This window comes from Eumetopias jubatus, unplaced genomic scaffold (assembly GCF_037043125.1).
Source record: "Eumetopias jubatus isolate StellerSeaLion01/CBP00866 unplaced genomic scaffold, mEumJub1_p1.0 scaffold_17, whole genome shotgun sequence".
NCBI lineage: Eukaryota > Metazoa > Chordata > Mammalia > Carnivora > Otariidae > Eumetopias > Eumetopias jubatus.
Window position 1 is genome coordinate 28,651,886 of NW_028274823.1, and position 70,594 is coordinate 28,722,479.

Here is a 70,594-nt window from a genome sequence, read left to right on the forward strand (position 1 = left end):
TCTTCATTGCTTTGGGGCCCTTCCCTAGGGTTCAGGGTGGTGGTGCAGGGGAAGAGGGGAGGGAGGGAGAGAAAGGCAACCTGTGGGGGGAGGAGGGCCCTGGGCCTTTTACCTCTACAAATGCTGTTTTACTTCCATTCCCTGAATGTTGGTCTCCTCCAGAGTCTGTGACCTGACATTCTGGAGCCTTCTATCTGGACATTAACTTTCCTCCTAGCTATTCTATTCTAGACTCCATGTCTTGGTCAGTCTGGATGAGTGTCCTAGATCCCCAGGTACAGGGGCAGAGGAGGGGGACACTAGAGGAAAAGGGTGTTCTTTCCACATCCCCACCCGCTCGCCCCACCTCTGTCCAGCCACCGGGGCTCTCTGAACGGAGGCGCAGAGGCCTCTGTGGATGTCCCCTCGCAGGGCTGCACGGAGGGGCACGCTGGCCACAAGCCTCCTCGACACGGTCCCCTTGCAGAGAGTCAGCGGCACCCTCGCACCTCGTCCTCCGTCCTTCGGGGCAGCCTCTCGCGCGCGAATGTCCGAAGCTCCAGCGCAGACCCAGCAGCTCCGCACCCCTCGCCGCTCTCTCCCCGGCTGCTCCGTGGGCTGCAGGCCCGGTCCGCGCCCCCCTTCCCCGGCCCTCTCGCCGGGCTCCAGCTGCGCGCGGAGCGGTCCCGGCTCGGCTCCAGCTCCTCAATGGCCCTGCTCCCCCATTACCCTGATGTCGGTCCCTCTCCCCCTCGGCTTTATCGGCTCTCAGCCGGCTCCGCCAGGGTAATGAGGGCCCTCCTAATTACCATTGCAGAAACTCCACTTACATTAACAGCTCCATCCGAGGAGCAGCAACATCTGCTGTTCGCAGGCAGGCGCCCCTCCCCCGCCCCTCGCTCCCCTTCCCTCGCCGCCCCCTCTTTCTGGGTCCTCTCCCCCGACCCTCGTCTCCTTCCTCTCCGCCCCCCCTTCATATCTCCTCTCTTTTCATGCCCTCCCCACCACCCTACCTGCCAAACCTTTTCAACTTCAGCGTCCCAGGATGACAGAGATCCACGTAGAGATAGGGCCCCAGAGATACTGAGAGATGGAGACACTCAGAGAGCCCAAGCCAGAATTCCAAGACACTCAAAACTGTGGATCACAAAAATATAGCCAGAGAACCTGGGAACAAATGAAAGTGGAAGCAGCCGAGATCATAAAAGAGATGGGGTGTGGGGTGGACCAGACTGCCTTCGTGTCTGTGTTGGGGCGGTGGGGGGAAGGGCAGGGGCTCTCATGTCCACCGGTGTGCAAAGGTATGTGCATGGTATGCATATGTGTGTATGGATGTGCAATGTACTGCGCATGCTCATTTACTTAAGCATCATACTATGAGTATATATGGCACGTCCTTATGTGTATGTATGTACCTGTGTCCATTCATGAGCACACCTATTATGCATTTGCATCCTGTATGTAATTACATTTGTCTGTATGTATTTCGGTGCTTGCATTTTGCCAGTGTGGATCTCCGTGTATGTGCATGCACTTGTCCATCATTTGTGCAGTGCTGCACGTGTAGCATCTAGTGTCGCTGGCGTACATATATGATCTGTGTTCAAAGTCACGTGTGTGCCGTATGTGGATTTGGGTGAGGATGCATATGTGCCTCTGGGAGTATTCGCATCTCTGCGTGCATGCCTATGCATGTGTCATCTGTGTAATTATTTGATGACAGTGGGAGCATGTGTGTGTTCCTGCTCCATGGGGGATGACAGGCAGTTGGGAAGACGCTGAGCCCATTTTATCTGAGGTTAACAGGGGTCACACTTCACTCCTGGAAGTCCCCCACCCTCCCCCCCACCCCATACAATTAAGCCTCAGTGTGGTGGAAAGACAGCCAGCAGACATTAAGAAAGGTCAACAATATTATCAGCTTCTAATCCAATTAGTTACTGTTTATTTGGAAATCCAGCTCCAGGTCAGCTTCTAGGAAGGAGGCCTGGGAGAAAGGAGGGCACGGGATGGGGACAGGCTGAAAGAAACTGTTGAAGATGGCCAGAGCTGTGGCCCCATGGCTGGGGCCGGGGTGCAGCGGAATCCCCCAAACACCATCCAATGATGCGCTTCCCACTGGCTGCTTCAAAGCTGGGTAGCTCTGGGGAAGGTTCTGCTCTTCACAAGAGGGGCTGAGATCTAGCGTTTCATCTCCAGAGGTTGGGGTGTAAGAGAAGAGGAGTTTTCTCCCTCCTGTGAGAGACTTCATGCCTCTTTCCAGCCCTGGGATCCCAAAGAGGTGGACTGGGAGTTGGCCAGTCTGCCTCGGGGCTGGGACCAGTTTCCCCATGGATGGGAGTCAGAGGAGGAGATGTTGGTAAATGCGCTATTAGCTCCTGAAGCCACTCCATTAATCCTGCCCTCTATTTTATTTCCTCTTTTCTCTCCCACATCCTTTCCTGAGCCCTAGCAGGACCTCTCCTCCCTCCCACCCCAGGACATGCAGGGGCACTAGCTTAACCCATAGGGTCCCCAGGGCCCCCCTCTTGAGTATAGACAGTGGAAGAGACCCAGAACTTGGTCTCCTGGCCTCGGGCGGAGAGCAAGCCAGGGGGGCAGGAGGGCAATGAGGTGGTCTTTATCCTGCTCTGCCCCCCTCTTGGACCACTCAGGGATGGATAATATCCTGGGGTGCCCTGGATATGAGGGGGGCTAACAGAAAGAGGATTGGCTGTTGGCTGCTCGATTCTCAGGCTAGATCATAGGATCTCCCCGGCTCCGTCGTCAAGGGCAGGCAGGGCTGATGCTATGGACTCAGACCCTAGCTGTGGCCAAATCAGGGTAACAGAAGCAGCTCTGCTCTTCCAGGAGCCAAGTCTGGGGTCACTTTTGCTTGTTTCTTGAGGATAAATGTCCATAGGTCTAAGCCCAGAAATGAGACCGCTTGTCATTCCTGCCCCAGTCCCTTCCTCTCAATATGCATGATTTGTTTTCTCCCCACTGCCCTTTCCAGGCACATATTCTCTCTCTCCCTCTCTCTTTCTCTCACTCTCTCTCTCTCTCTCACACACACACAGCACATGCACTCGCCCACTCACCACCCTGCTTCTGAGACTCCAGGCCAAAGATGCGCAGGTATGAGGATGTTGGCAGTGGCCCTTATCTAAGCATTTGCAATGGATTGCCACACTTTGCAGAAGACTTCTCTGGAAGGTGTCTCCCCATTCCACCCCATCCTGAAAGATAACAGCAATGATGATAATACTTTAATGGTAATGATATTCATACATATCTTTACCCTAGCAGTTCTCATCCTTAGCTCAGCCTTGGAGTCACGTTAACTCTAAAAAATATACATGCCCCCCCAAATATATATATATATATATATATATGCCCAGAGGTGTCCGGCTGGCTCAGTTGGCAGAGCTTGTGACTCTTGATCTCGGTGTTGAGTTTGAGCCCCACGTTGGGTGTAGAGATTACTTAAAAATAAAATACTGGGGCACCTGGGTGGCTCAGTTGGTTAAGTGACTGCCTTCGGCTCAGGTAATGATCCCAAAGTGTTGGGATCGAGCCCTGCATCAGACTCCCTGCTTTGCAGGGAGCCTGCTTCTCCCTCTCCCTCTGCCCGCTGTTCCCCCTGCTTGTGCTCTCTCTGTCAAAAAAATAAATAAAATCTTTAAAAATAAATAAACATAAAATCTTAAAAAGAAAAATGTACGTGCCCAGGCCCCACCCTGAATCAAGCCAAGCTGTATCTTCAGGATTGAGCCTCAGGAATCCATATATTTTATAAAGCTCCATAGATGATGGCTATGGTTAAAAAATTCTATCAGTTTATAAAATGACAATTTACAAATGACAAAGCACTGCCTCTCATCTTTCATTAGCCAATGCGGTATTATTATCTTCATTTTACAGATGAGGAAACTGAGGCCCAAGTTGATTAAAAGTAGTAGGTTAACCTACCTTCTGTTCTTCTCCTTCCTTCCTTCCTTCCCCCCTTCTTTCCTTCCTTCCTTCCTTCGTTCCATTCTTTCTCAAGGAACCAAGGGCAGCCTGCCAAATTCCAACTAAATCTATTCAGTTACTATAATTTAGAACATCTAGATGGGTCTTCTCTGATGCAGAAGCTCTCTCCTTTGTGATGTCTGCTTTGTGGACATCAGTTCCTTTGATTTAATAACCCTTTATTAAGTTCTTACTTTGCTACTACATAACATCTCAAGAGGAATAAGATAAGGGTCTTGCTCTTTACTATGTTGCAGGAGAGAGGCAACATGATGTATCTGGACAAACAGGGCCTTTGGTTTAACCGTTGTGCAATTTGTATTCTGGTTCTACTACTTCCCATCCATGTCACTTATTCAACTTATAAGCTGCTCAGAGCCTCACCTGTAAAGTGGAGATATAATACCTACTTTCTAGAATTGTTCCTAGTGCTACATCTGATCAATAGATGATAAATATTATTATTTTGAATTTAGAAGAAACAACTGTAACACCTGTTGGAATGGCTAGACTTAAAAGGACTGGCAGTACTAGAGTGACTAGAACTCACATATATTTCTGGGAGTGTAAGCTGGTAGGATCCCTTTAGACTAATGCTTGGAAGTACCTACTAAAGCCAAGGTTATCCTACAACTCAGCTAATCTACCCCTTGGTATATGCCCATGAAAAATGAATGATTATGCTCAGCAAAAGTTATGTACAAGAGTGTTCAGCAGCTGATTTTGTAATAGTCCCAAGCTGGGACAATCCATATGTCCATTCACAATCAAACAGGTAAATAAATTTTGGTATAGCCACATAACAGAATACTACAAAGCAAGGAAAAAGACCAGAATACTGAAATATGCAAGAATGTATGTAAACCTCACAGATATAATATTGCATGAAATAAGCTGGACAAAAAAGAGTAAAGAGTATACACTATATGATTTACTTACTAAGGTGCAAAAATCAATCTAGGATGAAGATGATAGAAGTTAGAATGGGAGGTACTGGGGAAAGAGGCACAAAGATCACTCTGGGGTGCTAGAAATGTGCTCTATCTTGATAGAGTTTACAAGTGTGTGTGTGTGTGTGTGTGTGTGAGAGAGAGAGAGAGAGAGAGTGTGTGTGTGTGTGTGTGTGTGTGTGTGAGAAAAATTCATCTAAAATTCACTTAAGATTACCGCACTTGGCTGTGTATGTTACATTTCCGCTGAATAATGACGCCAGCAGGCAGCCTGAGACCATGCCTTTAGAGTACAAAGAACTGCGAATGTAAAGGAAGAGGTACATTGGTGGTCACTGTGCCTGGGGAGGGTGGCCAGGAAGAGGCATTTTTGTAAGAAGAGGCATTTATTCTAAGATTTGAGAAAAAGTTGGGACCCTGATAGGTAAAGGTGAGTGCTGTTGAAAAGGAGGCCTTTTCCACTTGGGGTGTTCCTGTGACGGGTATGCAGGAGAAAGGAGCCCACAAAAGCAGCTGGAGGTTAGATCAGCAAGACCATCCCTAATGCCAGCTGAGGAGTTTGTACTTAACTGGGCACCATGGGTTCTGAGTGGGCCAGGGACATAATGGAGTGTACTGGAATGATTCATCTGGTGGCAAGTGGACTTGGCTGGCTGGAGGGGAGAGATGCTGTTTTCTGCAGCCCCCAGGGCTGTGGGATCCTGGACCCCAGGCCCTCTGGGTGGTAGGGCCATGTCCCAGAGGGAGCCAGAGGGTTGTGATGGGAAGCAGGCCTTAGGAGGTGGCTCAGCTTGGAGGGGGGGGTGGTCCTTGAGGAGACAGGTTCCTCCCCAGGTCCTGCTGGAGGCATCTGTTGCTGCTTCCTCTGCATTCCCGCACCACTGGGCCCAGAACACTAGGCTCTGGTCCTAGTCCCGAGGGGTTGCTGGAAGCTGGGCCTGGAAGTGCTTGTCTGAATGAGCCTCCTGCTTTCCAGCAGAGCCCAGCACTTTGCTTGGAATGGGAAGATAAGTAAAAAACATTTGTAAAGCAAAAGCTTGAGGTCTAGCTCAACTAAGACAGCAGTGGCTACAGGAAGCCTGTGGAAAGTCCTCAGAAAGCAGAACAGTGAAAAGACTGGAAGGCAAGTATGGTTGGTCTGAGTGTGCATCCTTCCTGTACCACTTACTAGCTGTATGATCTGGGGCAAGTTACTTTGAGTGCTTTAGCTCCTTCTGGTTAAGTGGGGACAATGATGGGGACTGTTTCCCAGAGTTATCTGGAGGATGAAATGAAATAAAGCATTCAAAGCAACTGAAATTATGCCTGATATATAGCATTTGAGAAACATTAGCAGTTTGTATAATTGCTTCTGATGGTGGGATTAGAGGTTTCTTTTTCCTGCTTCTTTACACTTACTTTCTGCAATGAGCACAGATTACTTGGCTGGGCAGGGAAAAATTAAGTCAAAGAGGGAAGAAAAAAGAAACTGGTGATAGAAACATGCTTGAAGGGGCAGCCAGAGAAACAGACACTCTTATTCAGAAACATTTCTCCAGCCCCAAGCAGGGAGAAGGGGCTGCCCACCCAGGCCTGGCTCAGCTCAGAGGCCTGGGTAGGAAGGGGGCTAGGTTTGAACCTCAAGAGCGGGAAATGCATAGACTTTTGGCGTGTAGATGATGCTGCTCTATGGATAAATCCAACGTCTTTAATAAAAAGCCATCCTTTGTCAAGTGCTTACGAGGTGCCAGAATTTTTATATATTACTGTGATCATTGTCACAACCTTACAAAGTAAATATTATTACCCCAATTATTACACCACTCTGAGGAGTAACTTGCCCAAGGTCCTACTGCAAAGCTGAGATTGGAACTCAGTGTCGAGATGACTTCTGTCCACTAATTCTCCAGGTCAATTTCCACCTAGAAGATGCAAGAAATACAGCTAAACAAGTGGAGGCTGTGCAGCCAGGCTCTCATGCCTGAAGCCCTCCTCCAAGCAGGACTGGGCTGGATTGGGCATCCCTATGCCCTTGTCTTCTCTTGCCCCAGGTTATTTCAGGGAGCTGCCGGCGCCTGGACTTGTCCGCAGACCCCATCCCTGAGGGTGGGCACTGGACATTGGTCCCTGTCCCCAGCCTGTTCAATATTGTTTCCCCCCGCCCCATCTCCCACCTCCCAGATGGCTGACACCCTCCTCCCCTCCCCCATCACCCCCTCCGCTCCCTCATCCATTCTATCTTCATTGCTGGTGGACACCCCTCCCCCCGCCCCCTGCCTGCCAGCACCATCCGTCAGCAGCACTTGAAGCTCTGCTGCAGCTCCTCAAAGTTGCTAGAATAAATCCCCTATTTGGTTTAGTTCCACTCCAGCTCCCCCTGCACAGAGGGACCCAAAGGGACGCAGGGAAATTATACATGTAATAAAGAGCTGATTTGCCCTGATAATTCTGACAATGATACACACCTCACACCTTCCCATGCACACACTGCCATATCCACACGCACGTATCACATCCAGCACCTCCCAAACCACATGCGCATCCACACACAGCTCAATCTGCTGACATGCAGCTCACATCCTAGAGTTGCTGCCCAGACTAGTGTTTATACTCACGCACTAAGGTACAGACCCCATTCGCCACCGGAGATTCTCTGGGTACCTCCCTTCTTCCTGGCTCCCATAGCACCCTGCACTCCCTACCAGCTGGAATTTACCAGCTGTGTCCCGAAGGCCTGTCTTCTCCGGAGCCCATTACATTGTGAGCAGAAATAGTGTCTGTGTGGTTCGCTGTTAATCACACACAGTGTTTGGGGGACACGGTGGCCCCCCATAACCTTGTCAAGTGAATGCCTGAATGAATAAAGAAATGAATGAATGCACACACCACAACCTTCATCCCCTCAGAAACACAGATCACATCTTGGGATATCTCCCATCCCTGCCCACCTACACGTCACTTCTCTGACATGCAGCTTTTACCTACAATGACACACACACCATACACTATGGAGCCACTCACTTCTGCTGGTGGGTGCTCATGACACACAGCCCCCCACAGTGATCAGAGACTGTTGTGAACAGCTGCTTGGGGTTCTCCCATGCATGTGGGGGGGTTGGGGTAGGAGGGGACTGCACTTGAGTGTGAGTTGGGTATGTATGAGTGAATATGAATGTGTGTGAGAGTGTGCACGGGTGAGTGTGGGCGGGTGTCTGAGTGAGTGTGTGTGTGTGCATGTATGCGTGTGTGCACAAACCTTGAAGTCTCCAAACTTACCTTCTCCCCATCTTCTTAGAAATATTGACAAGAATCAGAGGGTTCTCATTCAGATTTCCTCTTCTCCTCCCCTCCCCCTGCCCAGCTCCTTTTAGAGAGCATTTTCTTCTCAGTTTCCCTATTTTTCTGCAGCCTAGGGAGGTTTAGAAAGAAAAGTGGGGGGGAATATGGGGGAAGCTGAAGAATTCTACTCCCATCATCCTGGTCGACATTCTCCTTGCTTTCACCTACCCTCTACTACCACTTCCAACCCCCTTTCACATTTGGAGAAGGCAAACCCAGAATACACAGTGTCTGAGCTCCTGAGGACTGGCAAGCCAGAGCCTCCCAAGCCTCCCAGGCTTGCTCATCACCCAGACTGCCCATGGCCGCCTCTCTGTCCCCACTCATAAATCCTGGTCACTGCGGCTCTGTGTTCTTCCTGGTCCCCTTCTTGCTTCTCACCTGATGTCTTTGCTCAACCATCACCATCGGGCCTGTCCCCAACCACTGTCCCTGGCTCTCTTTCCTCCAACCATGGTATGACTCCCTGAAAGCCTGGCCCTTGGTTATCTTTTCTCTAGGGAACCTCAGAGAGCCTCGGAGTCATCCAGACTTCGCCACTTTTCCCAGGGTGGAGCCCTCTCCTGGGCAAACTTGGTCACTGCCGCAGCTCTATGCCCTTGCGGGGTGACTTCCGCCCAGCCTTCTCCAAAGTCCAGCCTCTCTCCTCCTCCGCCTGCAGGACCCGTTCATGGGTCCTCTCCATGTCCCCCTCCCCCAATCATGTCAGTCCCTTTTGGCCATCTCCTGGATTTCTCTTCTGTCTGACCCTTAGTGATCCCCCTCCCCTTGCTACTTCCACCACCACCCCAGGCCTGCCTCAGCCTCCTGCAGCTCTCCTGAGACAAGCTTCCCGGAAATCACCTGGGGCCTGGAGGGTTCTGGGCAGCCTCAGAGACAGCCACTCACGATCAGCCTGGCCTCACAAGTACCAGCATGTTTGGGGGGTGTTTCTGTTTGTTTTTTGAGGACCCTGATGTGATCATGTCAATTGCTCCCCACTCTTCAAGGACAAAGGCGCCAACCTCTCCTAAAGCCTGCTGGGTTCTGTCATAGTCTGGCCTCAGCCAACCTCCGAATGTCATTCCTCACACATTCCCCTGCACTCCCTGAGACTCAGCCACGAGCACCTTCTTCACGGTCCTTCTGCTTCTGGGGCTTTCCACACCTCCCTCTGCAAGCCGTAGGGCTTTGGGCATGGTCTTGCTCTGTTTGAAATGCTTTTCTCTTTGCCTATTGAACTTCTTCTCATCCTCCTAATAGCTGCTCAGACATCACTTCCTGAGAACAGCCTTGCCTTGACTCCTAAACCAGCTAAGACTTCCCTGCTGCTAGATGCATCTGGAACACCTGCTTGATTAGACTTATTACACTTATAATTTTACACTTATTTATGTGATTATTTCATTAATGTTTGGCTCACCCATTAGAGCTCTGGACAATGAGGAATAGATTTTTGTGCATCACTGAATCTACAGGGCAGTGTCTGGTACATGGTGGGGGGCTTTGATAAATATTTGAGGAATGAATGAATGAGTCAGCAGTCTCAGCAGGCTGAACAAAAAGAGAAAACTTTCACCAAAACCCAGGTGGTGCCTGCTCAAGCTCTGGCTCTCTTCATTATGTCACACACCTGCTCAAGAATTTTCTATGGCTCCCTATTACCTCACAAACCTCAAGTCTAAAGTCCTCTCCCTGGCTTTTTCAGGCTTTGACAATCTAGCCTCCACTACCCATGCAAATCTATTTTCTTTATTTTTTATCACTATATTTTGCTTCCACCAAGCAAACACAGTAGTCCATAAACACACCTCCGTTAGTTTCACCTTCATGTCTTTGTTCATGCCATTCTCTCTGCCTGGGAGAACTCATTTCCTCTTTTTCACTGAAATCTTACTCATCCTTTAAGGCCAAGATCATGCCCCAGTTCTTCCACAAAGCCTTCTCTGACCATTCTAACACTTATTGAGCTTCCATGCCCTGTACTTTCTATACATCCAGAATATCGGGGACCATTAACCTTGGAAGGGCCACAGAGGTCACGGGTTCAACCAGAGTCTGTTCAACCTCTAAAGTCATGTTTTCCAAGCTTCAGCATTCGGGCACACATTTCCCCTTCTATCCAAAAGGAGAGTGTTCCGGGCGCCTGGGTGGCTCAGTTGGTTAAGCGACTGCCTTCGGCTCAGGTCATGATCTTGGAGTCCTGGGATCGAGTCCCGCATCGGGCTCCCTGCTCAGCGGGGAGTCTGCTTCTCCCTCTGACCCTCCCCTCTCTCATGCTCTCTCTCTCTCTCTCTCATTCTCTCTCTCAAATAAATAAATAAATAAAAAATCTTAAAAAAAAAAACAAACAAAAGGAGAGTGTTCCTATGAAACCTTTCATAAGCCCAAATGGCATAAAACAAAGAACCCATTGCCATTAATTTATACAGGAAAAATTTTGAGTGTTCCCAGACCCTCTTTTGGGCTTTTCTGATACCTTAGGACACATCTTGCTAATGGAGCCACAAGATAAATCAAGATAAAGCACAGATGTTCCCAGACACAATCCAAAGCTGTGCAGGCTTGATGCCGAGAGATGCTGAGAGGGGTTCCCAGAGAAGGAGCGTGGTGGGGCCGCTCTTACAGTGCGGGGTGTACCCGCCTCCATAGTGGCTCCGGCTGCAAAACAAATTCTGAGTGCTAGTCTTGCTTTTCTCCTTTCTTCGTGATAGTGAAAAACCTCTTTGGATTTCTTTCAGTTGGTGAAAACAGGTACTAATGCAGGTCTTTTGTAAATGAAGTGGAAGAAGGCGAACTTTTGAAAAGTGAGGAATACCTGTACCAGCTTCACAACTCACACCTATAATGTAGTCTGCTTCATATTTTTCTTTAAAAGAACTTCCTAGTTTTACTTATTATTAAAAAAAGGTCTGGGGCGCCTGGGTGGCTCAGTCATTAAGACTTCGGCTTGGGTCATGATCCTGGGGTCCTGGGATCGAGCCCCGCACCGGGCTCCCTGCTCCGCGGGAAGCCTGCTTCTCCCTCTCCCACTCCCCCTACTTGTGTTCCCCCTCTCTCTGTCTCTCTCTCTCTCTGTCAAATAAATAAATAAAATCTTAAAAAAAAAACCTTCTAGCACTAGACTAACTATAAAACCAACCATCACTTGCCAAAAAAGGGAAGTAATTATAAAAATAAGTAAAATTTAAAACTATGATATTCAGTCCTGGCTGGATACCTCTGCCTCCTGAGAAAGCTCTTGGGCTTGTGGCCTCCTCTTTCTTTGTCAAGAAGGTAAGGAAGAGAATACATGTTAGGTGTTAAAGATATGCTAGCGCCAAAACAAGACTTTCTCTTTGATAAAACTGGAAGAATCAAACAACCCAAAATGCCCATCAATGGAAAATGCATATTTTCCATTTAATTGTGGTGAAATATCCATAACCCAAATTGTCACCATTTTGACCAGTTTTAAGTGTACAGTTCAGTGGCATTAATTATATTGACATTGTTTCACAACCATCACACTCATCCATCTCCAGAATACTTGTCATCTTCCTAAACTGAAACTCTGTCCCTCTTAAACACTAACTCCCCATTCCCTCCTGCCCCAGCCATTCAAGGACAACTCTACTTTCCGTCTCTATGAAGTTAACTGCTCAAGGGACCTCATGTAAGTGGAATCACACAGTATTTGTCTTTTTGTGCCTGGCTTATTTTATTCAGCATAATTCCTTTAAGGTTCATCCACATCATAGCATATATCAGAATTGCCATTTATTTATTTATTTTAGAGAGAGTGAGGAGAGTGCACGTGTGAGCAGGGGGGAGGGGGTGGTGGGCAGAAGGCTGAAAATCTTCAAGCGACTCCCCTCTGCGACCTGAGCAGAAACAGATGCCTAACCGACTGAGCTACCCAGGCACCCCTTATTTATTTTTTTAACGCTTTTTTTATTTTTTATTTTTTAAAGATTTTATTTATTTACTTGACAGAGACAGTGAGAGAGGGAACACAAGCAGAGGGAGTGGGAGAGGGAGAAGCAGGCTTCCCGCTGAGCAGGGAGCCCGACATGCCAGGCTTGATCCCAGGACCCTGGGATCACGACCTGAGCTGAAGGCAGATGCGCAATTACTGAGCCACCCAGGCACCCCTAAAGCTTTTTGTTTATTTATTTATTTATTTTTTAGATTTTTATTTATTTATTGAGAGGGAGAGAGAATGGTAGAGAGAGAGCACGAGAGGGAAGAAGGTCAGAGGGAAAAGCAGACTTCCCGCCGAGCAGGGAGCCCAATGCGGGACTCGATCCCGGGACTCCAGGATCATGACCTGAGCTGAAGGCAGTCACTTAACCAACTGAGCCACCCAGGCGCCCCGCTTTTTGTTTTTTTAAGTAATCTTTACACCAAACGTGGGGCTCGAACCTACAGCCCCGAGATCAAAAGTCGCACGCTTTTCCAACTGAGCCAGCCAGGTGCTCCCCAAATGTCCTTCCTTTTAAGGGCTGAATAATATTCCATGCATATACTATGTTGTGTTTATCTGTCAATGGACACCTGGGTTGCTTCCACCTTTGGTTCTCGAGGAGAATACTGGTAAGGACAAGGTGTAAGGAAAGTGATGTCTTTGCAATAGGCTGTGGTGTAGTATCCTTACTCAGGGGATTATTACACTGTAGTCAAAACAAAGGAATTTCAGGGGCATGCAACAGGATAGATGACTCAGCAGCATATTTTTTTTTCAGCAACATAATATTATGTGAAATAGTGAATTTCCAATTTACTACATACAGCCTGATACCATTTTTTTAAAAAAAATAAAAAGAGTTAAAGTTTAAAAAATACCTTTTTAGGAGTACAAAAAGTGCAATGATATTAAACTATATTAACTCTATTAAAAGGAAAGCCAAGAGATCATGAATGTGGGATTCAGGACATCAGTTGACTCAGGTCAGAGGCTGGGAATGGGATGCGGAAACCATTTGCTTAGTTGTTAGTTATTGTCAAGTTCTTAGATTTTGTTTTGGATGATAAGTTCATAGGGTGCTTATAATGTTATTTTAAAACAACTAATAAAAATACTAACTATATAATAAAGTAGTCATGCAAGGACCAAGATGACATTATGTCATGAACTGAAAAATATGATTAATCCAGTTCTGTGATCCTAACATTCAATGGAGGGGGGAGAAGAGAAAAAAAAAAAAGAAATGGACAAGAAAATAACTTTCTCACTATGGGATTCAGTGTGATTTAATGTCTTGTCAATGCACCGTCGAAAATCATTTGGCATTCTGCCAGAGGTGCGGGTTCTGCACTTGGGTAAACAGCTCTGAAATATCTCTACCATGAGGCTGCCTGCTTCCTCTGCCGTCTTGCTTACCTCCAACACGAGGGAACTCGGGACTCCTGGAGGCACTTGGACAGATCATTTTGTTAGGAAATTTTCCCATGCAGGGAGACAGTTCGGCCTCCCTGCAATTTCTGCCCACTGTCTTGCCCTCACCTTGGTGCCCAGCACAGGCTTGGGCACAGCGGAGCCCACAAATTTCCACATCAATTGCTTTGTGCTTGAGCCTCCAGCCCCAAAGCAGGAGCCAAGCCAGTGTTTCCAACCGTCAGACAAAAGGATCCCAAACATGTCTGGGACAGAGCCTTTTCTTCTCAGAAATCAGTTTCCCATCTACCTCGCCAATTGTCAGTGAGGATGTGATTCATTTATCCAGACTTTATTTTTGCATGTCCATTTTAACAATAATTCTAACCGCTATTCTTTCCTCTAAATGCATCTACCAAGAGGTAATCCTTTTATAGGTCTCTTCACTTCTAGTGAGATCGAAATAAAATTTTTTTAAATTTAGCAATTTTTTAAAATTTTATTTTATTATGTTATGTTAATCACCATGCATTACATCATTAGTTTTTGATGTAGTGTTCCATGATTCATTGTTTGCGTATAACACCCAGTGCTCCATGCAGTATGTGCCCTCTTTAATACCCACCACCAGAGATTGAAATAAAATTTGGACCCATGCTCATAAATAAATGTTCTAAAAAGACTTTGTGTGTGTGTGTGTGTGTGTGTGTGTGTGTGTGTGTGTGTTTCTTTAACACAACTGAATACTTGAAGGTGGGCTAGAATTTCTTAGCTATATTTTTACTAATCCTCAGGCTGGGGTTAACTGAGACTCCTTGGTCCAAAACTCCTTGACCAGACCCTGTGGGGCCACTTCCCAGCTCTAACCAGCCACTCTCTTCTCCTGACAGAGTCCCTGGCCTTGGGAATTCCAGAGCAGGAATGGACAGAAGGAGGGAAAGGGCTGAACATAGGCTTGAACGTATCTCCATAAATCCAGGTCCTCACTGAACCTCAGGGATGAGGCTGCCTTCACCCTCTCCTCTCCTGTATCTGAGAGCCAGAAGCAGTTACTGGGGTAGGGGCTAGAGACCCTTGGACAGAGGGCTGACTCTGAGGCCTCTACCCTCTTTTTGAAGGACTGGGGTTGAGGAGGAGCTGTGAACATTGGTGACTCAGGTAGTGCTTAGCAGCCTGGGTCCTTAAAACCTGGCCTCTGTCCAGCTCAGAAATGAGCCCCCTGCCTCCCATTGGACACGGGATTGACTTCAGGCACAGCTGACTCCCAGCTGCTGAGCCTCCACCCCTCCCCCATGGGCTGCCATAAAGGGGGCCCACCCAGGATCACCAAAACAGACCTGGGAAGTAGACAGTGGGCTTGGGGTCTGCAAAAGGTCTCCGTCTGCCTTCGGAGTGTCAGCTTGACCCCAGAATGATCTTCTTAATCTTTTTCATCATTTCCGAATTATGTATGTTGATGGAAGAAATTTGGAAATTATAGGAAAGTATAAAGAAAATTAAATCATACATATTCTTACACCCAGAAATCACCACTGTCTCTATATTGCTGGCTTTATTCTAGTTTAAACTTTTTGTTTAAACTATAGATTTATTTTTGTTTCATAAATGGGATCATTTTATACCTAATGCTTGGTATCTACTTTTTTCTTATCATTATGTCCCCAAAATGTTCTTTGTGTGATTAAAATTCTTTGAAAATCTGATTTTGAGGGGGTGTAAGTTACCGTAAGTCCACAAGCTCCCCTCTCTCTCTCCCACCCCCTTGTTTCCCAGGGTTCCTAGTACACGGTCTATGGAGCTGTCACTGTGGCGACTCTTCCAGCCAGAGGCTTGGGGCCTTTCTAGGGGCAAGAGGAGGGCTGGGCCAGGCCACAGGAACTCTCAAACTCATCCTGGGGGCAGATCCCTTTCCTTCTGGAAGCTGCTGCATGCCTGAGAGACTGAAGGGGAGTCTTGGCTCTATGTTCATTCCCCCACCCTAGTCACGCAGGAAGTCCGTGCTCTGTCTTCCCTCACCCCCCACTTTCCTTGGGAAGTGGGTTTCCAGGGTTTCTGTGGCTGCTCAAGGCAGCTCCTGGCCACTTTGGCCAGCCTCAACCATCCCGCACCACCTCCCTACTTCTCCCTGGTTCAGGCAATCCTGGGCCTGCACGGGGAAGTTGAATGGGAGGGAATGGTGTGTGGGGAGTCAGAAGGCAAAAGAGGACCTGGAGCCAATGTTTGACATTTGGCCTTTAAAAAACTCCACCCCCTCCTCCCCTGGAAAACTTCTAGGAGCTACAGAATGACCCTGCAATGGTGAAGCCCTGGGGACAAAGGGGAACACCCTTGGTGCCTGCACTTGATTCAACAGAGACAAGGGGCCACCGCCCCTCCCCTTGCCTCTGCAGGCCTTCTTCCCAGCCCCCCAGGTCCCTGTCCCGACTGTGCCTCCCCACCAGCCTAACGCCTTGCCCAGGACCATCTCCACAGGGGTGATCTTTGGCACACGCAGGCAGCTGATGGCAGCGTGAAAACTCCCTTCCTGCTCCATGAGGAAATCTCAAAGCCCAGACTCTAGAGGCAGGCCGGTGACAGGTGCCAAGCGTCATCACTCAGTTTAACCTGACCTAGCGAACAAGAGTTGTTCCCAGCACTTCCCTCCGAACCCCATGCAGTAACAATTCCATCAATAGCTCATTTTGAGGCACCTGGCCGGCTCAGTCAGAAGAACATGTGACTTTTGATCTCAGGGTTTTGAGCTCGAGCCCCACGTTGGGTGTAGAGATCACTTAAAAAAATTAACTTAGAAAAATAGCTCATTTTGTACAGTAATTTAAGCAGAGCATGTTCATACGTATCCTCTCGTTTGATCTGCTAATGTTGCTATTTGGCAAGTAGGACTGGTCTTATTTTTCTCATTTACAGGTGAAAAAACTGAAGCCTGAAGTGGCCATTGGTGACGTCAGAACTGTAGTCCTCTGATCGGCAAACCCCAACCCACCTATCCTTCCTGTCTCCCGGCTCCCCTGGACACTGAGAAGTCAAGTTCCCTCTGTCTCAGCTTCCCGTGCCCACAGATCTCAGGTGGAGGGAACCCCTGGCTCTTTCAAACCTAAATGGTGCCGGGTGCCCAGCCAGAAAGACCCTTCTCTGGCCTGGCATTTGTTCATCTGCATACATTCCTCTTAGTGGATTGTGTTGGGAGGGGGGGGAGGAGCTTCTCCTTGAAATCTGTCCTAATTGATTTCTCTCTGATGAGGTGCCGTAGTCCTTTCTTACAAAGTCCTTACAGCTTCTCCAGCTTCTTCAGACAGCCCCTCCATGCCCTTTCTCCCGGCCTCCCACGTATTCCCTGGGCTCGAAATATCTTTCTTGATTTTTTCCCTGGAAGCCATCATCCATGACAGGCTTATGACCTGCATGTCCGTCAGGAGAGATCTGCCCCCCAGAGCCCTCCACACAGGTACACACACACACACACACACACACACACACACACACACACACACACCCTCGGAGGGTGGGGCGGGGGTTGTTCACCACATTCTGCTTTGTCCACTCTGTACAAGTCAGACCAAGGGAGAGCAGCAGCTTCAAGGATGAATCTAAAGAATTCGGCCTGAGGTGAGGCCTTTCTTGCCAAATGTCTCAGCGGCTTGCTGGGGGTTAAGGGAAGGTGTGCCGCCTGTGGCTCAGTCTTTGCTCAGCCTTGGGACAGCTGGGCTGGGGGTGGGGTGGGGGGGCGGCTTGTCTGGGTAACCCTGATCCTCTGGCTAGGGAGGATGTATTCTCCTAGGCCACCGGCTGCCTTTCCCGGCAGGACCCCTATCTCCCCCGCCAACCCCCTTCCCGGGAGGAACGCCACAGAGCCCAGGTGGGCTGAAACAGACGTCTCTGGTCCCAGACCTCCGATGCCCGGCTGGGCCAGAACTCAAGCCCCCCACCCTATCGTTCTTGTTCCCCCCCCCCCCGTTTCATCCAGCCAGCTCTGGGGGAGAGCAGGAGGCTGGGTGCAGTGCCGTGCTTCTGGGGACTGGGGGGCAGGGGAGTCCATTCAAATTGACAAAAATAGAACATCAGCCTCATATCATTTTTCTCAAAACAAGATTTATTGAAGTTCTGTCGGTGAAAATCGCTGCTGTGTGGAACGCTTAACTTATAGATTAGATTACTCAGTCGTGCCTTACTACATTTTTCATTAGAAAAATATTGGCTGGGAGAGTTTGACCTCATAATCTCTGCATTTTAAACAATAACCAGAGGAAAACCAAATAGAAGGCACAAGTTAACGGGTTCCCCCCCCCCCAGCATTTCCCCCTGGGAGAGATCGGAGCGAGGCCGGGAAGGGAACAGGAGCGGAATCTGCTGTGTGAGCAATTCCCCATCTCCCGACCCACTCCCCAGAGGCTGCGGGAGGCAGCTGGGCGGGGAGGGCAGGAGCAAGGAAGGCCGAGCTGAGGCCTTGGGGCCTAGGCCCTGGCAGATCCCTGCTGGCGTGGGGGCGCTGGAGCTCTGCAGGGCCCAAGCCCGCGGGGGAGCTGTAGGGTGGTGTACACTCATCCCATGGAGAAGGGGCAGGACTCCCAGGAGGGAAAGGCTTTTTCTCTGCCCCAGGCAGTGCCCAGTCTAGTTGGGGAGACAGAGCAACAGACAAGACCCCAAAGAGTCCAGAATCTCAGGGCAACAGTGGGGCTCCATCCAGGCTACAAGAGTGAAGGGGAGAGGGCAGAACTACCCCTTTATCCCCCTCTGCCCAGGGAGGTGGGCAGTGTCCCTCTGGGAGGATTTAACGGAGGAGGAGGGAGCTTCTCCAAGGCTGGGCCAGCAGGGACCGTCTAGGCTGGCCTCAGGCATTCTGACTGTGCGTCTTCACCCAGGAGCAAAGGCTTCTGGGGGGACCTAGGCCTGAAGCCTACAGGCGGAGGGTAAGCATGGGGTGCTGGCTGGCTCCAGGGAAGGGCAGGGGACTGCCCGGGTACAACTAGATCCCTGGCCATGTTAGACTGCTGATCCTGTTCCTCACAGAGCGGCACCCCCAACCCGTCTGTGTCTCGGTTTCTACTTTCTGAGGCTTTGGTGATTTCCAAGTTCTGACACAGTCATTAGTTACAAAGAGCAATTATTTTTTTTGTCATTAAGTCATTTTTTAAATGGCTCCGGGCGACATCACAGAACAAAGAAACAAAATATCCATGAAAAGACTTAATCACAAATTACTAATTATTTCACCCCCTCCTCCCTCCCAAAATCGTGAAATCTGAGCCCCATGAAAAGGGAGAAGGTCTCCCCAGCCATGAGCTCTCCATGGCTCTTAGGCACCTAATCCATCATGGGGGGTGTATTTCCTGCCCTTCTCTGAGCCCCGGGTGGGGGGGTGGTGGTGGTGGCAAGGAGTCCCCCATTTCTGACCTCTGAAGTCACCTTCTGCCCATAGATACAACCTCAGCCAACGGTGGGGGGATTTGAAAGTGAGTGAGGGACCCCATCCAGAGCCCCCCACCTTGGGCCCCTCCTCCCAGGCCGGCATTCTCCCCGGCTGGCATTCCACTCTGGGCCCTTTGAAGCCTCAAGGGCCAGAGCAGAGGAGCCGCCCCCCTGCCGTGGGGCTCCTAGAGTCTCCAGCTGGAAAACAAGCCGGAGGAGGAAGTAATCCTGGAGGGGAAGCCCCTGAGCCCCCAAACGTGAGGAAATAAAATGTGTTTGACACCAAGATGTATGGGAGGAGGGGTAAGTCCAGGGTATGGGCCCCTCCACCCGGCCAGGCCTTCTCCTAGAGCTGACTGTGGTTTCCTTATCTGACCCTCGCTGAGTGAAAAAGGGGCTGCATGGAGGAGGCAGTCAGGGAAGCCCTGCCTCAGTTCGAGAACAAAGAAGGGTCTGCCAGGGGCATGGGTTCTGAGACAGGGCACCTCCTAGGAACTGCCCTCACTTGCCCTCTCTGCTCAACACCCCAGCTCCCCGTGAGGGTCAGCTTAGCAGTCATGGAAGGAAGATCCTATGAAAGATGGGCATTGCAGGTCCAGGGATGGGGCCCCTGAGGAGGAGGGGTATGTGTCCAGGTGGGGGGCACTGCTATGGGGTCACCAACCCCAAAACCCAAGTAATCTCCCACTGGCTCTCTTCATACATCAACTCTAAACCCAACTCCAGAGTAAACCCAGTCCCAGCATTTTCATGCATTTAGCAAATGCTTCTCAGACACCTACTCTGTGCCAGGCTGCAGGAATCCGTGGGTGACCAAGAGAGACCTAGACCCCACCTTCATGGACACCTAGTTTACTTTTCTTGAGTTTCATTTTCTTGAGAAGACCTGGATCAAAGAGAAAGTCAAAGCCATGCCCAGTGTCCCATCCGGTCTGTGCTCTTTCCTTGGTCATTTGGACAGGCGTCCTTGGTCGTTTTCTTTTTTTTTTTTTAAAGATTTTATTTATTTATTTGAGAGAGAATGAGAGATAGAGAGCACGAGAGGGAAGAGAGTCAGAGGGAGAAGCAGACTCCCTGCTGGGCAGGGAGCCCGATGCGGGACTCGATCCCGGGACTCCAGGATCATGACCTGAGCCGAAGGTAGTCGCCCAACCAACTGAGCCACCCAGGCGCCCCCTTGGTCGTTTTCTGACTCCCCAGTCAGAATGTTCCCTTAAGTACGGGTCTCATATATCTCCTGGGTCCACTTCCCTGCCAGCCCTGGGCACCTGACTGAGGTGGAAATGGTCACAGGTGGCAAGAAAGAAGGCAGGCAGGCAGGCTTTTAATAAACAGAGCCTACTTAAGTGTTTGTAGCCATTGTTCTTACCTCACATGACCAGGGAAGACCTTAAGTATAAATGTACAAAATATTGGAAGCATAGTCACTGTCCCAAGCAAGAGAGCTTAGAGTTCAAATAATCATCCTTGGCCACACATAGATACTCACTCTCCTTTCATTGCTCGAACGGTCCTCTTTCACCCCTCTTAAAACCTTTCTGGCCGAAGAACATCTGGGAATATGCTGAGATTTGGGCTGCCTTTATTAAAGGCATTTCTTTGAAAGGAAGAGGCTTTTCTTGGAGGTTATCCACTCTACTCTCCTGCTGTCCAAGACTCTATGCTCAGATCTGTAGCATCCCTGAGGGGATAACCTGACTCTGAGTGTAGCAGAGACTGCTGGTTCTCCCCTTCTTTTTAAAATAACAAACCCCCAAAGTATTAGGTGAAACCTGGCCACCCAGTTTAGGACTACATTCCCCAGACTCCCTTGCAGCTAGGTGTGCCCAGGTATCTAGATTCTGGTCAGTGAGATGCAAGCAGAAGTCGTGTTCTACCTTCTGGGCTCAGCCCTTAAAAAGAAGGAGCTGACTCTCCACATTCTCTACTCCCCCTTTCCCTGGGTGTAAAATGGACATGGGAACTAAAGCATCCATCTTAGAGCTCAAGATGGAAACCGGGTATTGAAGATAGTGAAGCAGGAACAAAGAAGGAGGCGGTGGCCTCGACCCTGGAGTGCTTCCGCTTGGACTTAATGGGAGAGAGAAACAAACCATTTATGTGCTTAATCCACTGTCACTTTGTAATTTGCTTGCCTTCTTTCCTTTTGCCTCCCTGAACAAAGGAAAAGCAAATGATCTATGGCAGCACTGTAGAGTGTAATGGGAACCACATGTGTTATTTGAAATTTTTCTAATAGACACCTTCAAAAAAAAATTAAACAGGTGACGTGAATTTTAGTAATCTATTTTATCTCACCCAATATGCCCACAATATTTTTTCAGCATGTGATCAATATAAACAATTATTAAAGAGATGGTTCCCATTCTTTTCATCATGCTAAGTTTCCAAAACCAGGGTGTATCTTACACTCTCATCTCAGTTGGACTAGCTGAATTTCCAGTGCCCAGGAGCCACATTTATCTAGGAGGGTCAGGATTGGCCAGCACAGGTCGAAGGGAACTGCCAGAGGTTGAGCCAGTGAGGGACTGAGGACAGCCCTGAGCTACTGCGGCTAACTAACAGTAACCAGTACCCCTGCTGCTACAAAGAGGGTCTTTTGGCAGTTAACCCATTTGTGGCCAGATATCTGGCCTACCCATTGTGCTCTGGCTCCAACCCACAAGGAAAAACCTCTCTACCTTAGTTTCCTATACTGGACCCTAGAGAAGGGCTTTTTTAGGAAACATGTAGACCCTTAGGGAGATGGAGAAAGGGAAGGGAAAGTGGAGTGTGGCTTGCCCTCCAATCTCTACTTGGCCTATAATCAGGTGTGATCACAGAGGCATTAGGAGAAGGGGTCCTCCCTCCTAGCTCAGAGAACCCCGGGGCCATGACACATTCCTCTGGAGCTTACCTGAAGGATCAGGTTCATTTCATATACTTGTTGGGATTAACAAAAGAACAATCATACTAAACAAAGGGAGTCCATATTAACCAATGTAATCCTTGTCACCAAGTCCTGCATGTGGACAGTTGGATATCTCTACCATCGTCTCAGGCACCTTCACTTGTGACCGTAATTATTATTACCACTATCCAGTGATACTATCATCACCCCCAAAATTATTGCTTCTGTCATGGCTAGTTTCATTATTACCACGTTTCACTAGGACAGCGACCATCACCACCACCATCATGACTACCCAGCACCCCATCCCTGCTGTCACCAGGGTTGTCCCATCACCATCATTATCAGCCTCACAGCCACAGCCACTTCTATCATCACCATAATAAGTATTAGGATCTCCAACATCAACTTCGCCTCATTTTCTAAGGTCACCCCTAGCTTGTCCTTGTCCTAATTAGAAGACCTTGGAGTGTCCTCCAAATTTCCGCCTGGTCAAAATAATCCTGTTGTACTCCCTTGTACCTCAGCATCCCCCTCACTCAATCATTCTTGCCCCAGAATCAAGTTTTCATTGCCCTATTTGACCTTTCAGATTCTGGACTCTTGCCTACCCTGACCTGTCCTTTGAAATCTACAATCCCTTTCTGCCTGCTTGGATGCTCTGGGTTTTGGACCCTTGGTTTATCTTTAACTCACAGCCACTTAGCCTTGGGCACTCTGCCGTTAGTTACAGAGGTCTGTCTGGTTAGACCTGGGGAGCTTGACATTGCCGTGTGCTCTCAGGGGACTAAGACCCTGCCAACACCTTTTCTTGGATTTTTGCTGAGTGAAAACAGGCTGTTTTTGTATAGCTGGTTCCTAAAGGCTGATCTGATGACTCCCAAGCCCAGAGGAAGCTGGGAAAGGGTGTGTTTTGGCAGGACTTACCACAGACAAACCTAGGGCATAGAAGTGTGAGAGGAAGGAGAATAGTTTGAGGGGAGAGGACAAGCTCTTGACTCTCCCTGGTTTGTCCAGTGGAGATTACAGTAAGATGATGGCCCTCATGTATTTCCTTGCTGACCCCAGAAAGAATGGGAACACTGCTCTTTTGTGGTCATCTTGCGGTAGAGAGAGACCCTGGACATCTCATATCTCTTCCATGGACAGTGAGAGTTTGGGGGAGGAGGCTCCTCTAGTGTTAGTGATGGTGGCGGCCATGTCAGAGGCAGGAAGAGCTCTCATCTCTCCCCTCCTCGGTGCTCCAGCTGTGGTCACCAGTCACCCTCTTACCCTCCCAGGGATCCACAGGTACCCAGGTTTTCTGTAAGCAGTCAACCCATCCAGTTACACACCGTTCACAGGGAAGGAGAGGATGTGCATCTGGACTGAGTTTAGATCTCAGCGTGCATCTCTTGATCTGATCATGTTACCCTGAAGGAATGGATCTCCAATCCCTAGATCTGAATAATATTTACCAGAGGGCTGGTGGTGAGGTAGGAAGGAGGGGACTAGATCCTTGTTTTCCATATATTTTGAGGCCAGACCCCTTCTCGATGCCTGGCAAGAGGTTCTGCGCAAGGCAAAAGGGGTTGATTTCCTGCCTATCTGCATAGAGGATGGGGTTGGTGGCTCCATGACATGTGACATCTGCCTACACACTGGGGACAGCCAAATGCTCATAGTGACCTTCCTCCCAAATGCTGGGCCAAAGGATTGCAAAGTGACTCAGGGAAGTGGCCAGGTGGAAGGAAAAAAGGCAGCCACCTCTTGTCACTACAAGAGGACCCTCTGGTCATAGACATATCGGTTAATAAACACAACCTCTGGGACACCTGGGTGGCTCAGTCAGATGAGCGACTTGGTTTTGGCTCAGGTCATGATCTTAGGGTCATGAGATGGAGCCCCAGTTTAGGCTCTGCACTAATCAGAGGGGATTCTCTCCCTCTCCCTTCGCCCCTGCCCCCACCACATGCGTGCTCTAATAAAATCCAAAATAAATAAACACACCTAAGAAAAGAGGTAAAGTCCCCCCTTCTCCCCTCTCTCATGCTTTCATTTGTTCCAGCGGTTCATTGGGCAACTACTATGTGCTGAGCACTGACTGAGCTGCACTTTAGAGATGCAGAGATGTACAAGACTTGGTTCTTATCCTTAAGGAGTCCTCAGCTGTCACCGAGAAGAGAATAAAGAAAAGGTGCCGCTGGCCTCTCCAGCTTGTCAAGGGTCAACCAAATGCCTGAGTCTGTCCCCCGGAGAGGGCGGCGGGCAACATTGCAGCAGGTAATGGATGAGCGCCGCTATGCCCTGACAGGGACATTGCCTGCGATTGGTTCCAGTCATCTATGGAGCCAAGCAGCTTTGAAAATTGCGGGAGGATGGTGACAGAGGAGGGACGCGCCCCCCCCATCCTTAATCTATCCCGATCCCTCTCCTGAAAGAAGCAGGGGATGGTCTCCCATGGCCAGAAGCAGAGAAAATATCTTTGGCCTCTTCTCCCTGCTAGGCCGATGTCTGCACAGGCCGGAAACCATCCCCAGGGAAGAAGCACTGAGGGCCCTAGGAGAGAGGGCCCCAGAGAGCCCCAACTGGAGCTCAGTGAATCATAATGTACCAGCGCTGGCTTCCTAGCTCTGACAAATGTCCCCTGGTAATGCAGGATGTTACCACGGGGGGAAGCCGGCTAAGGGGCTAAGAGGCCAGAGGCAGGGGATTGCCAGCTCCTGAGGTCAGATTCCAGAGCAGACAGCATGCTGTCTGCCTTCTCCAACTCTGGAAGGATGGGAGTGGGGGTAGGAGAGGAGGGGAAGTGTTAGGGTCCTTGTGGGCTAGGGGAGGCACCTCCAGGGTCTGACTGAGCACCCTCAGGACATTGTGTCCAAGCCTCTGCTGAGAAAGGGAGGCCGGAGGCAGTCACTGAGTGAGTGCGGCCCCCAGAGTTCCCAGAGTGTCCAAGCACAGTGCAGAGGTGAAGCTGGCCTTCTCCTCAAAGGTCTTCATGTCTCCAGGTCACCCCTATCTTTGGCCTATTTGGGGGTGAGGGCTTAGGAAGTAGGAGAAAAGAACCTTCTGGGGAACGCCAACGACACTCCCTTGCATGCACACACCCAGCAGATACACACAAACTCCTAGCTCAGGTCCATATGTCCACATGCATGTGCACACAGAGATGAACACCTGCATCTGTCCCTATTTGTTCATTTAGTCATCCAGCAAATGAATGTGTGTGGAGCAACTCTCGGGCCCCACGCACTAGGCTAGGAGCTATAGTGTTACAGCCACAAATAAGACAGACGTAGACAAGTGGCCTAGCCTCCAGGGGGCTTACAGCCTAGGAGGGGAGACAGAGAGTCCACAAATACTTACACAAGATTGCTACAGACACTGAAATCATAAGTGTCATGGTGGAGAAAAGTCCTCTGGACTTTAAGAGAGTAAGGAACCCACCCCGTGCCTTCACCTAGTTAGGTGGATCGCACTCTGCACAAGTGGGGGGGGGCTTGTGTCTTTGTGGAGGAAGGGGTATCTTTTTCTAATCCTCACAAAGTCACCTCATGGGCTGGCAGAGGCCTGAGATCTAGCCTAGTCGGGGGGTCAGTGTCACAGCTAATACCTCATACCCAATCTCATGATGTCTCAAGGCCAATGTCAGGGTGATTCTCACTGTCACACATACGGTATTATGCAATGCCCTGGCATACTCTTGCTCAGTCCCCCACACCTATTCAACATCACCGCCAGGCTCACATGGGCTCCGCGCCCCTACTACAGACATGCCTTTGACATGCCCTTAAAGGGTCCTTGCAATCACATGCAGATTCTCACATGGGAACTGTCACACGTGCAGACACAGCTCCACCACAGTGCCACATAATCCTTCACATCCTGTTACACATACATACGACTGCTCTCACACCATGTCACCCGTGTGCCCACTGCTTCACTAGAGTTGCACACAGTCCCTCACACCATTACACACACACACACACACACACACACACACACAGTCTCTCGCACACACAGGCGGCCACGCTCCTGTTAGGCTTCTGGAGACAGGCGTGTGCAGCCCCTGATCACAGCTAAATGTCAGCGAGTCCCTCTCCTCCCAGTTAGAGATGAATTGTTGCTCAGGAGATATTTCATCCTTAATGCCTCCTGCTTGAACTGGAGCATGCGTCTCAAGGAGGTTACGTTTTTCCCAATCTGTCTGCTGCCCCCCGGCTGGCTCAGGGAGCTGCCCTCCTGCCTCTCAACTTTCATGGGGGGAGAGGAGAGCTCCCTCTCCCCTTACAGCCTCTCCTCATCCTTTCCCTCCCCGACAGCTCAGCTCCTGGCAAAAGAACAAAGCTTACGCAGCCTCTCAGGCCCCGTCCCCAGCTCCCAGCACAGGAGGTCTCCCCAGATTCCAGGGGCCGTCGCCTGAGTGATGCTGGTGTGAGAGTAGACTGGTACAACCTTGCAGGAGGCCAGCCGGATAAGATATATCTACAGCCTCTACAAGGGGGATCCCTTTTGCCCCGGCAATGCCATATTCAGGAATGTACGGTAGGAAATGAGCAAGGATAGTCCAGACGGTTTAGCTTCAAGGGGCTCATCCCGGTTTATAAGAGTGAAAAATCAGAAACAACATCAACACCCTCCAGGAGGGATTGGCAGTGGTGGGACCATCAGCGGAAAAGCACGCAGCCATTAACACGACGGCGTGGAAGAACATTCAGCATCATCGGAAGGGGTTTACACAAAATGTTGAGTAAAATAAGCAGGTTGCTTAAAACAGTATGTGCACCTAATGTGATGTGGGGACTGGGTGGGATCCTGAAGTCAGAAAAGGACATTCGTGGGAAAACCAGTAAAAGCCAAATAAAGTCTGGAGCTCAGTGAATCATAATGTACCAGCGCTGGCTTCCTAGCTCTGACAAATGTCCCCTGGTAATGCAGGATGTTACCACTGGGGGAAGCCGGCTAAGGGGCATACGGAAACGTGCTGTACTATCTTTGTTAAGTTTTCTAGAAATCTAAGATTATTCCAAAATTAAAAGTTATTTAAGAAACCATTATGTGATTCCCCCATTTTGTTTTTTAAAAAAGTACATATTCATCAAGTTCTGAAAGACTACTCACCAATATGTTAACTTTAATAATATCTGAAGGGTGGGAGTACAGGCAATTTTAATTTAGTTTCATTTCGATCACTTGATCATTTTGATAAACACATTTGGTCATTTTGATCATGTTCTTCTTTTCAGATTTATTGATATATAATTGAAATATAGCATTGTGTAAACTTAAGGTGTACAATGTGTTGATTGGACACACTTACATATTGCAAGCTGATTACCACTGTAGCATTAGCTAACCCCCCATCATATCACATTATCACCATGTCTTTTTTGTGGTGAGAACATTTAAGATCTACTCTCTTTGCAATTTTCAGGTATACAATATGCTACCAGTAACTATAACCACAATGCTGTGCATCAGATCCCCAGATTTTTTTTTTTTAATAAAGGAACATGAACTACTCGTGTAATTAAAAAACAAAACAAAACAAAAAGCAAACTTGAGGAAATCCAATGGGGATGCTGAAAGCAGCTTAACTCCAAGCCACCCCACCCAGCCTCATCAGTGCCTAGGAGGTATTGAGCCCAGCCATTCTGGACAGTTTCTTTTACTTCTCTCCAAGCCACTAATTGGCATGACCACCCCTTGCCCCTGGAAACTCCAGAATTTCAGAATCTGCAGTTCTCTTCTTTGATCCCAATCTCCTATCCTTTGCCTCACTCTTTTCCTCCTTTCTACTGACTCCTTCTCTGGTCCCTTAAACCCTCCACGTTCTCCCAGTCCATCACCCCCATCCTGGCTTTACTTCCTCTCTTTCTACCCTAGCTCCGTATCAGCCATTTCAACAACGTGCCTCCTGCCATCTTGCCTACCAATCTCTAGCCTTAAGCAACACTGCCATCCACTTTCTGGCTCCTACTCCTGGGCACGCTGGAGCGGGTGAAAAAACTGGCCCATTTATGCTCCCTCAACTCATGCTTCACCAGTATGCATTAAAAAATAAAACCCCTCTTTTCCTCATCTATAACTGAGTCATCATTACAATTCCACAACCGCTTCACACTTCCTCTGCAAGACTTCGACTCTAAATTGACCAAGGCTATGGAGTCTGATCCTCAAATAATGTTCCCCTTTCCATCTGTCCCCAAATTCATCAGCTCATCCCAGAATTTCCCTATTACCCATCCATTTTCTTTCCTCCTGTCCTTGAGGAAGAAGAGTTTTTCCTCCTCACCAAGGATCCAATCTGTCCAGCATTTTCCAGAACTTCCTCCATTGAGCATCTTCTCCTACATCTTGTTCATCTTACTTTCCCCTCCCTTTTTCTCCCAAACTTTTTTTTAAGATTTTATTTATTTATTTGTCAGAGAGAAGAGAGAGCACAAGCAGGGGGAGTGGCAGGCAGAGGGAGAAGCAGGCTCCCCGCTGAACAAGGAGCCTGACGCAGGACTTGATCCCAGGACCCTGAGATCATGACCCAAGCCAAGGGCAGACGCTTAACCGACTGAGCCACCCAGGCATCCCTCTCCCAAACTTTTTGAAGGAGAAATCACCCTAATTGCCTCTAGCTCTTTGCCATTCACTCTTCATGCAACATCCCCACCACCTTGTCATCTCTTATAGTTGCCTGTAATCTTGGCATTTCCAAACCTGCTGGCCATTGACTCTGCCCTCCTCACTGATCACTCTGCAGGATTTAATACCAATTCCCTCCCTAAAAACTTCATCATCTCTAGGTCACTAGCTTCCCTTGTTTTCCTCCTAACTTTCCAACTACTCTTTCTTAGTCTCCTCCAACTGCCCAAATACAGAAATCTTCCAGGATTCAGCTTCCAGTCTTGTCTGTCTCTGGCAAGCTCACCACTCCCCTGGCTTCCATGAGCCATCTCTTTGGAAGAAACCTTAACTGACAGCTTCTGAGTTCCTGTCTGTGATGTCCAACTTCCTGCTGAGCATCTCTGAGCAGATGTCCCAGGACACCTCAAACTCATCATAACCACAATCATCTCCACCCCCTAGCCCAAACAAGCTCTGCCTTTAGACTTCCACCATTCTTCCCAACAATCAAGGTGAACGCCCAGGAGTTACTTGGACTACCCCCCTCTCCTTCACCCCCTGCCCCCACAAATCCATTCACCTGCCAGGTCTGACCACTTCTGCCTTAGCCCTGTCTCTTGCCCACACTCCTTTGTGTTCTACCTTCTGTGCCCCCACCTGGTTCTGGCCTTCCTGGCCTGCACTAGGGCAATATCCTTATCCATGATCAGCCTGCCTCTCAGCCTGCCCCGCCCTCACCAATCCTAGCAGAATAATAGCCCACAGCCTCTAAAGCTGGAGTGACCATGTACTTTACAATTCAAATCTGGATGCCTTTGAGAGTAAAAAGGAGCTCTGTAAACTAATAATAATAATAATAATAATAAACTTTAAGAATAAAAATAATAGGGGCACCTGGGTAGCTCAGTCGGTTAGGTGTCTGACTCTTGATTTTGGCTCAGGTCATGATCTCAGGGTCCTGAGATTGAGCCAGGCCTCAGGCTCTGCTGCTTCTCTCCTACTTTCCATCCCTCTGCCCCTCCCCCCACTTGCACACTCTCTAAAATAAATGAATAAAATCTTTAAAAAAAGAATAAAAATAATTACAGTGGGGCAAAAGGCATAAATTGGAACTGCCCTGGGCATAGGGTCATCCTACCAAAAGCACGTGTGTGTTCACATCCCTTTCCTGCTCAAAAACCTCCCATGACTCCTATTGAATTAAGTTGACGTTCACATTGGCATTCAAGTCCTGCCTTCCAGCCTCTATCCCAGGCACCCCACTCTCCTAATAAGCAGAACTCCTCAGTGGTCCTTGAACATGACTTGTGCTATCCCAGTCCTACACTTATTTTCATTCTCTTCCTTTCTTCAGGAAATCCTTGTTACCAACACTGCTCCCCAAATACCATCTTATTTCAAGACCCAAACCATCAAATGCCCCCCATGAAGTCTCCCCTCATCGTTTTCTTGCACATCTCTTGTAGCACTTTGCACTTTGCCCTTCGTATGATCTTATTTCTACTCTTGGATGTATCAATGATGCTGATCTGTGGCTGCAGGCGGCCCTGCTCCCCGCCAGCTCTTTGGCTGGGCAGCTGCTTATGATGTGGCCTGGCATTAAAAGATGAGCTGGGCCAATCCCATTTCTTCTCCTGGGAATTCAAACTATGAAATATGGAGAGACTAGAGCAGTTAGCCGAGGTGATGCAGAGAGAGACTCGGAGAGGCCGGCTGGTCAAGTGCAAGTCACGGTTATGAGAAATTATGAGGGAATCCAGGAAGCTCTCGATGCCGCACAGAGGTCAGAAACAGTTATGAGCTGGGGCGCTGGAGGCCGCCCTGAGTGAGGGTCCTGACTCCTCCACTTCCTGGCTTGAACCTGGGGCAGGACACCTAACCTCCTTGAGCCTCAGTGTTCTCATATGTAAAATGGGGTTATGATATTCACTAACTCGTAGTGTTCTTGAGAGGATTCACTGAGATAAGCATGGAAACCAATGTGGTGGGCATTTGGTATGTGCTCAGAACTTGCTATCATTCCTCTTCCCCCTGTAATAATAATTGCATTAGTATTAGTGAGGAGAGAGACCCTATGGAGTGCCTTTCCACCTTACTATGAAAAGGAAGTTGGTCCCCAGAGCTGCTTTGGTCCCTGCATGCTTTCTGGGCCCAGTTGCATTGCCAAGCCATGTGCTTCGATACAAAGGCCCTCCTTTTTCTTGGGATTACTCAAGTGTACCTGTGTTTCTTGCAAACAGAAGGACACCTGCCCAGATTCCTGTCTTCTTCTTGCATCTGGACTTGAGCTCCTCACAGTTCAGTATACTGAATGCTCTGTCTACCTCAGTATCCTGCCTGGGCCTTGAACATAGCTGATGCTTATTTCTTGATGAATGAATGAATGAGTGCATAAGATTCTAAGCCCTCTCTAGGGAACCTACAGAAAGGCTATTTTTAGAAGACTCAGAAATCCATGGGGCACGTGGTGGGGGAAAGTCAGCCCCCTGGTTCATGGCTTTAGCCCTCAAAGCAAGAAAGGAGGGAAGCCTGGAGGGCCCCCTCCCCGAATTCTGGCTTTACCCACATGCTGCCAGGCCTTGCCTTCTTTCCTCACTCCCTCCAAGCCCAGGATGAGGGGCAGTAGGGTCACAGGAGGGAAAACTGAGGGAAGAGATCTGGCAGGTCAGGTTGCCAGCCTGCTGAGACAGAGCGGGGCATCGCTTACCAGGCCCGGCCCCCTCCCCTGCCCAGTCTCATCCACTCCACTTCTCCTCCCGTATCGCAAACCCCAGTCACACTCACATCTTTCCACAGCCTTACCTCACCATGCACGTTCTTATGTGTTTGTACATGCTATTCCTCCCCCTTCAAATGCGCTTCCCTGCCTTCACGTCCAGTGGAAACTCTTACCGGTCTTTTAACACCCAGCTCAGAGCCAGCTCCTGTTGGAATCTTCCCTGGACCTCCCAGGCAGGGTTAAATACTCCTGCTCTGTGCTTCCGGTCCTCGTAGAGATGCTTATGAGCCCTTTTACCAATTACCCGTGTATTTGTCTGTCTTCCCCTGAGAGGGTCTCAATGACAGGAATTATGTCCTATCCATCATTGTGCCCCCAGTGCACAGATGCAGCAAAGGATGTGGCACACAGTAGGCTTTCACTAAGTGTTTGTTGACTGACTGTATGAATGTATGAATCGATGAATTCACAGTTTCTCCCAGCTCTGGGAGCCCCGGATCCTGCTGTTTTCTCCTCTTCTCCCGCTGTCTTGGGCATTTCTTGAAGACTTCTACAGTCTTATGATGATTTCTCCCAAAGGCACCACTACTCATCCCCAGTCCTGAGCAATATCTGATGTCCACCATGCGGGATACTACAGGGTTATGGATCTGGAGCAATTCAAGGCCAGAAATTTGGGGTTTCGGTACTGGGCGGGGGCCAGGGGAGAATGGGGACAAAGTGGGGCAGGCTGGGGACCTGAATGTCTCGGTGCCATTTGGGTCCTGGGGGGTGGATCCAGGCTCTCCCTCCCAGGCAGGCCTCTGACTGGGCTGCTGGGCAGGGCTGCCACTTGCCTGCCCTCCTATCTCCCCGGGCCCATGGCTGAGCGGCTGGCAGAGGCAGCACTGGGCCAGCCCGAGCAGACAGCCTTGCGCGATTGCTGGCTCCAGGCCTCCCAGCCCAGCTTGTAGCTCCCCCCAGAGTGGCGGGATTGATTGGCTGCAGCCGGAATGGGCACCAGTCTCCCTGGCTTGGACAGAAACGGGGCCATCTGTTACACCTCTAGTTAAAAGTACATAAAGTTGAGCATTTGTGCGCCGACAATACCACCCCTGACACCCTCCGCGCGGCACAGCGCTCCGGCTCCTTGGCAGGCTTGCACTCCGCGACAGGCCGGCAGAGCAACGCCTACGCGCTGGCTGGCTGGCACCTCCGCAGGCACCGTGGCTCCGCCCTCCGGCCGCCGGGCCCAGCTGGGTTCAGCCTAGAAGCCGAGATCCCACCTGTATCGGAGGGCGGAGGGAAGAACAGGGAGTGGGGGCAGGGGCCAGAGCAGTGGGTGACTTCTGCCCCTGTTCAGGGGGCCTGGGCTGCAGATGATGCCAGACTTCAGGTTCTGATTTGGGAGGACCCAGGACAGCTTGCTCACGCCAGGCTGGAAGGGGGCAGCCTTCGGGTGGGCCCAGGCCAGCTCCGGGCTCAGGCCAGGTCTTGGGTTTCCCGGCCCCACCCGATCAGAAGAGTCTACCTTGTTACCCAGGGAGCTCACTCACCTGGAGTGTGGAGCCCCACGGTGGCATCTTACACTCACCAAGAGGACAGCTTTGGCTGAGGCTGGGTTCTGGACTTTGGTCTTCAGTTGTGAGTTGTACACCCTGATTTCTGAGTCTCAGTTTCTGGTCTCTGGCTTTGAGTCTGGACGTTCAAGGCATTCCACAAATGTCTTTTCCCACCTATTTTCCTCCGGTGCTGGCTCTGGTTAGGCTAGCCTTGCCTACTCTGAAACTGTTGCGAGCAGTCCTGCTCTGCCCTTTTGCTCCAGCTGCCCTCTCACTCCGGCCTGGAACGCTCTATTTCTTCCTGCCAAACTCTCCATTCTTCCTACCCTTCAAGGCCTAGCTCTAGTCCCAACTCTGTCATGCAGACTTATCCCTGCTTTGAGCACCCCCCCCGGAGACCTCCTCCCCCACCTGAATGGTTTCTCCTGAGGCTCGTCCAGGATGAGGCTTGAGCTCTTCCTGCACCGGCAGAGCTGTGCTGGCCCTTGTCTCACCCACAGACTAGAATAGGCCTGGGCACACAATGCGTCAGGGAGGTCTATAAGTGCTTGCCTGAACTCAGCTCAGCTGTGGGGGAAGGGGGACGATGACAGCACAGTGGTCCCGGCTCTCCCCATGGCCACCCTCATGGCCTTGCTGGTCAGAGCCCAGGGAGCATCTGGTCAGCTTTCGATAGTTTACTCCTGTGTTTGTTCAATGCGTATTTATTAAACATGTGCTATGTGCCTCATTCTGTGCGGGACATGGAATAGGAGAGGGAACAGTAAAAAAAAAAAAAATGAGATTAGACACAGTCCTCACCCTTCAAGAGTTTACCTTTAGTAAAGGCCACGAGATGAGTCCAAATAATCACTATAATGCAATGAACCCGAATCAACAGAAGTGCCCTTTGTCTTCTGCAACAGTAGACTCTCAGAGCAGATAAGGACCCAGAAGGTCAGAGACTCTGATATCCCATCCTTGACCAAAACACATTTATATGTGTTACATGGGATAATGAGGTAAAGCTCTTACATGGCACAAAGGGAGTAATCGTAAAATGATGAAGATGATGATGATAACAATAAAATGGTGACTATTAGCCTTCTCGGCAGGTGCTAAGCCCTACTTGTATACGCCACCTGTTGGGGGAAGCTCACTCCCACACAAGGCAGCTCATTCCATTGTTTTCACTTCTACCCTTCAGAAAGCCATTCACAAGGATAAGCTGAAGTCATCCTATCTCCGCTCAGCAATTCGTGGTGGTGATTCCACCCCTGGGACCACACAGCAGAGCTGGCACTAGGGTGAGACAAATGAGCTGCCTGAGCACAGAACTGAAGTACACAACACCGAGAGCCAGTACCCCTCCAATCCTGTGCCCCAGGCACCTCACTTGTCTCCCCCTAGTCCCAGCCGGGCCACACAGTGAGTTTGCACCCTCCTCCCCCAGCCAGCCCCGGTGGGACCGGTCAGACTTTTCAAGTACCCTTAGTCTCCACACAAGCTTCCACCAGCAGCCTACAGTACATGGGGGTGACCTGGTACAGCCCCAAAGATGAGGTGATGGGGGCAGAGGAGGACTGAGAATCATGGGAGGGTATTAGTCCTAACAGGGTGCTTACCCGCCCGCTCCACTCCTTTCCTGCACGACACCTTCTGGCCTGGCCTCATTGTCCCCAACCCTTCCCCCACAGCACTGGTACAAGGGCCTAAGTAAGGCTGGTGTTCCCAAATCTGGGCCCTAAAAGAACCCAGGCAGTGGGCTCTAAAGGACATTGGGCAGTGAGCCTGGATACGGAAATTCATGTGACTGATTCTCCTCCTCAGGTGCATCCCCAGGTAGGTATGTGCGTAGTTAGAAAGCAGACATATAAAGCTTGTAGGCCATGGAAAACACTGGAGGAGGGGGAAGGGCTGGGGGAGGAAGGGACGAAGCAGAGTCTTAAGACAGTGTGATCCACCGGTGCTACATTCCAGCTGGGTCACCTCAAACAAGCCACTTGACCTTTCTGAGTCTCAATGCACTAGCTGTAAATTGGACTACAAAGACTGCTTGCCTACCTACAGGAAGAACCACAGGAGAGCCCGCTGCCACAGTCCAAGATCTCCACTTCATTGAGTTGCCTTCACCATGGCTGCAGGTGAAGCCCAGAAACACGGAAACCTTCTGGGCTTTGCTCAAGCTGGAGTTGCACTCTGCTCCCCAGCCTGGGCTGGGTTCAGCTTGAGGGTCTATGCTGCCTAGAACCACTTTTGTTGCAGCCCCCCTATTTCTCTGTGGCTCTCTTGGGCCCCATCTCGACAAACCCTTGCCTTTTTTCCTTCCTGTTTATAAAGCCCTGTCCACCCTCAAGGCCTCTTCAACCTCCCAACAAAGAGCCCTGAGAGGAAAGCAGTTATGGAATTCTCGGGTTCCGCCTCCCCCCGCCCCGCCCCGCCCCGCCCTTCCCAGGCACAAACCAAGGCCCACAGTCAGTTAGAAAGGCGGAGGGGGGCGGGCTCGGACTCGGTTCTTCCGAGGCCCTCCTCCCAGGCTGCGGCCCGAGGGGTCACGGAGCCACCGCTAGGATGAGCGCCCAAGCGGGACGGGCACGGGGCGCTCAGGGTGGGCGCGGGGTGCACCCGGCCGGGGCCTGCGCTTTCCCCGGGCCGCCAGCAGCAGGCGCTGTGGTGGCGGCGCCCTCAGTACCCGAGCATTAACTTAAGAATAGCTCACACTAATATCCCTGGCTGTGTGGAAACAGCATTTTATTAAATGCTTCACACAGATTTGGTATAATAAAGATGAATATATTATATCCTTTGCCTCCCCCAGAGTGAGACAATAATAAGAGAGGAAAAAAACCAATAAAGTGAAACATAAATACAATATAATGGGACTTGTGCCGAGGGAAGCATGGCCTGTCGGGGCTGCCACGGGGCGACCTTGCAGCGAGAGCTGGGGACGGGTCGCGGGGGAGCCGGATTCCAGCCCTTCCCTGCCCAGCCAGGGGTCCCCAGGCGCCAGCTTCCAGCCTGCCCACCTCTGTTCCCCCACAGCCAGTCCCACTTCTGCAGCTAGGAGGACCCTACCTCAGAGAGGCACCCCTGGAGAGGGTGAAAGAGTTGGGGGGATCGTCTGGCCATACCTCTGCCCTGAGCCGTGTGCCTTCTCCCTGGTGCTCCTTCTCTCCCTCGGTCCAGGACTTCCGGGGGCGTAGCCCCCCTCCCCCACCCGCAGGGACAGACAGACTCTTGAGCAGATGGATAGACTTGTGGGGGGGTGGGGAACTCCGGGAGCGATGGCTTCTACCTTGGCCCTGCCACGGCCACCTCCCCGGGCTCAGCTTTGGAGAAATGCTGCCCTCCCTGTCCTGTCCCAGATGCACTGCCATAACCCGCCTGAAGACCCTCACTGGGTCTTATTTCCATCCTTCTCTGGGAGCTGCCAAACTCATTTACCTAAAAACAAGAATTTCAAAGCTTTCCCAGCACGGAAAAAAGGGAACACTTGGAGATTCAGCCCAACCTCTCCACGCTTAAGTGGCAGCCAGCCCTGAGAGGGCTCAATTCACCTGTCCAAGGCAGACTGCTGCTTAAACTCAAGAGAGCCTGGAACGGGATATGGGTTGGAATCCCACCTGTGGCACTGACCAGCTGGAGGTGATCTTAACCTCAGTTTCCTCTTTGGTAAAACCAAGACCTGATGAGGATTGGAGAGAAGGTTTCTAATGCATGGCACCCTACCAGCTGTAAAAGACAAAAATAAAAAGCAGCTACCAGCTGCTCCTAAATATTCGTTAAAATAAATGGCCATTCCAGACCTAGAATTCTCCCCAACCTCACTTCCTCCTTAGGCCCCAAAGCAGGCAACCCCTTTTCCCAAATGAATTAAAAGGCTTAGCCTCCCATCTCTCTACCCAAATCTCCTGACTTTTGCCCCATCAAAGTTCAGAGAGGTTAAGAGACTTACCCAAGGTCACACAGCGGGCCTGGAGTGGAGTTGTCTGAGGTCGTGGTGCCATCAGCCCTCTCACCTGCCTCTACAAAGACACTCAGGTGGCCCTGCTGCAGAAGGCGTCGGAAATTTGGCCGTTAACCCAGAGTTTCAGCCGAGGACTGGAGAGAGGCAGAGTAAGCCCAGGCCTCCCCAGGGCCCAGAGGCTGGGGCTGAACTCACCTCACCTAATGAAAAAAAACGAATGAGAAAGAAATACCTAGCGGCAGAGGCAAGAGGAGGAGGAGGAAGCCTCGGAGGAAGAAGATTGGTGGGGTGCGGCGTGGGCCAGGGGGGAAACGAGCTGCCTTCTGCCGCCGCCACCCCACCGGGGCTTCTGGTCTGGCTGCCTGGACCACCAGGGAAGACCAGACTGAGGGCCTTGCCCGCAGGCAAGCGGGGCTCCAGGTGGGCCAGCGGGGCCAGTGTGAGAGTCTGGGCCCGAGGTTCAGCAGGTAGGGGTAGGGAGGCTGCTGCTGAGAGGATGGGGGTGGGCCTAATGGAAGTGAAGGGGCGTGGTAAAGAGCTGGAGGAATTAAGCGTCGGTGGACGTTTGATGGCATGTGATCCCTCAAGATCAGGAGCCCAGGGGCCTGTGGGAGGTAGAATAGCCAAGGGGAGCTGGTTTCTCTCAAACGAAATAAGGCTGCAGGCGCTGCGCACTGAGCAGCTTGGGGCTCCCTTCCCTCACCCCCTCCCCCCACCACCTTTTCCGAGAGCGCTGGGCCCCGGCCACATCGCGGCTGACGTGGCAGGAACTGGATCCGGGGGTCCGAAAAAGGCGGGGACAGAGGCCGGGGAACCTGGGCTCCACAGCGAATGGAGGGTCCTGCGGCTTCCCGGGAGCTTCGCTCGGATCGAAAGGAAAATCCGGGCCCGCTGAAGCAGCCTCGGGGCATCCAGGCTCGGAGCACAGGCCCGAGCCAGCCTTCTTCCCTTTGCTCCGAGCCAAGCCGCACGTTCTTCCGTGCGGTTGGGCACTGCCGCAGCTCCGCTCTCCGTGGGCCGGCCCCCCGCGCCCCCTGTTCGGCCTTGGTTCTGCCGCCTGAGTTCTCTTGCGCAGGCTTTTGAGAGCGGCTTATCTGGAAACAGCGCTGCCCAGCAGGCGGCCCTCTGACCTTTGGCGGGCGGAGGATCTCGGGGACCCCGGAGTCTTCTGGGACTTGGCCCCGGCCGAATCCACGATAGGAGCAGGCAGGGGGTCTTCACCTGGCTCCCCGCGTCCAGCGCGTTAGTGACCCCCTCCCCCAGAGGGAAGGCGAAGGGCTGAGCTGGCGGCGGCACTAATGCAATGAGCCCCCGCACGGCTGCTGAATTATTCAGGTGCAGTTTATTACGAGAAGCCTGACTCAGGCCTTTCCTGGGCCGCCTAGCAGCCGCGGCCCGCTCCGGGGCCTCCCTGCCTTCCCTGGCTTGCGCTTCTCCTCCTAGCCCCCTCGCCCTCGCCCAGGCCCCGCTGCCGGCCTGCAGCCTGGTGCGCCGCGGGCCGTGAGACTCCTGTGGAAAGGGTGGCACCGACCAGCATTAGCGGCTTTGCTCCACCCAGGAGTTCCTCGGCCAACTAGGTTAGTAAGAGAGAGAATCAGTTGTGGGTAGCAAGGAGAATGGAACCCACAGGGTAGGTCCAGGAGCAGCAAGGGCGCGCGCGGGGCGGGGGGGGGGGGGGGGGGGCGGCGGTGCAGCCTCTCTCCAACTCCCCGTCAACCCCCTGCAGCCCCTAACAGCCATCCCAGGAGCCCACCAGCCCCTGCCCCAGGCTGCAGACCTAATGGGGGTGCACAAGGGAGCAAGGATTTCACTCCCACCCTAGCAGCTTGCTGCTCAGGCCACAGAGGGAGGAAGTAGAGAGGGCACTCTGGCTCCCCCGCTGGGCTGCCGCTCCTGGCCTCTGGCTTGGCTGTTACTCTTGCCTGGAAAGTGGTCCTGGCTTCCGCACCTACCCAAAGGCTCCTGGTTTTTTTAAAGCTCAATTCAAATGCCACCTCCACTGGGAGGCAACTGACTCCTCCCACTTATCCTTTCCCCTCTTCACAGTCCCCTGGGCTACTGGGGTGAGAGTGTCTGTCCCCTGCCACTCCTGCCTGCCCGTCACCCTCCTTCTTCTGTCTGTTCTTCCTCTCTGCTTCTGGGCCCAAAACATGATGGGGGCTCAATCCTGTAGAGACACGCACACACACAGAGACAGAGACAGAGACAGAGAGAGAGAGAACAAACTCCATTCCTGAATCAGGCCACACCACAGCTGGGTCCAGAACCCAGGACCTCCCTCCTCCCTCCATAGCCAAAAAGCATTAAAGAATGAGGTCTCTGTGCCCCCCTGTGCGTGTTGGAGGTATGAACAGCAGGGACGCCTCACACATCTGCACACAGCTGGCAAAACAATGCACCTACCCTTCCCTCACACTCCTAGTCCTCTCTCTGGGGCCCAGGCTGAATGCAGTCCTTCCTGGTTCTCCCTTTCATCTCTTATTATTCGTTTAGTTTATTTATTCGACAAATGCATGAAGAGCCCTTGGTATATGCCAGGCTGGCATAGGGCATGGGGAGGAGATCCACAGCCAGGTGGAGAGAGGGGCAGAAGGACAGACAGACAAACCAGCAAGTTCCTGACAATCTGACAGATTCCAAGGCGGGTGTGCTAAGGAGCACAGAGGAACTGAACAGGCCAGGGAAGTTGCCCCAGCTGAGCACTAAAAACAGAGCAAAAGGTACAAGGAACGGAAGTGATAGAGACCTTCTGATGCCAGCTGTGGGGAGCAAAGGCTTGGGAGCAAAACAGAGGGATGTTCTGGAGGCTGCGGAGCATGGTCACATGGGTCATGAGCACCTCCCAGGAAGTGTCTCTTCCTGTCTCTACCTGTCTTTATCACTAAGGGGTCTGTCTCTGCCCCGCCCATTTCCAAAGGGTACCTACACCCCCCCCCCACACACCACCCAGGGCTGAAGTGCCTGGAAGAAGTTGGACCGTGTGGTGGGGCCACCCTCTCACAGGCTCTGGAGTTCAGTTCACAAAAGTGGGTTGGGGGAGACGCAGGAGGGAGTGCTCTCCAAAGCGGTGCCCTAGCCACAGTCCCTGCCCCCACCTCTCTTTGCCAGATGAGGTCCTAGGTCCAGTGGCCACAGAGAGCAGGGCAGGTCCATAAGCAGTCTTGGAGCCTGGCCGGAATTTTGGCGCAGCCAGCTCCCCAGTCCCCAGGCCTACAGGGAGGCAGCCGCCCTCCCCCTTCGCCTATTGGCCTGCTTCTGGTCTTAAACTTTTCTGGATCTCCAACCATTTCAGAGAATCCAACGTGTTATGTAATATCACCCCTGGAAAAATGTGCCCACCTGGGCTCACACACATAATTTTACACACAATTTCTGGGATCTGCAGAGCCCATAAAGCCCATTCAGAGAGCCCTGGGTGGGGGGTGGGGGGGGCCTCTGGTTAAAACCGCCATGGTTCTGGGATTACACTTAGAGTCAGAACAGTCTTGAAATCCTAATTAATCCAAAACAGGCTGTGTGACTTTGGATGGGTTACTTAACTTCTCTGGGACTCATTTTCCTTATATATAAAATTGGGGTGATAGCAGTAGCTACTACCTCACAGGGTTGTGAGTAATAAATGAAATGAATAAAACTCTTAGCCTGAAGCCAGGTACACAGTAAGGGCTTATGGTGTTTATTGTCATGGTTATTGTTGTTGTTACTGCTGACGCTGGCCCAGGGCAGAATATAAAAACCAAGTGGGCAGTCCTGGTTCAGCCAGGGAGGCAGGAGGCCATCTATCGGAGTCTACTTCTATAGCAGAAGAAACACGCTGAATTCCACAAGGAGTGTCAGAGTAGCAGGTCCCTGGGGGACAAAAGTGATCCCAATTGGTGGTCAAGTTAATTCCTTTCAAGCAGTGTCAGAACCTTTCTTTCTAAGGGGAGGTCTGGCCTGAGGGCCATTGCTGGTGCTTACACAAATAACCTGGAAACAAATGGGGCTACCACAACAATCTGGATTAAAGCTGATGGAGCATTTGGGGGTTTACTTGAATTATGCTCTTATGCTAAGGAATAACTCATTTTGTTTGGGTCTACAGGGTCCCCTTATCCTGGCAATTCATGCAATGCTCTTTCCCTCCTCTTTGTCTGAAATATTCACTAAAGTAAGGGGAAAACAGATTTTTGCCACACTAATCCCTTCCCCTTCCACTGAAGACAGAATAAGGCTGGACCCTGGTGGCAGAGACAGCAAGCAGGAATTCAGGAGTCAGGATATAGTACAGACTAGGCTCTGAAGACAGGCATTCCCTGTGCAGCAGACTCCAGGGACCAACTGCTTCCAGCTTCATGGGAGATGACACTGGCTCAGCTGACTGGGGGTGGGAGACCCCAGAGGTCTTCCCCACCCAGCACTGGATCCCAGGAAGGGGCTTAGGCAGGAGAGTGCCTTTCCCCCCCTCCCTCCCGCCCCTACTGCCCCTGAATTACTCCCCTAATTTTCATCATCTCCAGAAATCCTGGGGGGGGGGGACAGTCAAGGACCAAGCCTCCCCCCTCCATAATACACAATCATTTATACTCCATTCGATCAACAAAAACTCATTCAACCTGTACAGGGAGGGCACCAGGTTCCCGCCTGCCTGCACAGGTCTGGGGTGGATGGAATCCCCCGATCCAAGTCCCTGCCCTCAAGGATCTCCCTCTCTAGGAGGAGAGGGAGTGAGTCTGACTGCGAACCCAAGATACAGCCCCCTGCTCTGCTGGAGGGGCACGGGAAGCCAGTAGATTTGGGTTTCTAGGAGTTCAGAAGATCCTAGCGGCCCACACACTGGGGTCTGGAATGGGGAAAAACTGCAGGGTTGGGAAAAGGTCAGTGGGACAGTTGGCCTGGTTTTTGAACATAGCCTGGATGAGGCAATAGAAGTAAGGGACCCTAAAAAAGGGTGGGTGGCACCATATGCCCCCTTAGCCCCCAGCTGTGCCTGCTGGAGCTGTTTTGCTGGGAGTCCAACCAATTAGGCTAAAAACAAAGCCTTCCGATTGGGCTGCAGGAAAAAGAGGTTTGGCCACGGTGGGTATAGAGGTAATATAGCAGATGATTGTGGAATGTCCTGTCCACTTTGACATGATGTGGCCGAAGACTAAAGATCCCCAGAAATAGGGCCCCATTGAAGGAATTCTATGCTCTTGCCCCTCTGCTCCCCAATTCACATTCCTCACCTTCTTGGCAGCGTCACAGTAATTCTGAACGCCACCGTTCCTGAGGGACTGGGAAAGGGACAACAACAGCAAGGTAGTCCTTAAGATACTGTCCTGCAGACCAATATCAGGTGCAGACAAGAATGGCAGAGGGTTATGGGATGGAGCTCCTTCCAGGGTAGGGGCTCAAGAGTTGCTGTTCCCTGATCTGGAGAGGCCTCCTCTCTAGCATGGGGGATGCGACTTGCCTGAGGCTCTGGGTCTGGGCTTTTGGGGTTACGGCAGGAAAGGGCTGGGGTGGGGAGCAGAGACTGAGGCAGGATCCTGAGAGCAGGAAGTGAGAGGAGAGGGAAGACCCCTCAGGCTCTCCAAGCTTCCAAGCCAGCAAAGGTCATCAGGCTCCTGGGCCCCTTCTCCCTCAGGTCCCTCTCCACCTTTCTCAACTCTGACTCCACTGTTGCTGGACCCAGCATCCCCTCGTGGCTTCAGAGCAGCACTGATGCACTAGAGACAGGCCTGCTTTGAGGACAGTTCTGCCACTCTTGGGGAACTGAGAATCCCACTCTCCCCATTCCTGCCTCTGAGCACCTATCCTTGCAAATGCAGGAAAGAGGGTGAATAACTCTTCCCAATACTCCCAAGCAGGGCGAGGGCAGGCACTGCATCCCAAACAGGAATCTTTTCTCCATCACTGTCCCCTTTTCTCTGGGGAGCTGCAAGCCATGTTCCAAACAAACAACTAAACAGGACATAAAGAAACCAATCTCTGCTGTGCGGAGGCCCCTCTGCCCGAGCTGGAGGCATCCCGGGAGAGAACCTGTCCCTGGCCCCTGCCCTGCAGCCCAGCTTGGCTTCCTCCCTCTCTGGGGAAGTATGAGGGGGTCCAAGAAGCCCAAAAGGTCCTATTCTCCCACCCTAACCTCTAGGCTGGGCCACAGTGCCCTGCACTGGCCTCTCTGGGCTCTTCTCTTGACTAAGCAGGGCTACCAGAGCGCACTGCCTGCCCAGGAGTTTACAAACAAAGCCAGGAAAAGGGCTGAGGCTGTATGAGGGGAGGGAAAGAGCTCCCTTGGCTCCAGCCCCTCTTGCTCCGCTCCTTTCTTCAGGGGCAGACGGGCAAAATTAGGTGGTGGGGCCAACGCCCCCATACAAACCAGGGGAGGGAAACAAGAGTAAAAAGAGCCTGGGGGTACAGCCCCTTTGGGTGCCTCTAGGGAATGAAAGACATAGGTAGGGTTCAAACACGCCTAAATACCCACAGGTTACATATGTTTACACAAATACACACATTGCGAACCCCACACAAATGTACACATTCAAAAACGTAAACACATTCAAATACCGATGGCGCACAAATGCTTGCCTGATGTACACAGAGTCGGGCCCATAGGGTTCCCAGCCCCCAGTCCGACTCGAACCCGGCTTCCCCGCGGGTTCCTGGGAGCGCAGCCCCAGCCTTGGCCCGGCCCCCTCCGGCCCCCGCCCCGCATCCGGAACAGCTGGACTCGGGCGGTGTACTGGAGCCCGGCGCTGGGCTGGGCGGGGCCGGCAGCGGGGCCCGGGCCGGGGCCTGGGCAGAGCTCAGCGGGGAGGCCCCGAGCCGGCCCCGTTAGCCCAGGCAACCGGCCCGGCTGCCCGGTCGGGCGCCGGTCACCAGGCGGTCCCGTGGCCCCAGTCGGCCGGGAGAGCCGTGGCCCGAAGAGTGTGCAAGACCGCCGGAAGAGGTAAGGTTGTCGCTTCGGGCTCAGGCCGGTGGAGAGGTGCCTGGAGCCACCAATAACTCCCCCCTCCGCCTCTCGGCTGGGGAAGACTGATTCCTCTGGCTGACCCCCTCCCCTCGACCCCTGGGGTCCTCCACCCCTGTCCCGTGTCGCCTCACCCAGGGCTGCAGTACCCGCACGGACCTCCCGCGGGCCAGCCTGGAAGCTGCAGATTCCCTCTCCCCAGGCGCATGGACCAAGGCCGGGGGTGACGGACAAGGAGGGTCGACGGGTAGGCACGCTGGGTCCTTGATCTCAGCTCGGCAAAGTCCGCACTGGGCGGCGGCGGGGCCCACCCAGGCTCCTGGTCTTACCTGGCCCGCGCGGCGGCCGCGTCCCTCTCCGGCTGGGCTCACGCGGCCCTTCTCGGGCGCCAAATCCCGGGTCGGAGAGCCCGAGACCTCCGGGCCAGCGCTACCATCACAGCCAGGCCGGCGGGAGGCGGGTGCGCCGGGAGCGAGGCTTGCAGTTTGGGGTGGGGGCGGCGGCTTTTGAGTCGCCCGAGGTTCGGGTGCAATAAAGGCGCCGCTAATGTAATTTACAAACAGCTCGGGCCGAGAGCGGCGCAGCGCCCGGACTGACAGGCGCATTAGGCAGGCTAATTCCAGCCGGCTCCTCCTACCCCCGGCCCGCTAATTAATGAGCTTCCCAACTTAGAGCCGCTTGCATTGGACAGACAGAGAGTGAAAGAGAGGGCGAGGGAGAGGGAGAGAAGGAGAGAGACGGGGGGGAGCAGAGAAGAGAGAAGAGAGAGAGGGAGGGAGAGAGAGAACAGGAGGAGAGAGAACAGAGAGAAAGAAGAGAGAGGAGAAAGGGAGAAAGGAGAGAGAAATAGAGAAGTGCCGTTGCAGATAATTGATTACTCCTCGATCAAGGCTAACTTGTTAGCAATAGTCAATTGCCCCATCTCTCCGCCTCCCCTCGCAGTACGGGATCGGCGCCCTCGCCTCGGCTTTTCCAACTGCCGCCGCCAGGACCCGGGGCCAGGAGCCGCCGCGGAGCCACCTGACACCTTTAAATAGCACCGGGGCTGGCGAAACTGGAGCCCCGCGCGGCGCGCCCCGGCTCGGGCCCCGGATTGCTGGAAGCCCCGGCGGCGGCGGCGCCCGCGTCAGCGCCCTCCTTCCGGGGCCCCGTGCAGCTCTGCTTGCCTCTGCCGCTGCGCTAATCGGCCCCGCGCCCGGCCCGGCGCCTGGCCCGGCGCGGCCTTCTTCCCGCCCGCCGCTGCCGCCCACCCGCGCCGCCCGGCGCCCGAGCTGCCCGCGGGCTGGGTCCCCGCGGCCCGAGCCGCCCCGGCCGGGCCCCCAAACAAGGCCGAGATGACTTCCAAAGAGGATGGCAAGGCGGCGCCGGGGGAAGAGCGGCGGCGCAGCCCGCTGGATCACCTGCCGCCTCCCGCCAACTCCAACAAGCCGCTGACTCCGTTCAGCATCGAGGACATCCTCAACAAGCCTTCTGTGCGGAGAAGTTACTCGCTGTGCGGGGCGGCGCACCTGCTGGCGGCCGCGGACAAGCACGCGCCGGGCGGCTTGCCCCTGGCGGGCCGCGCGCTGCTCTCGCAGACCTCGCCGCTGTGCGCGCTGGAGGAGCTCGCCAGCAAGACCTTTAAGGGGCTGGAGGTCAGCGTCCTGCAGGCAGCCGAAGGTAGGCGCCTCCGCTGGGTTCCCCTGCGCCCAGCACCCCAGGACCCGCTCCCTGTGCCCCACTCTTTGTACCCTGTGTCTCTGCCCACCTCCTCCCGCGCCTGCTGTCAGGGCCCTCCAGCCCAAGCCGCTGCCGCTGGGAGTGGAAATGAGTGGGACAGGACCCAAACCCTATTTCCTAGGGACCTCTGGATAGGCCAGAGTCGAGTGACCCAGGAGGGGTGGCGGGAACCCAAGATCTCTCCGCAGTTTGCCTGCTCTGCTTGGCTCCCTCCCGTTCCCAGTGGCCTGGGCGCTCCTCGCCCTGTTCCTGGGTTGGAGAACTGAGAGCCTTTCAGCTAGGGCTTTTTATGGGTAGGGGTAGAGTCAGGGTGATTGGGAAGAGGTGTGGAATCAACATTCACCCAGCAGTCGGGGCGTCCCTGTCTGGCTCCGTTGTGCTCTAGCGACCTCGGGTCTTTCAAATCAACTCTTAGGTGGGGAGCAGAGACTAAAACAATTTTTCCTTGAGACTTCCGGTAGACAGTTCTCGGGGAAGGTTTGCCTTAGGCGAGGCTTGTCCTAGTCCGGGAGGCCGAATCAAATCTGAGAAGGGAACTGCAACAGACCTCAGGCCGGATGGGCCTGGGTGGGGTGAACGAGAGCCGGGGTGTGGTCTCCTCTCCCCTGGCGCAAGCCTATACTTATGGTTTCCTCGCAGGCCGCGACGGGATGACCATCTTCGGGCAGCGGCAGACCCCCAAGAAGCGGCGAAAGTCGCGAACAGCCTTCACCAACCACCAGATCTATGAGTTGGAGAAGCGCTTCCTCTACCAGAAGTACCTGTCCCCCGCTGATCGCGACCAAATCGCGCAGCAGCTGGGCCTCACCAACGCTCAGGTCATCACCTGGTTCCAGAATCGGCGTGCCAAGCTCAAGCGGGACCTGGAGGAGATGAAGGCCGACGTGGAGTCCGCCAAGAAACTGGGCCCCAGCGGGCAGATGGACATCGTGGCGCTGGCCGAACTCGAGCAGAACTCGGAGGCGGCGGGCGGCGGTGGCGGCGGCTGCGGCAGGGCCAAGTCGAGGCCTGGCTCTCCGGCGCTCCCTCCGGGCGCCCCGCAGGCCCCCGGCGCCGGGCCCCTGCAGCTCTCTCCTGCCTCCCCGCTCACGGACCAGCCGGCCAGCAGCCAGGACTGCTCAGAGGACGAGGAAGACGAAGAGATCGACGTGGACGATTGAGCCGCGCCCGGGATCTTCCGCCGCTCCGGGCTCCTAGCGCCGGTACGCCCGCCGCCTCCCGGACCGCCGAGGGGAGCTGGGACCTCCTCTGCAACTCCCGCCTTCTCCTCCCCCGTCCCGGGCCCGGACTCAGCTCCCGGCAGCCGCCTCCTCCCTCTCGAAGCAATAAACCTGGGCTGGCCGGCCGGGCCGGCCGCCGCGCACGGCCTCCGACGCCCCGGGAGCCCTCGCCGTGCAATTCTGTATGGCTCCTGTATAAATATTTAAACTTATATAGCGGGTTCTTCCCACCTCAGCCTGACTTTTTTCTTTCTTTCTTTTATTTTTTTAAATCTCGGAGATTTCCATGTTTTCAAAGCTCTCAGGCTGCTGGGTTTGCTGAGGGAGAGGCAGTAGGGAGGGTAACGAACACTTAACCCCGCGGTCTGGAGGAGGGGGCCCGCCCCGACTGTTTTGATTTTTCTCTGCATGTGGCGAATGCACTGGCCCTCTTCCTCCTCGCCTCCCTAGGCCTATTGCAGTTGACTTCTTTTATTTCCTTCTGCCCCTTTTCCCCGCGTGGGAAGGGGCTGAGGGGGACAGCCGGGTCCTGACTTGCAAGTTTCAAATCGATCTTTTCTCTCCCCTATCCCCGACCCCAGAAGTCCGTTTTCGATGCCATTTCTGCCTCCCGATGCCCACTGACGCTATTTTTAAGATTCCTCCTCGCCCTCTCTCGTTTTCCTTGGATTGACTGCTGGGGTCCGGGTCTTCAGGACAAAGCAGGGGGAAATCCAACCAATCAGCCAACTAAAATGGAACCCAAAGCCCTAGAATTATTTTTTACTCTTTTTAGAATTTTTTTGCATGTGACAGAGACCGAGAGGAGGCCACCCGAAGTCCTTGTCCCACCTCCTCCGCAGCCCTGGGTCTGACTGCAGTCTCCAACGCCCGCCCTGCTCCTGCTCCTAGCTCCACTTGGCCAGACAAGGGTGACTCGATGAGGGTGGGTCCTGCGTGCCCCTTCCCTGCTCCTGCCCTGCCCTCTCCGCCCCAGACTGTACCCAAGGCCTCTTTCTCCGATAAATAAAGTCTTTGCCATTTTACTAGAACCGGGGGTGACCGTGTCTGAATGAGTGGGCCCTATTCAGGGAAGCCGCGGCCGGCTCCGTGTCTCGCCACTGGTCGCTGCTGGCTGCCCAGGCCTTGGCAACTTGGAGGAGTTTCGGGGCAGGCGCAAGGATAAGGGGTGAGGGGAAAGCAGGAGGAGAAAGTGCCTCCCACCCAGAAACACACGGAAGCTACCAAATTGGGGGTGCGGGCGAGAGAAGCGGGCTTCGCCAGGTCCGGGTAAAAAGTGAGGCGTGCACTGCTGGGAGAAAGAGTGCATACACTGGGGATGTCACGGGTGGAAAATTAATTTTGGGGGGGAAAGATGGGTAGGTGGGGGGACTAGCCCTGCGTCTCGTGCATCCCACCCCCACCCCAGGGCATTCCTCTCGTGTTCTGTGGGCCACGGGCTAAGCACCCGGTGTACCGCAGGTATAGCTCAGTTGGCAGCAGGGTGCAGCCTGAGGCCTCCCAAGTTTTGGTTTCGCCGGAGGGCCTTGCCCTTGGGGGAGGGAGGAAAATGAGGCCAAAGGCACCAAGGGCAAGCTGAATTGCGCACGCGGGCACAGGGACGTGTGAGCCCGAAGCGTCTGAGAGTTGGGGTGAATTTCTGGTAACATTCACAAATTCTGGGCCCCCCTGAACTCGGCTGGGGGCAGAGGTCAATCTCCCCAGGACTCTCTGGGGTCCCGGCGCCCTGAGGGCGGCTGGGGCAGGGACGCAGGCAGCTTTCACTTTTCCGGACAGAGCGGGTTTCTCTCTGGGCTTTTGTTGTCGCGGGGCTGGCGAGTGGCCGCTGTCACCAAAGGAGGGTCCCGCCTCCGGGCCGCTCGGCTCTCTTTCTCCGCAAAATTGATGTGAGAAATGCGCATCTGGTCTCGGGCAGGCGATGGGGCCCCGGGGTCTGAGTCGGGAGCGTGCGTGTCCAGGAGGAAACTAAGAGACAGAAACAGAAGAAGGAGCACAGAAAGACACTCCAAAAGCAGAGCGAGAAAGCGGGAGTCGCGGAGACGGGGATGGGGGGGGAGAAAGAGAAAGAGGGAAAGCTTCACACGGGGAGACAGACTGAGAGACCGAGACGGAGAAGAAGGGAATGGAGAGGGAATGGGAAAGGGTGAGAAGAGAGAGCAGAGAACGAAAGGAGGAGAGGCGGCAGGGCAGCCAGGCGGGCGTGCGGCCGGTTCCTCCCGGGCGACATAAATCGCCCTTTCTCAGGATGGATGGGTCTGTAATTCGGAGCGCGGACCATGAAGGCCGGGACGAATGGACCCGGGCGGCCGCTGACAGGCGACAATAGCCGGGCCCAGCCCCCCGCGGCTCCGGGTGCGGGCGCGGCCGCGGCCCTCCGCAGCCCAGAGCGCGCCGGCGCTGGCGACCATATGGTTTTTGAATTTTCTTCACAATTTGTAGACAATTTGATGGATTAGGTCCCCGCGCGCGCCTCCCCGGCACAAAGGCGGCGCGGGGACCGCGGAGCGGCGGTCACCCGGGCATCTGCGCCCGCCGTGCGCACCCCCGCCCCCGCCCGGCCCCCGCCCCGCGCCCGGAGCCCGGGGCCGCCCGCCCAACACGCCCATGAATCCCAATGAAGCGGCCCTGGCACCTCCGGCCGCTCGCAGCTTCGCGGCCCCGGGCCGGGCCCTGCTGGGTCCCTCCGGGCTGGGGGCGGCAGCCCCGGGGCTGAGCCCACCCGAGCTGCAGCGCCCGCGGGGCGCGCAGCTAAGCAGGCGCATCGGGGCTGAGGAGAAACGGGACCATTTATCCGCCCGTCTAGTTAAAGCGGGTTATTTGTTTGCTTCTCCGGCCTCCCCTCCCCTCCCCTCCCCTCCCCCTTCCCTCCTCCCCCTCCTTCCCCCTTCTGCCTTTTATTCTTTTGTCTCTAAATGGATTTAATGAGCCTGAAAAACATGACAATTGAATATAACCAAGAAATAAAAAATAACGAGGGAGGAAGGAAGGAGGAAAAGAAAGAAGGAAAGAAGGAAGGAGAAGGATTAATAAAATAAAGGGAAAATCTATTCCACTCAGCAAATGTTTATTGTGCGTCTTTTCTGCGCCGTGCCACACTGGGGGCTGGGGAAATAGAAGCGAGTCAGACCCAGTTCCTGCCCTCAAGGAGCTCCCAGTCTAGCGGACGAGACCCGTTGCACCCCCCTGGCGCTATCAGGGGGCCTGGGCCGGGGGGCAGGGAAATGCCCTTCACAGAACTCCGAGAGCCGTCTCCGGGCTTGGGGTGGTGGGGGCTTCCCGGAGGAGGTGGCATTGGACCCAGGCCTTGAAAGATGAGAAGGAATTCGTTGTTTCTATAGGTCAGAAAGAAGGGCGGGCGAAGGAAGGGCAGGACGGGCGTCGGTGGGAAGCGGAGAGAAGCACACGCCCGAGCCCTGGGCTGAGCGGAGCCGAGGAGGCCTGGGGAGAGCGCGCCGTGGGTTGGGTCCCGCACAGTTTGGGGAGCGAATTCTGGTCCCCCATCAGTCTCCTCGGCTCTGCTGGATGCGAAGCCTCCTCCAGGCTGCCTATGGGCTTCCGGAGCCCGGCTGCCAGGGCGCTTGGCCGTTTCGGCCAGTCTCCACCCGACCGAGCACCGCGGCGTAGGGTATTTTCCCGGCCCCCTGGCGCAGGGAGGCGACGGCGGCAGTGGGCAGGGGCTGAGGGGTCGACTGTAGGCGGGAGCTTGGGGCTAGGAGTCCGGGGAGGCCTGGGCTCCCACCCACTCTCTCCTCAGCTCTCCTGGCTCTGACCGGAGCGCTCGGGTGGCCTTGGCCGCGCTTCGGGCGCTACCACGGGGACGTGCGATGTGAGAGGGCCTCGAATCCCAGCGCCGCCCTGGGCCTCTTAGCGGCCGCCGACCGGGCCTGCCCCGGTGGCGGCCGCTGTGCCATTGCACCGCCTGCGAGCGATCCAAGGGCGCGGGCCGCACGCCTTCCGTGGTACTCCCCGCGTGTGAGTGTACGTGTGAGTGTGGCGTGGATGGCGTGAGGGGCTGCGGGCCCTGCGCCCATTCTCACGGCGAGACTCGTTAAGGCTCGGGGCCCGCCCGGGGCCGTGGCAGGCAGGTTCCCTGAAGGGCTCTGGCCTCTCTGCAGACCCACTTTCGGTTCCTGGCCGCGCGGGGAAAACCGCCTGGCTTTGCCTCTTCCTTCCCTGTTTGGTCCGGGGCCTCGGCCCCGCTTGCCAAGCTCCAGGACGCGGGCCGTCTCTGCTTTCCCTGCGTGGGACCCCGCGGCGAGCTGCCGGGCCGGGCCCCACTGCGCGAGCCGGCTGTCTCGGCTTTCCCGGCTCTGCCTTCCCCGGCCCGGCCCGGCGGACGGCGCCGGGTGAGGCCGGGAGGCGCAGTTCCTTATTTTACGAGGTGTCGGGCCGGTGTCAGACGCAGCTCCGATAAGTAATACTCCAGTCTGAGGGACCAGAACGTGGTAATTAATCCCAAAGACTTAAGTGTATTTTAGTTCAGGAGAAAAAAAATCACTAATTCAATCGTCCGGAAAATTGAAGTTTGATGCATGAGTCCCCCCTGAAAGGGATGGGCTGGGGCCTCATGCCTCCCCTCCGCCCCTGCCGGTCGCCGCGGGGACCCCCTCCTCCCTACCCTCCTGAGCTTCCAAGTCCAGGGAAGTCCACTCACCCGTCGTGCATGTCCTCAGCCACGTGAACCCAGGGGCACCTTGGCTTTGCTCCCTATCCCCACAACCAACCCCTCTTTCTTGGGGCCCAGAAAGTGGTTTGTGCTGAGACTACAGATATTCCCCCAAACACGCACACCAGGCAAGGGGTATAAGGGAGCCTAGGAGGTGAAGGAAGAGTGACTGGGTAAGGGGCCCAGAGTGGAGAGGGTGGGGCACTGCAGGGCGCTTGGAACCTGAGAGTAGTGGGGTCAGGAGGGCCAGCAGGTAGGAGGCTGCTGTCTGCAGGCCGAGAAGTACATTAGGCTGGCAGCGAGGTGATGCGAGTGGCCACTAGAACTGCTGGGTGCTGGTGGTTGGAACGTAGAACTGTGCGTGCTTAGGTTGTGTGGGCAATGGGTGCATCCCTGAGCTGCATGTGCAGGCCTAGACCCCTTGGCCGAGGTCAGCAGGCCTGAGGGAGCTGCAGCCTGACCCCGAGTGGGTCCCCAGGCCACATCTCCCAAAGGAGTGGCTCCCGGGACTGGAGTGAAGGAAGGTGGGGGCTCCCCTGGCCTGGGGCAGGCTCACGAGTGGGGAGCAATATGTTGGAGGGAGAATTACCACCCTGAGTTTCCCGCGGGCCCCACCTCTGCACTCACAATATGTGGCTGCCATCCTAATTGTTTTCTCCCCCTAACGGTTGCCGGTCCCAGGAGAGACCTGAGGCTGAGGGGCCGGGGGTGTGCATGGCAAGCTTCGCAGGCATCCACAGGGTGTGCCAGTGAGTGTGTCAGAGAGGGTGTGCAACTTGAGAGGCTGGGCATGTGCGGCTGACTGAGGGAAACAGAGCATGCGCAGCTGGGGGTGGCTGGGGGCGGGCTGCTGTGCTCATGTAACCAATTGTTGCAAACTAGTGTGTGCAACTAGGTGTGACTAAGTTTGTGCAATGGGGAGGAGAGGAGTAAATCTGTCACTGGGGTGGGTGTGACCAGCAGGTGAGTGATTCCCTGGGGTGCAAGATGTGTGCAGGGAGCTGGCGTGAGCAGATAACCGGGAGAACGAACATTGATATGGAACTGAAGCTACAGACAGGCGACCAGAATCCTAGCTCCGAACAGCTTTGATTAGGCTGGCTACTCAATTTTTCATTTACAAGGGGGGGCGGTGGAGAGAGGAGCACATGGCCTGAAGGGAGGGGGGCTCATGAAAGGAGTGAGCAGAAGGTGGGATGAAGAGCCTTGGCCTGGGCATGAGTCTACTCTGAAGGCAGCTGAGGTCAGTGAATAAACACTACCTAGGCCCAGACTCTGCTTGTTTGAGAACAGCTTGGGGTGGGGGTGGGGGGGCTGTCCTCTGCTGTGCTGTTGGTTAAAGGCCCGGCGGTCCTGCCTGCCCCTTCCTTCTCAAGTTGGGCCCCAGGCTGAACCTTTGTCTCTAGAGTAATCTGCAGACCCACTTTTGGCCCTACCATTTCCAGGACTCCCTTGAAGGCCCAGTTTCCCCCAGCTCACTCAAAGGAAGTTCCTCCTTCCCGTGGGGGCTCAGCCCTGCCTTAAACAGGGAGGGTACACATGGCAATATGCACATGTGTGCTTGGTGGATTGGCAATGTCGCCAGCAGGGTTGGGGGTGACTGAGTCCTGCCCACTTTGGAATCTGCTTCGCGTTATGTGTGAGTGTGTGTGCGGGGATTGCTGTGCATCGGTGTGTGCGTGTGGGCAAGTGCAGCCTTCCCCATGGAGAGCTGGATGCTGGCTGTTAGAGAGTAGGGGTGGACTCAGTGGGGGAGGAAGGTTAGTTACCTGTGACTATCATGGGACGTGTGTGGATTTAGTTATCAGCATGTGTACACAGAGGTTTGAGATTAAGTTGTCATCACACGTGGAAGTGGCATCGGATGATATGGGACAGAGGAGTTCCTAACTGGGTGTCTGCACCCCCACCCCTACCAAATTCAGGGGCCTAAGTCAGAAGCAGTGGGTCCGGGGGTCTGTGGAAAGGGATCCACAGAGAGTCTGGGAGTCCCCTCCACCAAGAAAGGGAGGCCTTCATTTGCCCTTCCTTACCCGCACCCTCCCACCTGTGCCCCACACAGAGGCTGGAATGGGGGACACGGTGGGGAAGAGGCGAACCCTCCTATCTCTCCGGGACCGCTCAAGGTGAAGTGCGAAGTCTCCAAAGGGACTGTCTCTCCTCCCCTGACATCTGTGATGGGGCCTATTGATCTGGATTCCTGAAGCCCCGCTGGGACCACGTGCCCACATACAGATAAAGGGCAAGCTCAGGTAGGCTCACGGCACACCATGCATGGCCAGTCCAGAGCACACACAACAGGCACAGTGTCACACAGACCCACCACGCAGAAGCCCAGCGCACATCCACAATGACACAGACATACAGGGCGCCCAGAAGCAGTGTGGTCACATACAACACAGCACACCCACTGAAATAGAGGCGGCCAGTAGCGCGCACACAGTTAAACAGCTAAACGGATAAACCTTTGCTGGTAGATGGATACACCATCCCCACCATTATACACACAATACAGACACAGTGACACAGACACAGCCCAGAGTTACCACAAGCACACAATGCACACGCTTCCAGACAGTCTGTGCAACCACAGGCGTGGGTAGGGAGTTAGCTGGTTTAGGTGACTTTGGGGGAAATGTGGCAAATGTTCTGATGTTCTGAAAGGAGTCCAACAGCCGCGGAGGGCAGCAAACAGCAGAGAAGGGTGGTGGGGCAGGGCGGCTCCGGCTGTCTGGGGGAGCTCCCAGCCCTTGGCCCAGGAAAAAACCAAGTCCCCAACCACCTCAGAAATGCAATCAAAGCTGCCTGCCACCTAGCCGCCCTGCACAATGGCTCTGGCTGGAGTCGTTATCATTTTTGTTAACTTTTTATCGACTGTTTGCTAGATGGCGTGTCAGTAAAGTGTATGATTTGAGATGAAAAATTAGGCAGATTAACCTGAGGGGAGAGCCTGATTGATTACTAAATAGGATCAATTTGAAAGTTTTAGTCCTGGCGTTTCTGCAGAGCCTCTTAATACTTCAAACTTCAATTTTACGGGCGATTGAACTAAGCATGTTTCTGACAAAATTGATATATGTATTAATTTGCTTTAACTGGTGATTAATTACTCTCCACTGAAAGAATTATATGGAGCTGTTTGCCTGCGATTTGCATATTAATCAAATTCTAGTTGATAATTCCGCTGGTGGGGGGGGCGGGGCGGGGCGTGGGGTGTAAGGGTGTGAAGGGGTGTTTGCTCCTGTGCCGGTGTGTGCGCCTGTGTGTGTGGGGGGCTCCCCGCCCCCTCTCCCCCCGCTCGCTCCCTGCTTAGCTGCCAGTTTAGTGCATTAAAACCAAAGATGCAGAACGAGTTTGCCCGGCTATTTGGCGGGAGCAGAAATTGCCTGTCCGGTTTTATGATCTGCTCAGCCTGAGCAGCCGGGTCCTTAATGTCCCCTGTCAAAGTGTCCACGATTTAAAGGGAAAACGGCCCCCGCTTTAGCATTGCGCCGCTGGCCTGACAAGGGGCGAGGCAGGGACGAGCACCCCCTTAAATAACTCCCCTTCCAGAAGGACCATGGTTTCTGGATGCACCCCAGCTCTGGGGACCCTCGGAAACCAAGCCATGTCCTTGGAGAGGTACCAGTTCTTGTGATGTTCTAGCTACGCAGCGCCCCCCCACGAACACTCATAGATCCGCGCGGGGGGTGGGGGGGGGGACTCATGCAGGCACAGCAGAGACCTAGAGACACGGCCAGACACTTCAGACACTGTCACTTGAGCTGACGGGCAGGAAGCCACCCTCTTAGACACGTGCAAACACAGCTACCCAGTCATACTCCTTCCTGTTCACTTACACCTCTGCTCTTGGGTCTGTCTGTAGACACATTCAGCTACCCACATGTACACCCAGACACACAGAACTGCACACAGACAGGGAGCACACATAGGCACCCAAGTCACGTCCACAAAGCCTTTCAGGCACACGTGGTCACGCACACTCAGACACACGCACATTTTCAGATCCACACGCAGACCTCGTCCACACACACCCAGGCAGGGAGGCCCTCTCGCATGGGGATTCACAGCTGGACACACATCGAATGCCAGCTCACCCCCTCCCTGGCACACACAGTCCCACAGCCCCTTCCAGGTCCCCTTGCCTGGCTCCACTCCTTAAGCGAAAGGGGGCGGCACCACTGGATCAACTTTTCCCATCTCTGGATTCAAAGGGTAGGAGTGTAATTAAAACCAGATAATTAATGAGACAATATTCCTCCAGCTACATCTTTAATGAACAAACCCCTTCAGGGCAGCCTCTTCTTCTAGGCTCATTAAAGAGAAGAAAGTTGGGCGGCTCGCGGACTTCCCAGCACGTTAATAACGAAGCCGGAGTGGGTGCCTCGGCCTGGAGCGCGGGAGCCACAGCCGCGCGCCCCTGCTCTGGTCCTCCCACCACCACTTTGTCCCTCGCCTGCCCCCACTCCCACCCCTCATTCTCCACCGCCGCCGGGTCCCACCGTCTCTGGCCGCCCTCCAGCAGTCCCAAAAGCCGCTGTTCAGTGACTCCCTGCTCTGCCTGGCCTCTCTCTGGCGGGCTCTCCAGCACTAGGCAACCTGCTCTCAGACGCGGCGAGGCGTCGGGCCACCCAGCTTCCCTACCGCTGGGCGCTGCCCGTTCCAGGCTCTCTGGCTGGGTAGGGACGGCTCTGTCCAAGGGAAATCGAGGCAAGGTAGGGGCCCGAGTCTCCCTCTGAACTACAGTGCCCTAGCGGATTGGCGTAGGACTGGCATTTGAACTGCGGTTCCGGGAAGGCGGGGGCGAAGGGGGGGGGGACGGGCGGTGAGGAGTGGGGGGGACGGGCGGTGAGGAGTGGGGGGTGGGGATAGAGATCACTTCATTTTCCACGCTTGCCCTCGCTCACTTTCAGGAACGCGCACTAGCAGTCACAGGCATGTGCACTCGCGTGCACGAGAGCGTGCATACACGGACACGCCCTCTTGCTCGTGCACCCAGGGGCCGGGTCGCGAAGCCTCGGGTCCAGAGCTCGCAGCCCGCGCAGCCGGGAGAACCTGGCTTGGGCCTCCCCCCCGCCGCGTGAGGTCGCCCTTGCTTCATTCGTCTCCAGGGTGGGCACGCAGCCTCCAGGGCCTGGAGCGGACAGTTCCGCCAGAGAAGCTAGGAGCGAGCAGTGTAATGGGGGCCCAGGGCCCGGGGAGCCCCAGTCAGACCCAGGCGGGGGCGGCAGCTCTGGCAGCGGCTTTGGCGGAGGCGCTTGTGTTCGCCTGAGCTGGCTTTTAGGGATGAGTTATGTGGCAATGAGCGAAGTAAATCTGCATGCGCAAAAGATGCTAATTACTCTTAATAGCCTACCCAGACGCCCCGAGACTGGAAACCCAGAAACGTAAATCTACTCCCGATAAATATTTTTAATTGTGAGATTTCCTGGAAAGAAGGCTTTGGGTGCGCGGGCCGAGGCATTTGGCTTTGGAGGGAGGGAAACGGCCCCCACTCCGGAAGCGGGGTCCGGAGTCAGGGCCCGGCTCAGGGGCGCCAGGCGCGGGGGCCGAGCGACCTGAGCCCGGCTGGCCGGCGCTGGGTAAAGTTAGTGATGTATCGCATTAATTACCAGTGTGAGCTGCAAATGGTTCGAGGCCCAGGGAAAATTAATGGGAATCCAAATTCTAATTATGTAGCTGTTGTTAAAGAGTTTAACTAGATAGTCACGGAGAAAATTGGATTATGCACAGAAATATGCCGCCAGCGCCCCCGGTCCGGGGGATGGGTCCGGGGATGGGTCCGGGGACTCTCGGCCAGGCCACCCCCCTGCCCTAGAGGACACTCCTCCTCTCAGAGGAAGGAAAAGACCCACCCCCGGCCCGGCGTACAAATAAAGATCCCCCGTTTTCCGATGGCAGTGGCAGGGCGGGTCTCAGGATGGGAGGAGAGGCCGAAGCTTGAGGAGGCGCGCGCTTGGATGCGGGGTCGGTGTGGAGGTCCGGGTTCCTGGGTCTCTTGATCTGGATAAGCGTTTGTGCCCATTTCTCAGGTTGTCTCCGGGTCTTGGCGAATCCTTCCTGCACCTCTTTCTGATAATCTTGTAATTACATCTGGGCGCTGTGGACTTACATTTTTCCCACTGTCAGTTTAAGGAAACAGCCACCAACCGGAAGCCCAATTACACCCGATGCCTCGTCATTCACTTTATTAAGGACCCTGGATATGTTTTCATTTTCGCAGGAAATGAGGTCCGATCAAGCAGCACTAATACCTCGGGCCTCGGGGAGGGGGCGGGGACTCTCAGGGGCGGTCTCCAATCCCCCAGAGGCCCGGCTCCGGGTGGCGCCTAAGCTTCGAAAAGGGTGGGGCACTTTGGGGCGGCAGACACCCAGTCCTCCACTTCTCCCAATTTCTCCCAATTTCCCCCAGAACCCTGGATTCATTCGGTCTCGGGCAGCCCAAGCCGCAGGCCCACACTCTCCGGCATCCCAGCGCACAGAGTCTGGAGCCCCAGCCACGCTGCCCTTTTTGGGGCGGGGGTCGAGGACCTGGGGAGTTGAGGGGACATTGCAGCCCTCAAAGGGAGAACTAGCGTCCTTTCAAGCCCACCTCCCCCCCCCCCCCCCAGGAGCTTGGCACCCTCCGAAGACGCTGCTAAGGCCTATGGAGCTGGGCGGGTTAGGCCTGGACGGCGGCAGTGTGCATGGGGTGGGGGGTGGGGGGTGGGGGGTGGGGGGTGGGGGGCGGAAACACTCTCTGTCCCAGTCCTCTCCCCTTTTAGTCTCCGATTCCGGATTTCTACCTCCCTTTCAACAAGAATGCCGTCTCTCCCCACCACCCCCTACTTTAGGACGGGAAGCCGGCCGGTCCTGGTCTCACCGAGGAGCTCCAGTTCGCCAAGCCAGACCCTGCTAGGTGCTTCCCGGTCGCAGGCAGATTCTAGCGCCCCTTATCGGACCTCGATTTCCTAGACGGCCGGGTGGGATTAACGCTTGCTCTGCCGACAGCCCGACCCTGGGTCTCTCCAAGTCTTCCTTTCCCTCCACACAGGCTCCCATTTGAACCCGGAAAGTGAGGAGTTGGGGAGGGATGGGACCTCCGGGATGGTCTCGGGGGAGGACCCCAAGATCGGGGCATCAGCGATTCAATAATTTGAGGGCGGTGGCGAGAAGCCAAACTGGGGCACGAAGAATCAGTTCAGGGAAGGCCTCACAGAGAAGGACGCATGGCCCGGGGGCTGTCCCTGACCTGGGTCTCGGTCAGATTCGTTTAGAGCCCCTCTCCCTTTTCTCCTGGGCTCTGAGGGGGTAGGAGGCCATTTCTCAAAGCTTGGGGCCGACTTCCCAGGGTCAGCAGGGGGTATCCGAAGGAAGAGCAAAGGCAGGGAAACCAGAGATTCAGAGATGACAGCCCACTCCATCCGCGTCGCCCCAGGGTGGAGTCTGGAAGGCCCAGAGCAGGAGGTAATACACAGACCTGAGCGGATCCTGGAGGAAACACAGTCATGAGCATGCTCTTGGGTTGTTTATTCCTGGGCCGAATTCGGATTCCGAATTCTTCTCCCAGTGACCTCAAAACAGAACTCAAATCCAGAAAGGCAGATGGGCCAACAACAGACTAAAAGACTGAGGATCCTCCACCCTTTTCCAGCTCCTGGGGAAGGTCTGGGGGATCCTTCCTCTGTCTTCGCCAACGCGAGCTGTGCCTTCTTGCCCCGTCTTCTCCTCGCCATGAGGAGGAGAACCACGGCTGCTCCTTAGGCCCCCAAGTACCGAGCTGTCCCCCAGTTTCAGTGAGGAGGGTCCTTGGACCGCAGCTGTCTCCTTCCTGCAGCCCTCGAGGGGTCTCCAAACCAGCCCCCTCCTCCTGAGCCGCTCTTCAAAAAGCCAGCGCTTCTCTATGAAGTGGGCTTCGGGCGCCACCTAGCGGCATTTATAGAGACGTACAAGAGCGGCCTGCGCCCTCCTGCCACGTCTTCCTCGCCTACCCTTCTTGGAACCCCGACGCCCACAGCGACGCAACCCCACTCTCATACCACAAGCCCTTACGTGAGCACGCTTCACCTCCACTTCCTGGCCCTGAGCCATTAGGATAAGGCCACGGCAAGGAAGAGCAGGCGTATGGCTGGGGGGCTTCCCTGGAAAACCCGCAGATGCGGGGGACGACGCTCTTTCAAGGCACTGGGTATCGCGTGGGGCTGAGAAGGGGGCCTCATGTCTCTGCTGGTGCGGCGGGGAGGAAGGGTCTTCCTTGGGGCATCGCAAGAGGACACTTCTTCTTTTAGGTGAGCGCCTAAAGGGAAAATTATGAGCCCCTAGTCATCCCTATTCCTACCCAAGCCCGGCCCTTTGCAGGCACCTGGACACTAGAAGCAAATTATCAGAACCCTCCTGGCTCTCACAAGTTGAGGTTCTTGCAACGGCCTCTGCGCTGGAAGGTTAGGCAAGGGCTCCCTCTGCTGTCCATAGTTGGGTACTGCTGGAGGTTGCCGGGCCGCCGAGCTGCAAAATTCCGACCAGAAGCAGGATCTGCTTCTCAGATCCAGATCTGATCTGCTAGCGGTCATCTTAACCATCCCTCGGCCTTCGGGAAGGATATCCTTTCCCAAGATGGGCAGAAGAGGTTTCCCTGGTCTTCACGGGTTTGCACGGGGAAGAAAGGACTCAGCCCTGCTGAGTTCCACCCCTACTGTCAGTTCTGTGCCAATCTCGGCTCTTCCCATTCTGCTGCTGGGCCAGCTGCCCCCGCAGCCGATATGGTGCCTGGAAAGTTAGAAGTTTCCTCCTTTACAGTATGATTGTTAAGCTTGACAGGAGGGGCTGTATTCCCTCATTAGCACTCTACCGATGGAAAGGTCAGGTGAGGAGAGTGCCAACCGTTTCTGGGTGATAGCCACTCCCTGGCGGAGAACCCCCATGAGGGCGCTCACAGTGCCTGACACACCCTGATTCCCTGATATGCCAAATAGTCCCTCACGCTGACCCAGGCTGCCACCATCTACCGACGCTGACTCCCCTGACCACAGCCACACTCTGGCCCAGAGACCCTCTCCCCAGATCTCCCATGGCAGAACATTTCCCAGCCCTAGACAACTAGGAGACACAATGATCAGCATGGGCAGGACCGCTAGGCCAATGGGGGACAAGGCAGTCCATGAAGGTCACTCTGAGTCTTTAAGTTTGATTTTGTGATTGTCCAAGAGAAGAGAGAGGGAGTGCGACGTGTGCATGCGTGCATGTGTGTGTGTGTGTGTGTGAGAGAGAGAGAGAGAGAGAGAGAGAGAGAGACAGGACAGATTCAGGGCTTTGAAGGTTCTCCTGCGACATGAGATCTGGTGACAACCTTACTTTTGAGGCGATGCTCTGACTGTGGATAGTTCTCTCAGAGCTTGGAGCCAGGGCCCCTCCTGCCCAAAATGCAGAACTCTCGTCCTGACACTGATCAGAGTGAGCCACGGTGCTGGGAATGTCCACTTACTCTAGCCCGAGAAAATGAGAATCCTTAAGCCCAAGGCTTAGATGGGGAAAGAGGTGAAAGGGAGTCTTCTGGTCTTTTCCATTTTTTTCCGTCCTCCCTCTCTTGAGGTCTTCAGTCTCCCATGAGGGGGCAGTGCCTCTGCCTCTTTCTTTCAAGAGTGTAGACCTCTCGAGAGTGTAGACCTAAGTGGAGTCACCGCACTTACAGCCCAGATACTCGGGCGTCCCCTTCTCTTGCACACAGGTGGACGAGGAGGAGGGGGCCGGGGAGGGCTGCTGAGGTGCCTGGCTCTATGCTAGTCTGAGCTTGAGAACATGCGGATTTCAGGGCCCTCCTCCAGAGCCACTGGAATTCCTGGGGGCAGGGCCTGCAAACCTTCCCTGTGACATAGCTGGCCGCTCCCTCTTTACCTCTTTTCCAGACTCTTGGGTTTTTTAAAATTTATTTATTTATTTGAGAGAGAGAGCACATGCGCCAGTGGGGTGGGGAGGAGCAGCGGGAGAGGGGGAGAGAGTCTCAAGCCGATTCCCTGCTGAGTGACCCTGGGATCATAACCTGAGCCGACGTCAAGAGTGGGACGCGTAACCAACTGAGCCACCCAGGTGCCACTCTTTCCCAGATTTTTTTTTTTTTTTTACAATTTTATTTATTTGACAGAGGGAGACACAGCAGGAGAGGGAACCCAAGCAGGGGGAGTGGGAGAGGGAGAAGCAGGCCTCCCGCCGAACAGGGAGCCCGATGCGGGGCTCGATCCCAGGACCCTGGGACCATGACCTGAGCCCAAGGCAGACGCTTTTAACCAACTGAGCCATCCCTAAAAGGCACGTTTCAGTACAAATGCTGGTTATTATTCAAGAACTTCAGTGCCAGATGTAAGGTATTAATTAGTCCAGAAGTCTCCCAGGCCAGGGGAGACAACCCCTCCTTTGAGATTTCTCTGAAACTGCTTCCACTGTTTCTTCCCAGCCCACCCTTCCCACCAAAGAAACGTAACTGATCTCTTTGGACAGCCACACCCTTCCCCTTCCCATAAAGGAATTGGTTTATCTAGTGGTTTCAATATTAACAAAGGGGCTGTCAAATTCACCTGCCTGGGGGAATCTTGATTAAACAACAACAACAAAACACAGGCTGAGCCCAGATTCAGGAGTTTTAAGGGGAAGGGCCCTGAGTGATACATTTCCATCACGGTCTGCAGGCAACTAGGACTGCTTTGTCCCTGAGACCCACTACCCTAGAATATCTAGTGTTATTAATGAGAAGCAGGCAGTGAGGCCCTACCAGAAAAGCTCCCCCAGAGACTTCCTGTCTCTGGTTTCTTCTAAGGCAGAGGCTGAGGTTGAGGTGGGGAGTAGTAAGCTGGACGGACTAGGGGGACAACAATCATTGACTTTAGTACGACAGGAGGCAGTTCTCATGGAAGGAGCTGGGCTTTGAGGTGTGGGGCTGGAGAGCATTGCAGGGGTCTCACTCATGCTAGCCTGATAGTCTGGGCCAACTTCCTGGACCTCCTGGAGCCCCAGTTCCTTCATCTGTAAAATGGGGGAGACACTGAGACCGGCTCTGCTCCAGAGTGGTCCTGAGTGGCCACTATGTCCAAAGAGAGGCTTTGCGTCTTCACAGATATGTATGTGCACATGTGTGTGGGGATAAGTGCAGAACATGCGTCTGGTTCTGAAATTTACTTTTTTCATTGAATGATAGATCTTGGATATCTTTCCAGGCTGATATCCTCGTAAGTGTAAACTGCAAAACTGTTAAAATGTTACTTGATTTTTTTTTTAAGTTTTAGTCATTTATTTGAGAGAGAGAGAGCACCAAGCACGAGCAAGGGGAGGAGCAAAGGGAAAGGGAGAAAGACAAGCAGACTGCCCTGAGCGCAGAGCCCAATGCGGGGCTCGATCCCAGGATCCCGACATCATGACCTGAGCCAAAACCGAGTCGGATACTCAACCAACGGAGCCACCCAGGTGCCCCAAAATGTTACTTGGCTTAAATAATAGATACAGGGGCGCCTGGGTGGCTCAGTGGGTTAAGCATCTGCCTTTGACTCAGGTCATGATTCCAGGGTCCTGGGATCAAGCCCCGCATTGGGCTCCCTGCTCCACGGAGGGCCTGCTTCTCCCTCTCCTCCCCACTCATGCTCTCTCTCAAATAAAATCTTTTTAAAAAATTAAAAATAAATAAGAGACAATACTACCCTTTGGAGAGGGTTGAGGGCTGTGTCCTTATTGGAGTATGGTGTGTGTGTATATGTTGGAGGAAAGGGAGGGTTGGTGAGCATGCATGGATGCCTCAGGAGCTGGTGATGGGGGCTTTTAATTATATACAGCCTGGAATGAAAAGGAGGGACTCAATTAGGAGCCTTTGGCCTTTAGAGAGCCACTCCCAGGAGTCCACCTCCTTGGCTACTGGCCTTCGAGGGGCTCATACTTGGGACTTAGGCAAGGGAGGGATCTATGGTCACCTCTGGGGTGGCACAGAGGGTATATTAAGGGATATCTAAGCTGCTGTAACAAAGGGGCCCAAATACAGAGGCTAAACGGTATGGATATCTATTGTCCATCACCTAACATTGTATAGACCTCTCTTCTGTATGCTGTGATAATTAAGAGCAGACCCTGGAACCAGGTTGCCTGGGCTCAAATCCTGCCCTTTGTGACCTTACAGAAGTTACTCAACCTCTCTGTGTCTCCGGTTCCTCATCTGTAAAGTTGGAATGGTAATAGACATGACATAGTAACCCTACCTCAGAGGATGGTCGTGAAGATTAAATGAGTTAAGTCCCTCCAAAAATGTATTTATTGAGTGCCTGCTGTTTGAGCCCATGGTGGCTCCCATCAGTGGGGTCAAACTGGCTGCTCTGGCTCCTTCCATCACGTCTGCCTCCCAGTCAGTGGGAAAAAGGAAAAGGCAATGGGGCCCCTGGGTGGCTCAGTCAGTTAAGCGTCTGCCTTCAGCTCAGGTTATGATCTCGGGGTCCTGGGATCAAGCAGGGAGTCTGCTCCTCCCTCTCCCTCTGCCCTCCATCCCCCACCCCGCTTGTACCCTCTCAAATAAATAAAGTCTTTTTAAAAATTAAAAAAAGAAGAAGAAGAAGAAGGAAAGGGCAAAAGGAGCACTTATCCATTCTTTCTAAGGCCATGACCTAGAAGTGGCATACCTCTGACCTCTTGGTGGCCATCAATCACGATTTGGTGGCATAGCCTCACCTAAGCTGCAAGGGAGGCTGGGAAGTACAGTCTTCAGCTGTGTGATCGTGTGCCAGCTAAAACTCAGGCATGCTAAAGAAAGGAGGCAACAACAGATCTTGGTAGAAAACGAGCACTTCCTTCTCTCTTTCCAGGGGCAGCCGTGCGTCTTACTCACATACAGCCCTGAGGAAGACGGGGACAGAGGGAGGAGTGAGGGGGAGCCTAAGGACAAAAAAGCAAAGAGGGATCACTTAAGAAGGGAGGTCACTGAAACAGGGACAAGTTGATGGAAGGGGAGAAACCAAGACTGGGGCTGCCAGCTTATGCCAGGACCCGGGGCCAGGGAGATGTCATGGGTAAGGGGACCATTTTTATGCATTTGGATCTTGTCAATTTCCTGCCACTCCCCCCGGGTTCCGAGTAAAGGCCAGTGGCCATTCTGTGCTGGGAGAAAGGATACGTTATTTTGTGTGCTAGCCTGAGCCCGAGAGGAAGAAGACTGAGAGTATGCTGGGGGGCCCTGGCGGAGTCCTGGGCAGTGGGAGGGGAATCAGCCACAGGCCAGAAAGAAGTGGCCCTGGGTTTTATGTCACAGTCACCGGGGACAATGCGCTGAGATTCCCGAGGATCCCGGGAGAAGTGGCTGACAGGGGTGCTCCAGCTGGGTAAGTCTGCCCTCGGACCTGGGGGCTGTGCAAAGGGCAGCTGTAGGTGGCCCCTGATGGAGTTGGGAACTTGAAGGCAGAGGGACAGTGTGATGACACTGAAAATTAGGGGCCGTTGTCATCCCCACCATCTCCTCCCGTTGTCTGGCTGTGCTCTGCCAGTATCCCTAAGCCGACAGGAGCCTCTAGCCCTAGCATGCCTCCCCAGGGCCTGGTACCCCCGGCAAGTGGGGACACAATTGTGTGGGTGTGTGCTTAACCGTTTTTCTGAGTGGTGATGATATGGAGTGCTTTTATCAGATTCCTAAAAGGTCTGTGACCCAACAGAAGTTGATAGCATCAAGTTCCTTTTCTTTGGGCGCCCGGGTGGCTCAGTGGGCAAAGTGTCTGCTTTTGGCTTGGGTCATGATCTCAGGTCCTGGGATGGAGCCCACGTCCTTGTTGTCAGGCTCCCTGCTCAGCGGGGAGCCTGCTTCTCTCTCTCCCTCTGTCCCTCCCCTTGCTTGCTGTCTCTGTGTCTGTCTCTCTCTCAAATAAATACATAAAATCTTTTTTTAAAAAAAATTTCCTTCTCTTTTCCTCGAATCTGCTATGAGGAAACCACCTTGATTTGATTCTGAAGCTCCTGACTGCATATGAATGTTTGTGTAAGTTAAGTTTGAAGATGAGCAGGTATTCTGGAGCCCCTGCCCCTTGGAGGACAGCCATCGGGATGAGGTTTGGGCCAGAGAAAGGGGAGAACAATACCAGGGAGAAGGGGGAGCTGGGGGAGCCGCACCTTTACTAGCAGGAGGCTCTCTGGAGGAAGAAGGGCAGTTCACTGTTCTGTGGACCCCAGCCAGAGAGGGAGGTCAGAGTGAGGGAAACACAGAGGACCGAGAAAGACACAGCAGGACCTGCGCCTCGGCAAGTGAGGGGGTAAGCTCTAGCTGGCTTTTTGCTTCTCTTCAACTCCAGCCATTTGCAAATCTGGATTCCACGAGGCAAGAGACTGCAGACAACCAACTCCTTGGAAGCCCATGATGGGTTTTCAATGTATATCTGTTGACTGAATGATTGAATAAATAAAGCAAAATGGCTTCCTGAGGATTCGGCCATGTTAATAAAAAACAGAGAGACACCATACGTGTAAGTCATCTGAAGCTCATTTGGCGGGGTCCTGAGTCACTTCAACAAGTGGTTGCGCTGTGTGTGCCCAGAGCCTCACATGTGACTCCCTCATTCAGTCCCTGGAACGACCTCAAGACATAGGCATCGGGAGTTAGGATGTGCCTGATAGCCATGGTGACATGAGGCTGGGGACCTGGGACACTTGCCCAGTGGGGCAGTGTGCAGGCGATCAGAATCAGAGCCCGCACTTGGCTCTTCCCACTGGGCCACCGTGGTCAGCTCGCCCTTCTCCTTGGGCTGGCCAGGTTGCAAATTGTGTCTGCAGGGTCATGGCTGCCCTTTCAGCATCTCTTCCCCTCCTCCCAGGTGAGGTGGCATCTGACTCTCCAGCTTCTTGCAATTCGGAGTGTGGTCCTGGACCCACAGCCTCGGCATCACTTGGGAGCCAGTTAGGTGGAAACTCAGGCCGTAGGCCGACCTGCTGAATCCGAATTTGCATTTGAACGAGATTCATGTGCACACTGGAACTGGGGAAGTTCAGCTTTGGATCTCTCTGCCGGCCACAGGTAAGGGAAAACCCTGGCTAACCTGGTTTGTAGGAAGCCGCTTCCCCAGGGATGCTGGGGCAGGGATGCCTGTCTCCTTCCAGAATGGCAACCTCTCTGGTCTCCTTCAGATATCCTGGGATTTCTCCCTTCCAAACCTTCCTTCCCCTTTTGACCAGAAAACCAGTCTTCCTGCCCTCCCCTACATCCCTGCGTTACCTTTTTTTTTTTTTTTTAATAAGCTTTTAATTTCAGAATAGCTATACATTTACGGAACAGTTGCAAAGGCAGCACAGAGTTCCCATAGACTCCTCACCCAGTGCCCCCTCTTGTTAATATCTCTCGGTATGTGTGTCCCAGCTGAGCAAGCACATTGGTGTATCACTTCTAACCAGACTCCACTGCATTCAATTTCCCTAGAGTTTCCACTAATCAGGATTCCATCCTGGATCGCACACTGCATTTAGTCACCACATCCTAGTGTCTTCTGGTCTGTGACAATTTTTCAGGCTTTGTTTGTTCTGTTTTGTTTGTTCATTTTGTGCCGTTAAGAGTTTGGAGGAACACTGGTCAGGTATTTTGTAGAAGGTCTCTCCACGTGGCTTGTCTGGTGGTTTTCTCATGGTTAGACTGGGGTTGTGGGTTTGGGGAAGATGACCACAGAGGCGAAGTGCCCTTCTCATCATATCACACAGGGGGACATGTCACCAACAGGACTCATCACTGATGATGTTACACTTGATCACCTGGCCAAGGGCCTGCCCCACCTAACCTTCCCTTTCTCCTCTCCCTGAGTCTCTATAGCTCCCCGTTCCGGTGGTTTGCCATTGTTTTAGTAGTTAATAATATGTTGTCTGTGCAACACCCCCTGCCCCGCCCCGCTCTCCAGTGCTTCCTTCCTATGCCATTTAGGTTGTCAATGCTTTCGTTACTGGCGAGGTGTGTTGTTGAAACACATCCTTTGCCAACAGAAACACTGATATAGCCACATGTGTCCCTCCAGCACGAAGCCTGACAGCTAAATGGAAGCTGCCCACCAGGGCCTGGAGGCAAACAGGAGGTTGGGCCTTGAACAAGCCAAGATATGCTCCGGATGATTTAGGAAAGTGTATTCTACTCGGGAGGAAGGAGAAAATTAGAGTTAGATTAGAAAGTGATCGGGAGCAGGGCGATACTGGACGTGCAAGGGAGGGAGGTATCCAGACACGCCCGAGTGTTTGCATTTCTGTATATTTTATTCTTAATTCTGAGTCATCCCTTTTGTCATGTTAGGGAGCAGTTATATGCTTCTGCCTTAACACACGCCAGTGATATTTTCAATGAAGACTAGTAAGACCGAATAGGAAACATTCTGCTGTCCTCCCCACCGTGAGCCTTCAATCTGCCTGTGCTCTGTGGCAGCCTCCATCCCCACCCTAGGGAGACGTCGCCAAGTGATAATGGAAGAAAGAGAAGTTAAAGACCTACTACAGGGGCTCCTCCAAGCCGACTGGGAACGCAGGAAAGGAAACTCTGGCCTCTGGGTGGAGCTCATGTCGTTAGAGTCCTGAGTACGGGGGTGGGAAGAGGTGCCCAAGACTCATGCTGACCTGCCTCAGCCCCTACAGCCCTACTACCTGCCTCCCCTCGTGAAATCGAGAATCATTTTTAACTTCCAGAATTTTCCATCCGGTGCTAAGTCTGTACGGTTCCAGGATCATCCAGAGATAGTGGTATCTGTTCTTACTGAAAGGGCAAGTTATGGTGTACATGCCAGGTTGGAGTCTGCCTATGGAATATTCTGTAGGATTCTTTGCCACCCTGCACAGGATGCATGATGGGTCCCAGTAATATGTCACCAGTTCTCCCTCAGGGGTGGTAGTGGGTGGTGGGGGAAGGGAGGGGCAGTCGGCTGCCACCACCACAAATTCTGGTTGTTCACAGGAGAACCACTGTGGAAGAATGTTCTCTGCTCTCATTCGGGAAGAACCCACCCTTTGATCCAGCTGGACATACCCTTGAGCCATACACCTTCCAACAAGGAGAGGTGAGGGGCAAACAGGCACCGCAAGGTTATTGGCAGTTGTCTTCATCAGTTCTATTTAATGGCAGTGGCTGGAAACCCACCCAAAGCAGCTTGCTCTGACGCGGCCTAGAGGCGCCTCTCTGACCCTTCCCCAGAGGTGGGCAGCACAAGCCCGAGTATGATCGGACCTGGCTGACTGGAACAGGGGTGAATGCTGACCCAGACTGGGCCCAGAGCTATTCTGATTTGGAAAGGGCTAGAGAGTGAGTAGAACATCTCTGTGGCCACAGAGCAACCGTGTTCAGCCTCATGTGACTGGAGAACTGGAGGAAGTTGGTCTTAAGTGAGACGCTTGAGACCAGGGGACCCAGAGAGAGAAGGGCTGCCTGGCTTCTCGGCCCTCCGGGGGCCTAGGTGTGCCACTTGTCTCAGCGTTTCAGGGGACACCTATCCTTATAATAACTACCCTTTTTGTCTAAGTTAGCCTGGGTGGGTTTCTGTCACTTATACCCCAAAAAAGCCTAAGACCGGGGTTATTGTAAGGACTGAGAGAATATCATAGGAAGGAAGGGTGGGAAAACAGCCTGGGGCTTAGGAACTAGAAAAATCATGTCTGTCTCTCTCTCAATCTGCCCATCTGGTTCTTTTCTTGCCCCTATTTATCTCAACAGACCAGTCTTCTTTTTTGTTTCCATGAATAAATCCCCAATCAGAGCGCCTGGGTGGCTCAGTCGGTTAAGTGTCTGCCTTCGGCTCAGGTCATGATCTCAAGAGTCCTGGGATCAAGCTCTGTGTAGGGCTCCCTGCTCAGCGGGGAGTCTGCTTCTCCCTCTGCCCCTCCCCCTGCTCCTTCTCTCTCTCTCTTACTCCCTCTCTCTCAAATAAATAAATAAAATCTTTACAAAAAATCCCCAACCCAATGGTTGCCCTAGTCCAGGATCCAGACAACCTTTCCAGCCACGGGACTGTCATCTCTGCATCTAGTTTAACTATGAGAGACGGGCAGAAAGGGGAGGCGAGAACGACAGAGTGAGATTGATTCTGCTTGGCTTGGGGGGACAAGGAGTCTTACACAGTATATTGATCAGGACCACCCCTCCCACCCCTGCTCCTTTTAAGGACAGAAGTCCAACTCAAAGTAGCCCCCAAAGTTGGGATGCCTACCCCTGGGTGGCTCAGTCGGTTAAGCGTCTGCCTTTGGCTCAGGTCATGCTCTCAGGGTCCTGGAATCGAGTCCCGCATCGGGCTCCTTGCTCAGCGGGGAGCTGCCTCTTCCTCTGCCTGCAGCTCCCCCGGCTCGTGCTCTCTCTGACAAATAAATAAATAAAATAAAATAAAAAAAGTAGCCCCGGAGGAAAAGCAGGAATGGATTAGCTCACATCACTGATATGATCAGAATGGAAAGGACTTCAGGAACAACTGGATCTGGAAACGCCAACAATGTCCCTGGGGCTCTACTCCAGTCTGTGTTTGCCTCATTCCCTCATATTGGACCTTTATGTGGGATTTGGGGAAGGCTGACAACTCTAGGCTTGTATCACCTCAACTAGTGACCCCAGAGTAAAGAAGGGCCTCTGTCTCCTGCTACCCGTACACAAGTTAAGGACCCAATCTGAGTCAGGCTCCCTTCCTTAGGCTGATCACTGTAGCCAGGAGGGCAAGCAAAGTGTGATGGCAGCCCCAATGCCCACATGGAAGGGAAGGGGCTTCCTTAAAGAATATGAAGGGTTGGGAGGGTCCACTGTGCATGATCTGCAGTGTGACCCCTTTCAGGGGCTAAGAGGGTGGCAGATAAACCAGCAGAGAAGCTGAGTGAGAAAGATGGAAATGAGGGTTCCAGATCCTTCTCTTCTGTCTTCCAGATCAGCTCTCCCTCAGAGCCGTCTCTGCAGATCTGAATCGTTCTGCCAACAGCCCTTTGGCCTTCTTTATGTTCTTGTGCTCCTTGCAACTTTAGTCTCCACTGTGACTCATTCTGCCTGGGCTCAGCCCACTGGCTCTTGAGCCCTCGCTTATACTCTGGAGGAAGATTCTGAGCAAGAGCCTGTAACTCTCCCTGTGGGTTGGTATTGCCCACTGGGGCTGAAGGCCTCGGCTCGCAGGGGCCATTGGGGCCAGAGGAGGTCAGTTTATGGAGGAAATGGTCTGTACCTGGTGCAGCATCACTGGCCCAGGCATTAGGCCCAGAGGATCCTGAGCTGAACTGACTTCTGTCCCTGACAGGATCTTCAGAGTAGCCCTTCTAGCAGCAATTATAAGCTCCTGTCTGTGTTGACTTCTGTCATCCCCAAGTTTTAAGCAAAGTTCTGTCAAATGCTAACAATAATTGAAAGACATTAGAGGTCAGAGGCCTGCAGGCAAACTCTGCCTTCAAAACCGAGACATGGGGAGACATCAGGATTACT

The 70,594-nt window shown here is 53.4% G+C and overlaps 1 protein-coding gene and 1 pseudogene across 1 annotated transcript; one reads left to right on the top strand and one right to left on the bottom strand.

Moving 5' to 3' along the window:
• Positions 1 to 44,939: 44,939 nt before the first annotated feature.
• On the top strand, positions 44,940 to 46,484 carry LBX1 (ladybird homeobox 1). Its single transcript, XM_028098468.2, has 2 exons — positions 44,940 to 45,264; positions 45,964 to 46,484. Exons 1-2 carry the CDS (start codon positions 44,940 to 44,942, stop codon positions 46,482 to 46,484), a joined length of 846 nt encoding a protein of 281 aa, XP_027954269.1.
• Positions 46,485 to 47,915: 1,431 nt separating this feature from the next.
• LOC148162149 (uncharacterized) lies at positions 47,916 to 48,952 on the bottom strand (annotated as a pseudogene).
• Between the last annotated feature and the right edge of the window lie 21,642 nt (positions 48,953 to 70,594).

Excerpts from the sequence above, each read along its gene's own strand:
- LBX1 (XM_028098468.2), top strand. The coding sequence starts at position 44,940 with ATGACTTCCAAAGAGGATGGCAAGGCGGCGCCGGGGGAAGAGCGGCGG. Across the intron at positions 45,265-45,963 it reads CGTCCTGCAGGCAGCCGAAG|GCCGCGACGGGATGACCATC; the intron begins GTAGGCGCCTCC and ends GTTTCCTCGCAG.